The 71,226-nt window shown below is 43.6% G+C and overlaps 5 protein-coding genes across 5 annotated transcripts in view; 3 read left to right on the top strand and 2 right to left on the bottom strand.

Moving 5' to 3' along the window:
* Positions 1 to 2,385, top strand: part of LOC136500914 (uncharacterized) — a 6,493-nt gene extending 4,108 nt beyond the window's left edge. Inside the window, exons 3-5 of the mRNA XM_066496386.1 lie at positions 1 to 4; positions 803 to 1,694; positions 1,783 to 2,385. The exon at positions 1 to 4 is cut by the window's left edge and continues 1,826 nt beyond it. Of these exons, the coding sequence (XP_066352483.1) occupies positions 1 to 4; positions 803 to 1,693 (895 nt within the window). The 3' untranslated portion in view covers position 1,694; positions 1,783 to 2,385. The remainder of the gene's footprint in view (positions 5 to 802; positions 1,695 to 1,782) is intronic.
* Positions 2,386 to 18,211: 15,826 nt separating this feature from the next.
* On the top strand, positions 18,212 to 28,312 carry LOC136500841 (copper-transporting ATPase PAA1, chloroplastic-like). The gene is made up of 17 exons (XM_066496296.1): positions 18,212 to 18,900; positions 19,394 to 19,447; positions 19,561 to 19,714; positions 20,112 to 20,186; positions 20,480 to 20,757; positions 20,943 to 21,173; positions 21,414 to 21,512; positions 21,655 to 21,804; positions 23,660 to 23,806; positions 24,340 to 24,390; positions 24,469 to 24,641; positions 24,920 to 25,052; positions 25,382 to 25,479; positions 25,682 to 25,919; positions 26,917 to 27,120; positions 27,282 to 27,362; positions 27,707 to 28,312. Exons 1-17 carry the CDS (start codon positions 18,448 to 18,450, stop codon positions 27,965 to 27,967), a joined length of 2,880 nt encoding a protein of 959 aa, XP_066352393.1. The 5' UTR covers positions 18,212 to 18,447; the 3' UTR covers positions 27,968 to 28,312.
* A 1,819-nt stretch (positions 28,313 to 30,131) lies between these two features.
* On the bottom strand, positions 30,132 to 32,949 carry LOC136500447 (serine/arginine-rich splicing factor SC35-like). The gene is made up of 8 exons (XM_066495798.1): positions 32,759 to 32,949; positions 32,586 to 32,664; positions 32,429 to 32,508; positions 32,259 to 32,325; positions 31,362 to 31,433; positions 30,748 to 31,005; positions 30,495 to 30,666; positions 30,132 to 30,415 (listed from the first exon to the last, which is right to left on the bottom strand). Exons 1-8 carry the CDS (start codon positions 32,832 to 32,834, stop codon positions 30,410 to 30,412), a joined length of 810 nt encoding a protein of 269 aa, XP_066351895.1. The 5' UTR covers positions 32,835 to 32,949; the 3' UTR covers positions 30,132 to 30,409.
* A 20,061-nt stretch (positions 32,950 to 53,010) lies between these two features.
* LOC136500272 (uncharacterized) lies at positions 53,011 to 53,371 on the top strand. The gene is made up of 2 exons (XM_066495627.1): positions 53,011 to 53,137; positions 53,196 to 53,371. The coding sequence occupies exons 1-2, from the start codon at positions 53,011 to 53,013 to the stop codon at positions 53,369 to 53,371; spliced, it is 303 nt and encodes a 100-aa protein (XP_066351724.1).
* Positions 53,372 to 56,932: 3,561 nt separating this feature from the next.
* On the bottom strand, positions 56,933 to 58,261 carry LOC136501112 (transcription factor MYB93-like). The gene is made up of 2 exons (XM_066496609.1): positions 58,082 to 58,261; positions 56,933 to 57,954 (listed from the first exon to the last, which is right to left on the bottom strand). The coding sequence occupies exons 1-2, from the start codon at positions 58,212 to 58,214 to the stop codon at positions 57,032 to 57,034; spliced, it is 1,056 nt and encodes a 351-aa protein (XP_066352706.1). The 5' UTR covers positions 58,215 to 58,261; the 3' UTR covers positions 56,933 to 57,031.
* Between the last annotated feature and the right edge of the window lie 12,965 nt (positions 58,262 to 71,226).

Genomic DNA, 71,226 nt, shown 5'->3' with positions numbered 1-71,226 from the left:
TCAGGTAAACATACCAGAATTTGTAGACTTTCTTAACTGTTGCGCTCTTTAGCAATGATAAGAATACTGTTAAACATCTAGTGGATCATGATGATATTATATCCACTTAAATTAGTTATTTCGTATCTCATATGTGGTTTTATGACTGGATAAATGAGTAACATAGGTGCCGCTGTTTATTGCGTAGATGGCCTTTTAGTTCATTATTCCACAAGTCTTGCAGCAATGTAGCTTGGAAACATATTGACTATAAATAAAGAAGACAAATATCGATAGATGTCAACAATTTTCCATGACTACAAACTTTTTTATTTGCATCTTGTCAACATAGCATGCCGGTTATTCTGTTCTGCAGAAGCATAATGCCTCTTTGATTATCTAATGTGTTTATGAACTAGTATATACTACAGCTTGGTACCTGTCATCTTGGACATCAACAGTCTCCGAAACCCACATTTGACTACTATTAGTTTTTGTAAATATATATCAGCAGAAAAAATCGTTAAAATATGATTTGTGAACAACTTTTCCTGAAACTTACTAATATAACTTTCATGTGGCAAATAATTATACTTTTGTGCCCAATTTGTAAAACCAATTAAAAATTTTGTTGATGGTTGTCTTGCTCTCAGAACTTATACCCTTTTTTTTGGCCTAAACCTGTATGTGTTGGGGTTTGGTATCTTTACCAATTCTTTGTTCTTGGTGTCGTTAGCATGTATCAAGTGATTTCTGCCACATGAATATTCATGTCATTTAATGCTGGGTAACAATGTGATACTTTGCTAATTTTTTTAAACAGTGTGATTTGCAACTTGGATTTGGTGCACAGAAGCAGCAGATATTTTCTAGCCATGGACAGCTTAGAATGGCTACAGCTGGATCCCCTCCGCCTGGGAGCATTTCAAAAAAAAGTTCTGTACCCACTGAATCCTCACAGTTTGGGAGCATGGATGCGCCTAAATCTTTCCCCACTGGAACATCTCAGTTTGGAGGCTTTGCAAGGCCTACTTTGGTGCCTGCTGCACCTTCTCAGTTTGTGAGCATGGCTCAACCTAATCATGTGCAGTCTGCTCAATCCTCTCAATTCTCAAGCTTGGTTCAACCGAATTCTATTCCTCCTGCTGAATCCTCTCAGTTTGGAAGCAAAGCCCAATCTAGTTCTGTACCCCCTGCTAAAACCTCTCAGTTCAGGGGCATGGCTGGACCAAATTCTGTACCTCCTGCTCAGTCCTCTCAGTTTGGGAGCATGACTAGACCTAACTCTGTACCCCCTGAATCTTCTCAGTTTTTTGGGAGCACGGCTCGACCAATTTCTGTAACTCCAGAATCCTCACAGTTTGGGAGCATGGCCAGACCAAATGCTGTACCTCCTGTATCGTCACAGTTTGTTAACATGCCCAGTCAAAATTTTGTGAGCGCATCCGAACCAACTCTAGTTTTGGGGTATGCACCGCAGATTGGAAGTGGCCCTCCACCTCAAGTCCAGTTAGGATGGGATTTGTCCTTACCAAGGATGGTTACTGGTGGCAACATGGTCACCTGTTTATGTATGTGGTGCAACAGTCAGTTCCATCATTTTGGCCCTTTGGATGGACAGCAGCCTAGTTCTTTTGGCTTCATTTGCCCCACCTGTAAAGATCGGATGTCTGGTCATCACAATATGCCCAACAATGGTTCATGGCAGCCTTGAGGTGCGGTGTCATTTGTTAATCATCTGTATTGCTGTATCTGAGGGATCTTGTAGTTTTCTGTACACTACTCATTTCTGTTGTCTGTCAGAGGACTGAAAAATGTCTGCACAAGCAGCAGTGGACCGTCAAGGAATGAATGGTATCTGTGTCAACAGGGTCTTGAGCTGAGAGCTGGAATGCTTGAGTCAGTAGCAGGATATGCAATGAGATAAGTTGTTTTTTCTGCTACTTGTCAAAGATAGCAATGGGAGACCATGATGAATTCAGGACATCTTTTTCTTGAATCCACCAGTTACATTATGTGGGAATGTCTTCAGTTCACCGGTTGGCATTACATCTGAAATTTTGCTGCTCTCAGATGACCCAACCAATTTTCCATTGGGCTCCGAGGAACCAAGGATGTTGCCACTCAGGTAGAGCTTCCGATGTTTAGGGATCAAGCTGGCATGTTTGTCGGTTCCTCGAGCTATCTCCTGTTACTTTGAGCTCTAGCTGCGATGGGAGTGGCCTTTGTTATTGGTACTAAACTTGAAATGGCTCCAGTCCAGTGTCTTGGACTCTTGGTGGTTGTGTAATATTTAGGCTCCTAGCTCTTGCTGTAATATTTAGGCTCCTAGCTCTTGCTGTAATATTTCCCCAACTCCGGGGGAGCCTTTGTCTATCCTTGCCTATTGAAGTCCTGTTTAGTCAAGCTGAAGTACATTTCGAGGTAAGCGTGGCTCTAGATTGTTTGACTTAATGCTAAGAGGCTGTAACATACCATAATACTGTTGTGCCAACAGCCCAGGGCGATCGGAGGACGGAATGGACAGGGTCGCCATCCCCTTCGTAGAATATGCCAGTAATGTACCTCCAAATCGAGGACGCCTCCATCCCTTAAAAACGAAGGGGGCAGGGTTCGTCCCTTTTTCATCCCCCTTGCGTAATGGCCGGGCAGCGGTGGCAGGGCGGCCGGCGAGCTTGCGTTGGCTAGCTGAGCGGCAGTGGGGCGATCGACGAGCTCGTGCCGTGTTGGGACGATCAGGCGAGCGCGCGGCGGCGGAGGCGTGGCGATCGGAGAGCACCCACAGGTCAGCGCGGGAGGTGGTGGTTGCGGGCAAGCGGTGCTGCTGCTTGTCCGCTGTCCGCTGGCAAGGAGGAAGATACGGAAAAATTGAGATAATGACAGTCGTGTCGGTTGGTTTATCCAAAATTTGATGGTCGGGCTCTATGTGCTAGTTAGTTTGTCCCAAATTCTAACAAACGCACGATGGGGATGGCCTCATTCTCTACGACCAAACAAGGAATAGGACCCTGCTATCCCCAAAATGGGGTTCGATTCTTGGTGGTCCCCAAACCAAACATATGCTTAATTAAATAAATTGCTCAGTTCAAAACGGCCGATGAACCTACGGCAGACAGTCACGTCCGGTTCCTAAGCAACTTGTCGTACCATACCGTAGATACAGAGGGAGGATACACGTACTTATATCGGCATGTTGGTTCCTTGCCACACATCATTGGATATACTAAATACCAGTGCTAAACATTGTTTAGGCATCCAATTCTTACTGTATATATAGTTATACATGTACACTACCCTTGCACAGATTGTGATTATTTAGCAGTAGCAGTAGTACATTATTATCCTTCTCATCACGTCTCTGGGAAGTAGGCCCGAGAGACACATGCGGCACCGCCGCACCGATACAACACCATCAGATCATCAGCACCCCCGGCAGATGTTCCTTCCCAATTTAAAAGTGCAGCACACACGTAACACCCCCGGCAGATGTTCTTTTTAGCATGGACTTCTAGTGCATGAGTTGTAGTCTGTACTCTACGTAATATACTTACACCACCAACTTATAGTATCTGTACTCTACACAGCATACTCACACCACCATACACACGCACACCCCTACAAGCTACAACCTATACACCTCAAACGTCATTCTGGAGATCACCGAAGCCACACGAGCATCATAGATGACGGGCACGTCGTAGTCTCTTTGTAGCGCCACGCGAGTGTCCAAGACCTACATAGAAAAATATTTGCTTGCACGAAGCAAGCGGTGCAGAACCAGGGTTCAAACCCTGGCCGACCAGCTCCCACCACCGGAGCTTTGCCACTGCACTACACGCGCGCCTGCAGACAGATGTTTCTTAGAATGGCTACAGAGCCCCAATTTTTACACAGGTAATTCGCAACGATCAATCCATCTATCTTTCTAAATTATGAGCATCGTTATACGTGCAACTTATTTGTACATCTACTTTACAACTACAAATCAAAGCTGCAACGGCTTGATAGGGTTGAACAAATTTGTGGGGTGTATGCAAAATATATTTCCTCTTTTCAGGTACCACGTATAGGGATGACCATTTATGGCTAAAGAAAGAGAATATATAACCTAGAAATTTCACCTCAAAAGGCGAACATCCGGGTTTACCTTTCTTTTTTTTTTCCACATATCCACTCCGTCCAAGAAAAATTGATGTTCTATATACTCCTTGTCGCAGAGCGTGGTTTTCATATTATGCACTGCACTTAGGGGTTATTTGGGACTACTCCGTTCCATGTTTTTTAGCCAAACGGTTTTAGCTCTATGTACTCTGTTCAAGAAAAAAGGATAAAGTTGTGAGAACACCTCTAAAGAGGTGCTTCACAAACTCCAGTTTTTTGTGGAGCTGCTCCACGGTCGAATTTGTGGAGCAGTCCCAGACACACTTTTACTTAGGGGCGACGACCATGACCTCATCGTCGTCGTCGTCGAGGGTGGTGGTGGTCTTGCCAAGGTTCGGATTGGAGATCAGGTGGATGGTCTGTCTCTGGCAACCGTGGCCATGGCAAGCCGGCTGTTTAGCGTCCAGCGGCGTGGCAAGAGAGACCGTTCCCAGTACTAGTAGCAGTAAGACAACCATTGTCACCTCGGCCACGAGCACAGCAGAGCTCGATTTCGCCATTGCCATGGTCATCCTGTAGTGTAGAGGGAGCTAAATAGCGGGCACATTTCTTCGCGTCGATGTGTGGCTATATTTAGGTGGTGTTTAAATTCAGGAGCTATAGTTTAGAAGTGTCACGTGAGGATGTCACATGAGAGTGTTCGGATAGCAATAATAAAACAAATTACAGAAGTCCTCAAGAATCCGCTAGACAAATTTATTAAGCCCAATTAATCCATCATTAGCACATATATTGTAGCTTACTGTAGCACCATATTGTCAAATCATGGACTAATTAGATTTAAAAATTTCGTCTTGCAAAGTAGTCACGATCTGTGCAATTAGTTATTTTTTTAGTCTATATTTAATACTCCATAGATGTGTCAAACATATGATATGATAGGGACTAAACTTTAGGGGAAAACTAAGGGCATGCACAACAGAGAGACATCTGCTGTCTGTAAATTCTTGAAATTTGCAATACAGACGGTTATACATACAGCTCGTGCAACCTATAGACAGTTGCTATCTGTTCGGCTGTCTAGAAATCATTTAATGCTTGCATGTAGCCATATGATCAATCATAAATATTATTTCTATATATCATTATGTTGCTAATTGATGCAAAACACAAGAGACATGTAGACGTTTGACAGATTCACATGAGATAGGTTCACATTCAGGTCAAAGTTTACAAGCAAACCAAAAGGATAGGTCACAAGATAAACCATATAAGTTCCATACATTCTAAAAAAGGACAGGTTCCGTATAGGTTTAAGTGAAAGATTGCCCATTACAGAACTAAACTTCGAAGGCTTTGGCCATCAGATCATGAACACTACGCATGAATATTAGACATGAACGAATAGCCGTGACAGTTTGCAAAAACACGCACATCAGACACGACCAGGCCAAGCGGAACTTCCACGATACATAATGGATTGCACATGTGTTGCCTTCTCCATAAACTTAAGTTCTGAAGACAGGTCCTAAAACTCCAACCAAGTCAAGCACTGAAACACCACAAAGCCTCGTTCGCTTGTCTTATGATCTGTATTTTTTAGCTTATTTTTTCAGCCAGAACAGTGTTTTCTCTCACAACAAATCAGCCGGAACAATGTTTCGGCTTGTTTTTTCAGCGAAGCGAACGGGAAAGAGGAGCCCTAATCAGCCATATGGAGGCTTGATTTCGCACATTCTTCAGACAAGTTGTCAAACCTGATCAGTAACTAAAAATAATAGTGTGAACATCTCCAATTTATGTGCACAAATAATAGGTACACTGACTATCATTAGTAAGACAGTAACCAAAAATAATGATCTTCGAACATATTAGCTAGAAAAAATTCAGAACTAGCATAGTGTCACTGTAAGTGAAAACATTCAGAGTTGGACTAAGTGATAACATTCAGTTATCAAATCTAGTGAACTGAAACATTTAGTAGCTACAAAAAATTCAGTGATCAGTAGTTGTACACATTCAGTTATCGGTGACTATCCCAAGATATATTTTCCAACTGAATCAAGACAATATTGATAATTTTCCAACTAAATCAAATTAGCACTATCATTAAGTGAAAAAATGGGGTTGGTTGTTGAATAAACCCATAAATCCACCGGGAGGATGTGTGCTGTTGGCTATGTTCGGCTCCCATTATAAGCTGGCTCAGCCATGGTACAATATTTTTCTCTCTCAACAAATTAGCCGTACAAATTAGCACAAGCGGCTTATAGATTAGCCGAAAAGAGCAGTTGTCCCTGCAAAAGTTTATACATGAACTCAGTAATTCTCAGTAATACTCAATGGTACTCGTATCAAATTTCTGAATGAACTTGTAATTCTTAGTAATACTCAGTAGTACGCAGTAGTAATTATCAGTAGTACCCAATATTACTCTTATCAAATTACTCAGTAATACTCAATAATTCTTAGTAAATTGACTGCAACAAGCAGAAATGTAGACTACGAATTCAAGCAAATCAAGGGTTACCATACTGGATCCCAATTTGATTGATGCCCAAACCGAGGAGAACTTGGACTGATGGAGTCAAATCCGACTGGGTAGCCTCGTCAGCCATGGATTGGTGAAGAATCGACGCCATCTGTCAAGGATTGAGGATGAATCGTACCAGGCAAGGGGTTGGGTGTTGGGGACGAGCTGCTTCCGCGATCGACAAAGGGCGTTGCCATGCCGTTGCTGAAACCGGCTAGATTGGGTGCCAGGCTGAGCCGCTTCCGCAAGGAAGTTTGCTCGCAGCCGCCCCCGCAGCCGCTGCGACCGCCGCCGTCGTCGCCGCTAGTGGTGCTGCCATCGTCTTGCTCTTCAAAGGATCCGCAGGTGAGACATACGAAGTATATGTGAGCATTTTTGGTGTGATTTTTCCCCCTTGCGCGCGCAACTAGATCCACGTGGCGTCGGATAAAAAAGACGGCACCATATAACGCGAAGTTGACTGTCGAGTTCGCCTGGGAGCATGAGCCCTCGCCGTCGTCTCACGACGCGACGGCTTCGCTCTCTCTCCTCATTTTGCCAGCACGTCCACTGTACGTGCCCTGAACAAGGCCTCATAGGAGATCCCTATTCGTACAGAACTTTTTTTTTGCTTCGTCATTGACAAGGACCAACGTAAGCAGATTACTGTTTTCTATACTACAAAGTAGGACGAAGAAAAAACTGGAGACGACGCTAAACCAAAATCATATATATTTGTAGACCTACCAAAATCAAAAGGGGAAAAAAAACTGGAGACGCTGAAGTCGTCGTACTTTGTAGTACCAACCATCCGCACAGAGAAGTACTGCCGGCCCAAAACTTACTCACTTCGTCTCAAAAATAGAGTCATAGAGAAATCGTGCTGGTCAAACTTTCTCAATTTTAACTAAATTTATAGAAAATACATGTAATATTTATATCTTCAAATAAGTTTATTATGAAAGTATATTCAAACGATCTACCTAATGGTACTAATTATGTACCATAAATATTAATATTTTATTAAATATATTTAATCAAAGTTAAAAGTTGCTGACTTTTTATGAAACGAGAATAACTCTTTTTTTTTAGGATGGAGGGAGTACGGTGTAACACTACATAAAAAGTTAAAAACAGTGAACCTTATCGCGCCATCATCTGGGAGGCATAATTAATTAACGACGGGTCAAATAAAGATGAACGCCATATATAGGTCAATATTTTCGCTTTCCTTTTATTTTCTTTTGTTGACGTAATTGTAGTTGTTGATATACAACATGTTCGCTTGTTGGTTTCAGTCAGGGCTTATCAGCCAGTCAATAGTGTTTTCCTCTTATAATAAACCAGCATCAGCCGGGCTTATCAGTCCAGAAACCAACCAGCGGACAGACCGATAAAATCCAGTCACACATTAAAAAGGCCTAGCTCGTTCGGTCCACACCCGGCCTAGCACGCAACAGAGGAGGTCGAAAACAGAGAGGCCAATCAGTAAGTCAGTTATGCAGATCCAACGCTGATTCTTTGTCCAAAAATCCCATAAACACCTCCTATGAAACACGCCAGGGAGAAGCGCAACGGAACAGGGGGCTGGAGAACCTAAAGGAAGGATAAGGGTAGTAGTAGATTGATTTTTCGATGGACAACGATGTTAGACACTGGCACATGCGGTCAGAAACAGGGGTTGCGATCTAACTAATATTAATATTCAAACCATATAATCAGTGTTTACTCAAAAAATCTCAAAATACCAAATAGTAATAGCGACCTTTGGTCTGCACTAATCTCTACTTCTCAAGATATTTGAATTTTTTTTATCATGTAATAATATGATTTTGTTAAAGATTAAGTCACTATGCTATTATTATTTATACTATCAAACGTCTTAGCTGGAATGTATAAAATTATATCTAATAATGTAACCTTTATAAGTTACATATTTTATGGTTATTAATACAATTTTAAAAGATTTAACAATTTCAGCAAGTGGTACTGTGCTAGTACGGTGGACTGGCCGTTGGCAGTTGGCGCCTAGTAGTAGACCAGTAGCGACGAGACACGAGCATAGTACACTCGTGCTGCACGCGTCGCCCTCCAGGCCGATCGGGTTGCCAACCCAACGAGCAAAATTTACTGCAGGTCCTAAACTTCGACCCTGTGATTCATGTCGCCAAACTTCTAAAATGATATGGGTTGGTTTTTAAACTTGGCAGACGGTGTTATCTAGGTTTCTAAATTTTTAAGGCGATCACCATAGGTCCTTAAGCTTGGCTGACAGTGTCATCCTGATCCCTGAACTTTTAAAGTGATCACCTCAGGTCCCTAAACTTAAAAGCGGTGTAATCTTTGTTCAAATATAATAATATTAAAAGTTACCTAGTATCAAAAGTTTTCTCCATTAAAGTTACTTTTAATTTTAGTATTATTTTAAAAATTCTAATAGTAGTATTATAGAAGTAACTTTTCTCTATTATTAATATTACAACATTATTACTAAAACTTTTAATACTATAATATTATTATTAAGGGATTTGCTATATCTCAGGTGCCTGAAATATGGACTTTTTTCAGGCGACGCTACAGGCCCTTGGATGGATGTGCATCCAACGGTCATATCTGTGATCTGTTGTTTCTGCTACCCAGGCAGCTATAACGGGTCCGCGAATGAACCCGCAAATCAACCCAGGCAACTACCGGGCCCGCCAAACCTTAACGGGCGCATGATCTGATACCCGCTAACTGGATGAATTCAAAAAAAAGCACGTAAGTGAAGAAAGTGACGAAAATCAGTAACATTTGCACACAAAAACACAAATATGAGATATATATAATTTAGTCACAATGAATATGATGGGATGTTCTTAAAAATATTTAGTCACACATAATGAGATGTTCTCGATAAACAAATGAACAATGAATATGATCTTCAAAAATTACAAAACACAAATATGAAAATTGCACATTTCAAATAGTGCAAATACTACTTATTAATGCAATTATACTGTATATGTAACACATGTCACATTTTTTAAAATTGCACATTTCAAATAGTCACACAGGTACAACTCCAAACAAGACAAATGACAACTCAACAGAATAAGAACTACTACTATCTATCTAACCACCTTAGATGACAATGCAACCAACCACTGTGAAAATGGTATATTCTGAGAAACCAACACGAGAAACCTAACAGGATACAGAATCGCCTTAGACTGCACCCTTCTGCAACCATGGCAGTTTGCTCCCTTGGGGTGACACCATTAGCAGCTACTGCCACTGCACCATTCTCCACCACAGCATTTTATTCCGCTATGGCCTCAGGTTTCTGCACATTCTGCTTCCCATCAGTAGCTTGATTTTTAGCATTGTTGGTGGCAACCAACTTTCCATTCATGACCTGGAGAGTGAAAAAATAGCAGTTGAAATAGCTTATCAACATCCAAATAAGGGTAAACACTATTGATGGATACCATGAAACAGGCTAAATAATGCCAAATTGCCAATCCACATGAGCTTGTAATAGGAAAAATGCTCAAACCAACCCTACAGTACCTCCATTGCTGCAACTTGTACATGTTCAAAGGAAATCTTAGGGAACAGACGCTAGATTTTCATAGCTCTCAGGTTAACAAGTGAAACTGCAAGTGCTAAAATTCATACAAGTGCATTAAAAGAGGGCTCATTACACAAAGTAGATTGGTAGTCACACACCTCAACTGGATACTGACGCTTTGATTTCTTCTGCTGCATTATCTTTTCACGGCCATCATAAAAGCTAAAGTCATCCAAGATGGATGTCTTGCAGACATGATCCTTGAAAATCTTTAAAACCTAAAGGCCTTGCTCAAGCTTAACCTGTAGACACCGTGAAAAAGTATGGGGAAACTTAGCTACCGCAACATTAAAAGACTTAGACATAACAATTTTCCATTTCTCTTAAGAGAGTACTGGCTTCCTGATTCATGCATATCAAGAATTTCTGCTACAATGTGAAACCATCAACAACCAGTGGAAAAGCTGACAAAACAAGAGAAAAACTAAAAGCAACTTAACTCACCTCCTGCGTATCTCTGCTATTTGTAACTGGTTTGTTTTCATTATACTCAGGAATGATGTCCTTCAACAAGCTGCTAGGAATGTTCTTCACAATGTGCCACTTGACAGGAAAGCAAACAGTCCACTTGTCCTGCTGCCAGTATTCAACTGTCTTGTTAAAATCAACCCGACCCACCATCTCAGCCAGACCAACAAACTGTCCGCTGGTGTTAACCTGAAAAATCAAGGAAGACAAGTAACATCAACATCCAACCTTACACATAGGTTCACAGAAGGGGAAAAAGGCTCTTTAATAGAGGATAAGGATCATACTTACAGAAAACAACAGGAACACCTGCGCATTACAGAACTAATGACAAAACTGGAAGACCGTGCTTCCTAAATGCATATTAGCCTTCAAAAAGCAGGTAACGAAGCATGAAATGAAGCAGCCAGCCATATAATTCAGCTGCAAGCACTAAACCACGTTAGAGCAATATTATTTATCATCAAGACTGGATATTGCACATGTTAAACACCATAATTGCAAAAATTTAAGTGTGCAATTTACTACTTAATGTGCAATCAAGAGAACATATTTTCCAAGAGCACAACTTCAAAGTACCTAGAGCATATTTTCCAAGCTATGAGGTTTTGTGAACCCAAAATTGAGTATTCTGTAAGAACAGAACACATACATGAAGTAGGTTTTAGGCAAATTATAACCAGCAACAACATACCTCATATGTAACCACACCACCAGATTCTAAATCTTGGAGACGGGTTGTTGTAGAAACAGCTCCAGTTGCTGAAATGATGCGCACTGCCCAAAAGATGACATAAACACATAGCAGCAGTAACATCATAGAAGACTAAATGGGCATTTCAACTAGCACCTAAACTACAAGCAGCAACACAGACCAGCAGTGACATCACGAAAGACAGATGTGTGTTGACACAAATCACAATAAACAAAGTTAAAAGATGTGGTAGCACAAATCACAAGAAACAATTTTTTTCTATGAAAGTAGAAGGACAAAAATGAGTTGTGTGTCGGCACAGATCACAAGTAACAAAGATGTGGTGTGTGCTATCACAAATCACAACAAATAATTTTTTTCTATGAAAGAACAAGGACAAAAATTTAGTTTGGGCTGGCACAAATCACAATAAACAACAAAAAAGATGTGTTAACACAAATCAAAAGAATGAAATTTTTTTCTATGAAAGGACAAGGACAAAAATGTGCTTTGTGCTGGCACAAATCACAATAAACAAAGGCTACTGGGTTAGGGTTACAAGTCTAACAGGTTCCAAGTCTTTCTGAGGCAGGCAGGCACCAAGTGCTGCAACAAGCCACTGAACATAGTTGCGACGTGTCGGCATTACAGCCACCCAAGCATAACTGCAGCAGCAGTGCTTAAAAAACCAACATTTAACATCCTACGACCAGGTTAAGTCTTCCTGAGGCGAGGCAGGTACCAAGTGCCACAACAAGTTCACGGAGAGTTTACCGCCACCCGACAAAACTACGAGGGTTCAGACCCAACCATCCACCAAAAAGTATAACCACGACACATTCCCCTGCTCAGTAGAAGAACATCAAGCTACTCACTTTCTCATGCAAACGGGATAGCTCCTGGACAGGGACGCTGCCAGCCAAAGTGTGGCCGCCGTGGCTAGAGGACGTCTCCGACATCTCATCGAATTTTATGAACTGACCAACCTGAGCAGCAGCGAGATGTGCATAGCAGATGCGAGCAACTGCAGGCAGGCAAAACAAGGAAATCAGAAACAGGAGATCTGATACACAAAAGCTACTGGAGATGTTGACAACACCAAAGGCAATGCAAGTGCAACAAAGAAAATTAAGAAGGGAAAAGTTAACAATTGACAAAACCAAGAACAACAGATGGAAGCAAAATTTATCAATTAGAAAGGAGCATGTGGTCAATTTGAGTGGCCAATTAATTTATGTAATTTATGCAATGAACAGGATGTTACAAGCTTAAATTAAATTATGTTCAGAACTACAATTGCATATGCTAAGAACTACAATTGCAGTGCCCAATAGCTGCAATTTATATTGTTGGTGATTGCAATTGTGCAAGTGAATGTTTCATTTGTATGGTTCTCATCAACAGCAGATATTATTAGTAACAGAGCACTTGTAAATTCAGTAGTATATTGCTCCTGCTGGCACCAACATGTCTGCCAGGACATTTCTTATCTCACAACACAGTTGCTTTAGTGTGGGGTTATGAATGCAAGACACTTCTTATTTTAGGGCAACTAACAGACTTGAAACAACACCAATTGACTACAAACTAACAGATGCTGACCTTATTGTTGAAGTTCCATCTACCATTGCGTGTAAAAATGTCTTCACCATTCCCAGCTTTAAGCTGAACGAAAAGACAGTTATAAGATTTACGCCTTCAAAATTCCATAACCACAAAGGATATCTGAAATGATATAGGATAAACGGTAATGACCAACCATGGGGGCTACAGTACCCTACCATCAACTTATGTGAAACTTCTAGCAATTATAATCCCACATGCCTTCATCATGGACTCTACATCATAGTTGCTTCTCAGCAGTAACTACGCAATTTGACATGAAAAAAGAACAGTTTAAGAAAACCTCGGCAATAACCCAACTTGCTAGGCCCAATTTGACAACAAAGAGCGCAGGATTACACCTTTTCAGTAGGTATAGTAGGATTCAAATGGTTATCGAGCCAGAACATTTTGCCCTGGAGAAATATCTGTGTTAGGACAAATAACAAGAAGACTGCAAGATTAAGCCCATTATTTGCAGAAAAAACATAGATTATACCTTGACAATGAATTGAGGTAATCTCAGAACCTGTCACATCAATGCCTTCATCACTTAGTAATGTAATGCCTGATGACTCAACAACGAATGGAAATGATACTGCTAGAGACATAGGTGATTTTGCCACCTTGATGAACCTGTGGCCTATGGAGAACACAGTTTACAATTATTTCATCTAAAATGATATGATGGATAAATGTGAAGTTGCTATTTGGTTAGTAAAATAGTAAGTGACGAAGACTAAACATGATAGCAAAAAGGGAATATTTTAGTAAGCAAAAATGAACACCTTTAGGAACTCATATAAACATTTTACTGTCAGAGCAAGCCTCCTAAACATAGATGCAATTTTCTTTCATCACTAGGCATATTCATATCCTAGCATTTTTACCAAGTGATGTCAAATTTGCCATATTATGATGCAGCACTAAATGTTACTCACTGTTGTACTGCTATGCTGCAAGATGTATTAAAAAAGCAATGCATTTTTAGAAGTTCCTCACGTTTAGTTGTGCTTCTGCACACTTCAAGCAAACATCAAAACTGAAGTTAGGTTCTAAGATAAAACTAATGTCATGCAATCATAACTAGGCAGCATATCAAACCAGTTGAAATTAAAATATAGAAAAAAGCACCAAGCATCCATATGATCTTAGTAATAGGTAATAATTGACTGATGTGATACGAATTCAAAAATCCAGGTATGAGTGTTGCGAACTTGCGATCCATCAATGGCAGATGAAAAGAGAACATAAGCCCCTTCTGTATTTAGAAAAATATCAGGACAAATCTGAATGAAATTCAAAGACTAGACGGACAGTTACAGCTAAGGATGAAAACGGAACGGAAATATCCCGAACCGAACCGTATCGTTTTCTATATTTAATCCGATCGAATCCGCATTTTCTTGTCCGACTTTACCGTTTTCGCTTTCGCATTTGAGATGTTTCGTATTTCGAATGTAAAAGTAGAAAACGGTTTACACATTTTTCGACCGTTTTCTACTTTTCTACTTTTAATTTGAAATATTCCGAATTCAAAATTCGGTTTAAACCGAATTTGGCCAACTGTACAGGTCATACAACCCAATTACAGGCTGTTCACCACGCAGCTGTATTCTTTCTACCGGTGGCTAGCTGTCCTCTCTTATAGACGGCGCCCAGCCTCATCTCTCTTATTATGTATTTGGTCGTGCACTTGTTTAATGCTATGCACTTGAACTAGATCATGCACTTGTTAGTTGTGAACTTGTTATGTATTTGGTCGTGCACTTGTTTAATGCTATGCACTGTGGGTCGGTATTTCGTATTGAATTTTCGCATACCGCCCGTGTTCGACATAATTCCGCTCGAATGGGTTCGTTTTCGAAATTCTAGATATTCCGTAAGTTCGTGTTCGTTTTCGTGTCCGGCTTGTCCGCTTTCGCTTTCGCTTTCGTATTTCAAATGTAAAAGTAGAAAACGGTTGAGGAGTTTTTCGACCGAGTTCGACCGTTTTCATCCTTAGTTACAGCATGAGCCCACTAAATCCCTAGTGCAGCAACAAGATGAGAATCAAACCTTTCAGCACAGTTATTACCATCATTTCTGTCCACTGCAGATGATTTTGATGGATAGTTTAGTCAAGTTCGACAAATTGTCTAAAACATAGCCGTTATAGGAAGAAAGTCCAAACCTTCAAATGAAAAATGGTAACCATCATCATTACTTTGGCTGCGTCCTGCGTACTTGGTTTGTAACCACGACTGGAATTCTTGAGAACTCTGCTATAGACCTACACAAGGAAAAAAGGACGTACCCAGTGTAAAGAGCTCCCGCTCTGTGCGGGGTCTAGGGAAGGGTGTCAGTGGCAAGCCTTACCCTCGCCTGCGCAATGCGAGGAGACCGCGACTCGAACCCGGGACCTTCCGGTCACAGGCGGTAAGACTCTACCGCTTGCACAAGGAAAAAAGAACGAGAAGAAATAAAAGGTATTTCAGCAAGATGAGTATTGGTAAACTAAAACATTACAGAGAAAGTTCTGTGAGCATTAAGAGACTGGGAGACACACTTAAGAAAAGAAAGGGTCCATCTTAAAGGGTGTTGCCTGAAACCTGCTGTAGCGTTCTCATTTTCCCTATTACAGACAGGATGTAACAGAGGATTAGTTTTCTATCAACTGATAGCATAACTATTTAGGAACTATAAACTCAGCTTATGTAAAAACCTAAAGGCTACACATGTGAAATGCTTCTAAACATAGCAAGCATTAGAGGTGTAGCAGTCAGTGAGATGGCATAGAAACTAATCCATTAGATAGCAGCCGTGGCTCTTGTTTTGCTACAACAATAGCAGTTTGGACATTATGCTATTCTATAGTCAAACATACTACAATATGAAATTGGACATTTTGACGATCTGGTTGCCAGCAAAAGAATATACTTATATATGTAGAACAGTGTCTACAAGAATACAATTTAACCTTTTAAAATATACAACAAGTTATTTGAAAACTAAACTAAGGAAATTCCATGTCCATAGCTTACAGCGACATAAGAGTTGCCATGTTATCAACAATGAGTAACTTCACATCATGCTGAAGAAGAGTCACCTTCATCTCTTCCAAACTGTAGAAAGACAGTACAAGAAAGGGGGAACAGTGTTAGCACAACATGTCAAGTTTAGTGAGGAGCATAAACCTAAAGCACAGGATTTAAACTATGATGGCGTGAGATTGAGCAGAAAAGCTTTCCAAATTTTCAACAGCATGGTACTAGAATCTCAAAGATACGTTAAGGAGTTTTCAGTCCTTCATGTGCCTAAGAACTAAAATACTCAAAATATCAGTCCATTACCAGTATATTTTGCAAATAAAGGAAAGAGCGCTGGTAATGAAGTTCACTGATTTCAAGAACAGCTATACCTCTTGGTGAAATTAGCTAAAGATGTTGGTCGCGTTACTAGGATCCTCCCAGTCATCTGAAAAAATAAACAAAGGATATGAAACAACAGGCAAGACATTTCAGCTTTGTGAGAACAGTACTACAAGAACTGAAAGAAATATTAGCAAGGTTCCCAAGCTTGGTCACCAAATGAGCGCATACAATTGAAGCATTCTCGGAATTAAACCATCCCATTGCATCACAACAAACCAAATTCGTGACCATCTCATTGCATCACTACAAAGTAAAAACCAAATTACTTTCATCCCGTTGCATCACTACAAACCAAATTACTTTCAAACCATTCCCTTGCATCACTACAAAGTACAAAACAAAATACTTAGGTTTGCGATCCTAAAATGAGTGAACAACGGAAAGCACAGATTCGTGGAAATTCTCGGTAAAAGGGAAAGTGGATCGATCGAACGTAGTGAGGCGGATCGGGACTACAGATACCGCGGAGACCCCCGCCGCAGCAGCGCCGGCGTGAGGGGTTCTGGGGCGATGAAGGGAGGAGATGAGGACCCGGTGGAGAGGAGAGCGACGGTGGAGAAGACGACGACGGGGGAGGCTGGCAGGGCTTGCTTGATTCGCGTTAGCACAGAAAGCCGAGCAGTAGGGGTTTGGAGGAGGGGAATGGACAGACCTGAGCGGCGGCGCCGATGGTCCGGCTTCTGTAACCAGCAAGGGCGCCTGGGGGGATGGGGAAGCGGTGGCCGCACGCCGCCGCGTACGCCGCATCCGCACCGCGCAGGAGGTTTCGCACTGCCATGTCGCCGCCGCCGCTTCTTCCCCGTGGACCTCGTGTCACTGTCAGGACTCAGGACGGAAGCGTGGTGTTAGCGGGTGTGGTCTGTGGTGCCGGACCCAATAACGAAAATCGGAACCAATAACAACGAAACAGAGCGCACGGATCGCAAACTCCATCCAATGGCCCCAAGCGTCGCCTGAAGACACGCCCGATTTCAGGCGACTGGGGAATAGGAAAAGTGTATTATTAAAAGTTCTAATACTATAATACTACTATTAAAAGTTGTATAGTATTATAGTATTAAAAATAATAATAGAAAAAATTGCTTCTATAATACTACTATTAAAACTTTAAAATAATACTAAAATTAGAAGCAACTTTTAATAGAGAAAACTTTTAATACTATAGGAATTTAACATTAGTTTAATACTATTGATGATACTTAAATATTAAATTATTTTTAGTATTTTTCTATTTTAGTTTAAACCTAATATATTTGTTGTTGTAAATTATTTTAATACTTTAATTTATTTTTTGCTGATGTAAATTATTTTATATAATTTATATTTTGATGATAAATATTATATAAATAATGATTGAATAATTGGCACATGTTGTCATCGTGCCACGTTAGCTTATAGAGTAGGTTAGACCATATTTGGACAGGGATGATATTATTTGTCAGTTTAGGGACCTCCCATGATCAGAATGAGAACGAAAGTTTAGGCACCGAGACGACACCGTCCATCAGGGTCCTTAAAAGTTCGAGGATATGTCGGCTAAGGCCCTGTTTGGTTGGGCTTTTGGCTTTGGCTTTTGGCCCCAAAAGCCAAAAGCCCAACCAAAGGGGCTGCTTTTGGAGGGTGCTTTTTCAGAAGCAACTGCTTTTCCGTAGTTTATTTTTGAAAGCTGGTTTGACTCTGTTTTTGGCTTTTGGCTTTCTGCTTTTCGAAATTGGTGGAATAAAAAGCTCTTCCATAGTTGTTTCAAGAGAGATAAAGATAAAAGATATATTTTATACTTGTTTAACTAAACAGCTTTCAGCTTTTCTATGACCGAAGGTGAATTTTGCTCCAACCCAGATCCCAATCCACCCCCTCGGCCCACGGCGGTACCACTGCGAGACCACTGCCCCTCCGCCGCCCTCCGCCGCCGCCTCCCGTCCCCATCTCCCTCGGACTCTCGCACTCTCAACAACAAGGACGCAACACATCCCCACCGCGAGCAACGCCAATGCTCCGGCTGCTACACTCTACAGCCGCCGCCACCGCTAGCTAGGCCCGGCCGGCTCCTCCCCTCCCCTCGCCGATGATGGACCCGACCACGCCCGTCCTCGCGCTCTCCAAGGCCTTCGTTTCCTCCCGCACCAAGCCCTTCCTCCTCCGCCGCGGCCGCCTCCTCGCCCCGCTCCGCCGCCGCTCCCCCTTCGCCGCCTGCGCGTCCGGCCTCGCCTCGGCCCCCGCGCCGCGCGGCCTCGCCGTGCCGGGTGACCTCCTCCTCATCTCGCTCGCGCGGCTCGCGCTCTGCGGCCCCGGACCCCCCGCGGCACCTCGGCGGTGGTTCGCGAGCTTCTCGGCTGCCTCCCCGCTCGCGTCGGGTGGTCCGCCCCGCGGCGGCGGCGGCGGTCCGGGGAACAGTGATAGTGACGGAGGTGGCGGTGGTGGCGGCGACGGCTGGAAGCGCCCGCGTGCTTCCCAGGGAGCGGGTGTGGTGGAGGAAGCGGCAGCGCAGGGAGCCGATGTCATCGTCCTTGACGTTGGGGTATGGCTATTCCTGTACTACGAGTATACACTGATCACCTTCCACTCTTAAAAAAGGGAACATATTATGTGTGACATAGAAGGAATTTTTTAGAACTTTTTGAATAGGTTATATATATATTAGTACTTGGCTGGTCAAACACTTGTAATTAGTACACACGGATTGTTACTTTACCCGCTTGTAACTGGTTTTTCATATTTAGAATTGGATTGACATAACAAACATTCTCATAGCACCAAGACGATCATGAATCAGCAAACAAATCACCAATGCTACCGGTGGTAGAACCTGCTGTATTATCTCTTGTGTCAACAACCCATCTAACCAGCATTGTTTCTGGGGCAATTACTAGAATCTCCAACCAATTAATATTTGTTCTGAATTAATAAAAGAAATATAAGCTGTCATTTGTGATGTTTGTTCTTACATGCTACGATTTCTCATCACCATGTAATCTGTAGCTATATTAGCCACTTAATTAGCTTCATTGCAGGGAATGTCATGTGGTGGATGTGCAGCAAGCGTTAAACGCATTCTGGAGAATGAGGTTAGCTAAGTTAGATCAGCATGCCTCAGATATAGAGCTTTTGGCCAAGTGCTTATTAGCTCTCTACTGTTTCTAGTTGTGCTTGTAACTCTGTATGTGCCTGGATTTTTCAGCCCCAGGTGCGGTCAGCAACTGTTAACCTTGCCACTGAAATGGCAGTCGTCTGGGCAGTGCCCGAAGATAGAGATGTTCAGGACTGGAAGGAGCAGTTGGGTGAGAAGCTGGCCAATCAGTTGACAACATGTGGTTATAAATCCAATCTTAGAGGTAAATGTTGCAATAATTGGTCAAGTACTGTCAAAGGGCTAAACTTGTACGTTTTAGTTGGGAATGATGGAGCAGTTGAATAATGGATAGCATTGTTAGTTTGAAACTTTGAATAAAGAGCTCAAATAATACCTTTTCTCTTCAATAGAAAATGTTGACAATCATAACTCGAATCTCTTAAGCATCTGGATGTTCTTCTTTATATATTAAATGGAGAGATGAAATAGTGCTTTAGAATTCCTGTTGCTTGTCAGTCAATCTTGTCTTGAGATACATGAATGCAAAGTCTTCTTTGTTCACATGATACTCTTGAGCACAGACATGTTACAAATCTTTAATATCCACTTGTTGCAGCTATGTATGTTCAGTCTTATGCAAATGTCTATTTTATCTGCAGATTCTTCAAAGGTCGGTTCACAAACAGTTTTCGAAAGAAAGATGCAAGACAAACTTGAACAGCTGAAACAAAGTGGTAAGTTTTTTGTTGAGACGAGTACCCATCAGTTTACGAGCTTCTCCCAGTCCATGATGTTTTTATAGGAAAATTTGCAAGCATACCACTGTCCGCTGGTCATCATCCCTGTTTGCTATTTTACCATGGCATGTCTCAATGACAAGTGGGTCCTGGTGCCACCAGCCATTGAGACATCCAGTGCAAAAATAGCAAACTGGGGTTTGACCCATTGGTATGTTTGCAAAGTCCCATTTATTATAATACAAAGTGTTAACTTTATATCTGACAAGATGCCCTGTTTTTTCTTCTAGGTAGAGAACTTGCTGTATCATGGGCATTATGTACGGTTTGCCTTCTGGGACACATGTCTCACCTTTTTGGAGTTAATGTGCCATTGATGCACCTCATTCATTCCACTGGATTTCATTTGTCTCTGTCAATATTTACATTTGTCGGTCCTGGTCGAAGACTAATACTTGACGGGCTAAAGAGTCTGTTCAAGGGGTCTCCAAACATGAATACGCTGGTTGGTTTAGGTGCTTTGTCATCGTTTGCCGTGAGCTCAATTGCAGCCTTCATTCCAAAGCTGGTAGCTCCTAGTCTCTTTCTCTAATTTTTTTTGGTTTGTTGCATGCTTTGCAGATATTGTTGGTCAGTTTCATAGTTTAAACTCCTTTTGTTACCCTCTAGCTCTATAATATGCTACATTAATTTGCATCATGGCATGTGGCCAATGTGTCAGTAGTTTGTTTATATCATTTCATTTTCCTGCAGGGGTGGAAGACATTTTTTGAGGAACCAGTTATGTTGATAGCTTTTGTTCTTCTTGGGAAGAATCTGGAGCAGAGGGCAAAGCTTAAAGCTACCAGCGATATGACTGGACTGCTTAATATTCTTCCATCTAAAGCACGACTAATGGTGGATAACGATGCTGAGAAATCATCATTGATTGAGGTCCCATGTGATACTCTTGCTGTTGGGGACTACGTTGTTGTGCTACCTGGGGTGAGTACAGGCTGTAAAGCATGCACAAACATGGGTGATAGTTTCTGTTTCCTTGCTGCATGTGGCTTTCACTACTCTTTACTTGCGTACTAAACAGTAAACATGCATGCATACTGTGGCAGCAGTTACATATTCACATATAAAAATTCACTTATATGATGAAATCTTTTATGAATGGTATGATGCTCACGCTGATCTTGTTGGTATGATCTTTTTGTTGCTTATTTACTCACCATACAGGATCGCATCCCAGCAGATGGTATTGTCAAAGCTGGAAGGAGTACAGTTGATGAATCAAGTTTGACAGGTGAACCTATGCCTGTAACAAAGATAGCAGGGGTATGTATGACTCTAAATGCCTTAGTTTTTTCTTAACATGAAGCAACTGTTCTTATCTCATTATCTGGCTTGCTGAATTCAAGTAACATCTCAGTTTAGCATTTTATTGTGCTGAATATTGATGATTCTCCTCCTTTGTTAGGCAGAAGTATCAGCAGGAAGTATTAACTTGAATGGTAAACTCACTGTCGAAGTTAGAAGACCTGGTGGTGAGACTGTCATGTCTGACATACTTCACTTAGTTGAAGAAGCCCAAACAAGGGCGGCCCCTGTTCAACGATTGGCTGACAAGGTATAATATGTGAACTGATTCGTACTCTTATGAAAACTAGTAGTTTGGAGGTATGATGTTCAAAGCTCATTTATGCCTTTTGTCCTTCTAACCAAATCATCTCCATGGGATAGGACTAGATATGTCGGGTTCATAAACCCGGGGTCCCTCATGGACCGACTTCCCAACAAAGGCTCGGCCCAACAGACAACGTCGCGAGCAACGCGCAACTCATGGGCCGGCCCAAATACCTAGACGACAGGCCAGAAGGACGATCCAATCTCCGACCAGAAGGCCTGGCCGAGGAGGAACGGCGCCCGCTTCCGACTCCGGCCCACCTCTCCGACCGGAGCGCTCGCTTCGGTCTCCAACCCGCCTCCGGACGGTCTCTCCAACCGGAAGGCCTGGCCAAACACCACTTTCGACTCCGACCCGCTTCTCTGACCGGGGATGCGCCGAACCCCTGCTTACAGCTCCTCTCCGGCTAGCGCAATCAGAGCCGACTGGGACCAACCGACCGGAGACACCCGCGTGGTAAGGACCAGGAAACGGACGGAGAAAGTAAGGCAGGGCGCACAAGTCAAACCGCAATACTAGAGAGCGTACCCTGTGCACCTGCCAGGCAGTAACCTGCGACCCTCCTGGCACGACAGAACCCAAGCAGTGTTGTAGGCGCCGACATTTCCCCTATAGTGTTGTGGGCGCCATCAAACTCCCATACCAGACAAATACGGTAAGGCTCCCCCCACATGCCTCTGGGCATCAACATTGTTGTGGGCGCTGACATTTACCTTACCAGGCGAACACGGTAAAAACCCTCAGATGCCTCTGGGCATCAACAGTATAGCGGGTGCCGACATCTACCATACCTGAAGAAGACGACGCAACCTCCCACATGCATCTGACATTCAACAGTATTGTGGGCGTCTACCATCATCTTGTACCCGCCGGCGTGGGCAGCAAGATTTAGCAGCGAACGTACTCTCTCCCTCTCACTTGTAAGGCCATCCTCTTCATCTATAAAAGGGGATGCGCTCTCTTCCAACAATTAAGTTAATTCAGATCGATTAAGTTTACTAGTACACAACAACAAAACCACCAGGTTCAAACCTCGAGCACACGCTCGAACACATAGCGCATAGCGGGGTTCCCGTCACTCTCGGTCCCTCTGATCAGAGTCCGACCGGAGCTCTTGTACCCCCCATCTTTCTCCTTCTCGTTTGTAACTCCACTGCAAACTTCGGGCACCTGGACTCAGGAATAAAGTCACCGACCGACTCAAACTGGATGTAGGGCACGTTGCTTGAACCAGTATAAACCCTATGTCATTGAGTGCTAGGCCACCTCCGATCACAACGTACGGCAAAACTACAAATATTTACGTGTTGGTCACTTTCTACACCGACAAGATATGTGTGAATATCATGGTCAACAGTAGTTCATTGGTTCTGTAGAGCTTTTTAACAGACAAAGTAATGTCAGAATATGGGTGGTTGGTTACTTCATCTAATTGTTTTTTACCCTTTGGTATGGTTAATATTTAAAATGGCTTATTTTAGTTGGAGCACTTCTTCCTCTATTCAGGCACTCAGTGCATTCCAGATCAATGGAAATATTGGTCCCGTTATTCTTTTGGTACTACCTCTTCCATGTGTTGGTGCTTGTGGATTTTTTTTTTAACTTTCTTGTGGAATTTATTTGATTGTCCGTACTGTATTCTGGGCATCACTGATGGATCATGGCTGCTTTGGTGGTGTTTCCATGTGGATGGGTTTAGTAACAGTCTTAGAGGCCCTTTCTTTACCACATTATTATTGTGACCTAAATTAGTAATAGTTTTGCTCTATGATTCAATGTCAATTTTATTTTGACACAGGTTGCAGGGAACTTTACATATGGAGTCATGGCACTTTCTGCTGCTACTTACATGTTCTGGAGTATTTTGGGTTCACAACTTGTATCTGCTACTATCCAACATGGAGGTGCAATGTCTTTGGCATTGCAACTTTCTTGCAGTGTTCTGGTATGATACAAGGAAGATATGTTATAGCACCCTTGCTTTGGCTATTTTACTTTGAATGAGCGAAATTTCTAGTTCCTAAAACTAGGTGGCTAGTATATGAAGATATGCAAATCCTTCATTTTGAAAATGAGGTTACGTTGAGCAAAAGTATGTTCTGATTTCAACTGCAGCTATTGCTTTTGAAACTAGTTACTCTCAGGATTCAAAATTAGAATTGTTTCTTATAAAAAAATATAATGGGTGTGACTTGATGAAACATGCTTGAGTGTTGATATTTGAGCCATCATGTGCATTAAGAATATTTAGTTTCATGGGTGTTGTTTTGATGAACCACACATGAATGTGCAAAATCCCTAGCAGTTTTGGATCCTGGGCGTTGACATTTGTATACGTTAAATTGATTTATGTTGGACTGCAGTGCTTGTTTTCTCTGTAGAGAGAAAAATGTCATCCCCGTGTTATCATTCTGGTGTCTAATTCTGTAGATTGACTATGCCTCTTCAAAAGCTAGTAATATTGATCCTCATTTGCAGGTAATTGCTTGCCCTTGTGCTCTTGGGCTTGCCACACCCACTGCTGTACTGGTACGAAACAAATGATATTCGAAATTTTTGGTTGAAATATACATCACATCAATGTTTATTCAGGTGTCGTTTTGCCAGGTTGGTACGTCATTAGGTGCAACGAGAGGACTTCTTTTACGTGGTGGGGATGTTTTGGAGAAGTTCTCTGATGTTGATGCCATTGTGTTTGACAAGACTGGAACTTTAACAATTGGTAGACCTGTGGTAACTAAAGTAATAGCTTCCAGAGGCACGGGAGATGGGAATACAAAGTTGAGTGTCTCTTATGTACTCTGGATTTATATGTTGTACTTAATTACACTAGGTTTCTATTCTGATATACCTACTTTGGACTTCACATCTGATTGAAAATCTTTCTGGAGAACTTACCTGTGAATAGGGTGTGACAGAATGCAGTTTCCAATGTATTTCCATTGAAAATGTGCTATATGTCTCATGGTTTTTTCTCTGTAAACCTAATGTTAATAGATGTCAAAGTGAAGATTATTTCTAAGACTTTCTTGTTGACAAACCATATTCCTGTCATCAGGGATTTGGGGGCCAACCAGTGGACAGAGGCTGAAATTCTGAGTTTTGCTGCTGGAGTGGAATCAAATACAAACCACCCGCTTGGAAAAGCCATCATGGATGCTGCAGGGGCTGCCAATTGCATCGTTATGAAGGTAGTCATAGCAGAAATGCGCAATAAGTGTGAGCTTAGAATGACCTTAGTATGAAGTATGAACTAAGTGGTTATTCTGCAAGTTATAAAAAACTGGTTCAGGATAAATGTTTTCTCCACTTGAGTTATAATCATGTATTTCTGAACTGCAATCTTATAATCAATAATAAGATGTTTCCCATACTTGCTCCGGACTTCTTCCAAACTTTCTTGACACATTATTATGGAACGGGATGACCTATTTTATATTTTTATCTTTTCACACTATTTATTCACTTGTTGCAAATTTACCTTTCTTGTTTTTGCCCATTACTTATGCGTGTTTCACAGGCAAATGATGGATCCTTCATGGAAGAACCAGGATCTGGTGCTGTGGCTACCATTGGTGAGAAACAGGTTTCTGTCGGAACATTAGATTGGATTAGAAGGTACAAACGAATTTCTTATTCTACAGCTATTCCCTGTGCTAAATTCACTAACAACATGAGACACTTTTAATCGTCTCGTGTTCCTGCTATACCTTCTGCAAGTGCTATCTGTTCTAAACTCTTCTCCACGCACTAGCTGTCATGTGCAATTGTATGTTGTACCGATTGGAGTCTGTTCACTAGTAAAATTGTAACGTTTCAGGCATGGGGTCGTTCACAATCCCTTCCCAGAAAAAGAGTATTTTGGCCAGTCTGTTGCATATGTAGCAGTGAATGGTGCTCTGGCTGGTCTTATTTGTTTTGAGGATAAGCTCAGGGAAGATTCTCGTCAAGTAATCGACACTCTATCTAAGCAAGGAATTAGTGTATATATGTTATCTGGGGACAAGGAAAGCGCTGCTATGAATGTGGCTTCTGTTGTTGGTATCCAGGCAGACAAGGTAACATCAACTGAGTTTTGTTGTTGTATTTTGTACTTGTGAATGGTAATTTTTCCCAGTTTGCTGTAGTAAAGTGGCTTAATTCTCTGGTGTTTGGCATTAAAGTAGCCAGAATGAACATGTTATGAGGTTGCTTGCTATCTCTTTAGCTTTTATGTGCACCAATTACATCATCTGTACCAATCTTGGAGATGCACCACAGATTATGATTCTATGAGTTTCAGATCGCTGCAGAAATTTTAGTGACTATTGTTTTGAATTACCAGAAAAATATGAAGGCATTTGTCATCAAGTTGCCATGTCATGTGCTCCCTTTTTTTTATAAGGTGTGCATGCACTCCAAGATTCAAACTCCTTAATCTTTGACCAAGAATTAGCCTAAGAATTGTATAGGTTGTAGAAGATCCTAACATGATCGATTTTGGCAGATGTGGATTCCTTCTCTATGTACCCACTCATGTGGTACTTCCTACGATTAATCTTATCATATAAGATACATCTGTCTAGATATCGACATACACATCTAGAAAGCCATGTGCTTTGGAAGCAGCTCATACATTAATGGTCACTGTTGAAGGCTGTGCCGGGTTAAACCATGCCCTACACTTTGTAAAGGAGGGAGTATAACTTAGGAAGACAAACTTCCCAAAGTATAAATATGTGAAATCACTTAAATGTTATTCTCAGTCAACATCACCATCCACTTGAAAATGGTCTGTTTGTGAAGTGCACATACCCCCGCTTCATATTTTAATAAAACAAGAGCACAATTTGTATATAATAGGTCATTGGTTTATAAAATGAAAAATAGGTGGAAGCAGGTTCATAAATAGATAAACAAAATATCTGGTAATCAGATTTAAACTGACTGAAGCACAAAAGGCAGCTCAGGAAAAACTGTTTCTGTATCTTCCATTTAGATTGTTTTTGCTAGCATGACTTTTTATTGCCATTTCAGCATGGTTCACTTATCTGTGTATGTGGGAAAATGTCTTAGGTTCTTGCTGAAGTTAAACCACATGAGAAAAAGAAGTTCATATCTGAACTTCAGAAAGAGCACAGGTTAGTCGCCATGGTCGGTGACGGCATTAATGATGCTGCAGCACTAGCTTCAGCTGATGTTGGAATTGCAATGGGTGGAGGTGTTGGGGCAGCCAGTGATGTATCTTCAGTTGTACTTTTGGGCAACAGGTTATCCCAGGTGATTTCTTTCACTACAGTTTGGAATTTTCTGTAGTAACCAAGTGTAAAACATTGCAGTTGTTCCTTTTCATACCTGACGTTGCTGGATAACTCAATGAAATACCTTTTCCCCTAGTCCCCTACCAGTATGATTCTTAAAAACCTGCCCCTTCGATGCAGCTTGTTGATGCTTTAGAGTTGAGTAAAGAGACCATGAAGACGGTGAAGCAGAATCTTTGGTGGGCTTTCCTGTATAATATTGTATGGTTCTATCTTCTCTCTTAGAGATGGCTTCTTTTTTTAATCTAACAGATTAGATTTAAAATGATAATTTCTTTTACTTGCTGAGCATTTTTGGAATTATTATTGTAAATATTACAAAGCGTCCTAGAAAAGTGAGCCAATGGGTATATTCTGCAATGTTTGCTGTACGTTGAATGTGGTATAGGCTGTTAACCTCGTCATCACCAAAATGCTCTTAGACTTGAATTTCATATTTATTTTGACATGTACCTTTTTATTACCAACTTAGATTAGAAGTATACTTCAGTACTTCCTGCTCTGACTTCTGCTGGCGCATTCTCATATAGTTAATCGCTTTGCAGGTTGGACTCCCCATTGCTGCTGGAGCATTGCTTCCAGTTACGGGGACGATACTGACACCATCAATAGCTGGAGCTCTAATGGGTTTTAGTTCGGTCGGTGTGATGGCCAACTCGTTGCTTTTGAGGGTGAGGCTGAGCTCAAGGCAGAAGCAAGCGAGCCAGGCTAACACCAGGCGAGAGCCACAGAAAGCCATCTCTGATGGTCCATCAGAAACTACTAATGAGGCTGAGAAAAATTACTCATCGAAATGGAGTACCTGAGTTGTTCGAATTGACCATGTTCATTCATGATGATTTGGACACGATTCGGTGACATGGGCCACTGAAAAGACCACGGTTGGGTGCCAATGCCACGGATTCCTCAGAAGTGTATGCACGGAGCAAAGGTTGGATAGTGTCATCTAGCTTCACTAGTTGTCTAGTTCCCTTGGCCATACATGGTAGTCGTCAGTTGAACAAATCAAAACATTGGCTGGCTGTAGGATAGGATAGCTGAGATCAGCTCATGAGGTTTGTTAGGTCTTCATGGTGATCTCTCTCTCTCCATGTATGCTGATGCACTGCACAACCTTTTATATATGTAACGGCTCTGCCTAGCTCTTTGTAGCTTGTTTTGTTCATTTTTTTTTTCGCTCAACCTAAAGTTGCGCTTGTTCTCAGCTGAGGTGGTGTGAGTGCTGTTTTCCACGGCGCCTCAGAGATCAAGCGAGCTCGTTGGCTTGCGGAGTAAGAGATTACTGACAGCTAGTATTCAGAGATGAAAACCTAATGTCATCTTGAGACGAGATGACAGACAGCCTGTTCGCTGGTTGTTTTCTACGCTGATAAGCTCAGCTAGTGCTAAGAAAAACACTATTAGTTGGCTGATAAGCCCTGAAACCAAAAACAAACAGACTGAGATTGGCACTCTCAGTTCTAGTAGCTGCCACTTGTCAATGAATGCACACACGTAGGGGCTTATTCATTTTTTTTAAAAAAAAAACAAGCCGGGCGGGTATTTTAGCTGCAGTGAGCAGTCTGCACTCTGCACCATATAGATTTGGTGCTTGCCTTCCACAAGTTGCCACACCTCGTGTGCCCAGTTCAAACGATATTCAATTCAACCAAATATTTCAAAAAAAATATATTCAATTGAATAACCAAAAAGTCAACTGTGCATTATGTAGCCCCTAGCAGGATGCTCAGCTATACAAAGTGATATGCTATACTATCAGAATACATTGTTACATGCTTTACTACTACATCGTCACCTGCATATGGTGTTTCAGCCAACAAATTAATAACAATGAAGCTACAAACAAGCTAAATTTACTGTTTGAAACGTCATATACATAGGGCTAGAGAGGGAGTACTACGATTCCAAATGCAAGCCAACCTTCTGTCTTGGCCCAGTTATAACATATGTATGGATCCACTCGCATAGTTGAGGTTACCAGATTCATCGTGGAAATACTTATATAACACCCTCTATTTAAAATAGTTTACTTAACCAATATTACAAATTTTAGTGCCATGTTGTCTCAATGATAACTACATTTACAATACAGAGGTACTAGTTAATCCTCTATCACATGTCACATGCCTTTATTAGTACACCAAACATCTTAAACCTGAGACTTTGTAGAGCTCCAATTAGCTAATATTATAGTCAAGTGCTCTGCTACAAACGAAATGTAACAGTTGTAGTCTTGTATACTACCACAAACCGTTAGTACGTTACCATGCAAACCTTATTTGACAACTACATTTCCAGATAGAGAAGACATGTTACTAATGAGCCGTGGTACAAGAACATTGAGTTCATGGATTTTATTACTGGTTGCTAAAGAGAATGAATAAAGCTAGAGCATCTGATAGCAAAAGGACTCACTCAACACTACCAGAATATGAAAACAACATGATAGAGAAGCAGAATAGTTTGGTTCACCACTACCACCACATGATCAACAGGGCCCACGCTACTCATAATTGACACCTCCATTCCTGTACAGAGATTATTAGCCATGTACGAGTACCATTGTCACTATGAGTACACCCTTCAGCATCTCTGCCACTCAACACCATGTTCCAACTAGAACTGATGCAAAGCATTTGCCAAAGGGGGGGGGGGGGGGGGGATAAGAACCAACATAACTTGTAAGGCATCATTGTGCAAAAAATCTTACCAATCATGAGATCCATCTGGAATTTCATGATTTGATTCAGAACCTTTTCGAACAAAAATAAAGACTGCATCAGGATGGTCACTGTCAGCAGCACCAGCACCAGCATCGATACAATATCGGCATCGTCGCATCATCAGCTGCACCATCGCCATATCAACACCAATGACAAAGACTAACAGCGAGACATCATCCACCATAGTCGGTCCCGTGCAATACCATTCTACCAGTAAACAGCAACCCATCTCACGAACAGATAACTAGAAAATGCACAAATGTTTTATCAAATTAATATGATGGTAGCAAGAAACTGATGCAAATAAAGTAGATGATGCAGTACAAGGGGCATAAAAACACAATAGAGGTCAAAATACAAACCAACAGCATATTTTTGACAACTGGAAAACACAAGCCATTAAAAGAACAACTAGCAACCTTGGATAGCGGTTGATTGCTACTTCCATTGTGCTCAATCAACCTTCTCAACGTTCTGCAATCCCATGGGAGTACTGTTCTTTAGGCATCACCAGATCAACAAGCTTCATTCCTGACGTAAATTTGCTTTCAAAAGTAAGATACATGAAGAAATGCATGGGCAAGAAACTACATAGCCAGCAGTTACACACCAATCTAACCTTGCCATCGCTGCCTGGGCTGTGGGAGCTTGCACGCTTTGGTGATGGAGAAACACTACGTGACAGAGGTGAATCTTTTCCATTGGTATGCTTTTCAGGAGTGGGGCTCCTCCGTGGCGGTGGGCTCTTGTGAGGGCTAGCACTACGCCGGGCAGGTGAAGCACTGTTGAAAGAAATCAAATTAGAATTTGGGAACATGTTAAGAATAAGAAAATGGTGAAACTGCAAATTGGTATTGAGGCACCTATGGTATGAGCGGCTTCTACTCCTGCTTCTGCTCCTACTCTTGCTCCTGCTCCTGCTCTTGCTTCTACTCTTACTCCTGCTCTTGCGCTTGCCATCATCTCTTCCTCTATGACGACTTTTGTGGTCAGGGCTTGAACTCGGACTTCGGCTTCTACTTCTGCTCCGACGACGATAGTCCCTATCTCTATCACGGCCATGCCTTTCTCTACTCCTGCTCCTGCTGCGACTTCGCTTTCTATGATCTCTGTCTCTGTGCCTAGTTAGAACAACACATGCACTATAAGTTGCCTAGATTGCTGATCTAGTAAATCAAAATGAAGGCAGTTAAGGATTAGGATTTGCTAAACTGATATATTAGAAATAATGCTTCTCCCAAATAAGGTGAAAGCAGTGTTACTACCGACAGTTTGCTTCTCTGCAACAAAAGCAAAGGCAATATTCATGTCGACACTTAGTTTCAGAGAAAGAAGTGAATGACTACAGCACAGGCCTGGAGGGAGGGGTAGTTACCGGAGCAAAAAAGAGGGGGGGGGGGGGGGGGGGGGGGGGTATACCATAAAACACAATTTAAAGTAATTCTGGAGATAATGTGAAAGGAACTAAGGTCTTCACCTTGGCCTTGGACTACGGCTTCTTGACCTGTCTTGTGATTTCTCAACCCCCTCTTTGACCCTTCCTTTTTGGCTACAGAAACAAAACAAAAAACAAAGCAGGGACGAACTATGGTGACCTGATTGAAATAAGTAGAGGATAAGATAAATGGATGCATACAGTCTCTTGCACACAGCTTCTGGAGATATAATAAATTCAACGAGAAAAAAAAACTATATTCTGTAACAGAGCCTAGTACATGAGATTGAATACAAGTGCTGTCTTTGAATTGTATGCATTTAACTCAACAAACTGTTTTACACATGCTACCTCATGAATGCATATGGCAGACTAGATGTACACAATGAGTATTGTATGAGTACTGGAATTTTACCATAAGAAAAACAAGCTATATATCTTAAAGCTAGATAAATACAATGCTCGACTGTTCATACAAATTATTTGACAATTAATTCTGTCAACCTATTTTCTGTATCAGTATCCAAAAAATATACAGAGAAGGATAAGAATTTCACCGATTTTGTTTCTAGAGACTCATTTTAGTAGTTTTGAACTAAGAACAAACAATCTCCAAAATGTTCATTCACATTATCAAGACTAAATGAAATAAGGCATAACTAGTATTATTGGTATGCGCATGCCAGAAGATTAAACTAAAACGTGTTTGGGTAACAAGAGATTGATAATCAGTCATCAACCATCAACAAGATCACAGACAAATAAAAAATCAAGACACATCAACCTAATCATATTCCTTGTTGTTAGCATATAATTATTGTCACATCAAATAAAGAGTGGTTTACAACAAATGAGATAAGCAACATGGTTCATATTGTTATGTTAACTACATAAACACCACAAGTAACAGGATATCAACATACAGGTGTGCCTACTCACATTGGCTCAGCATTGGGGCCGTACTTTGCAAACTGCACCATGATGTTCCTCCCATCCACATTACGGCCTGCACAAAAGAAAACGACGTTCAGGCACAACTATCAATAGAAGTAGAAAAGCCCAAAATCCCCACAGGGGAAACACGGTTAAAAAGAAGAGCAAACCCCCACCATCGAGCCGATCTATAGCCTTCTGCGCCTCGTCGGCGTACTTGTACCGCACGAACGCGAAACCCCTCGAGTCCCCGTTCCTGCGAGCCACAAACAAACAAAATCTGAGGAAACAGCCATCGAACCACCGCCCGGAAAATTCAAACCGACGCCTCACCTCCGGTCCCTCGGGATGAAGACGTCGACGACCTTGCCGTAGCGCTCGAAGAGCGGGAAGAGGTCGTCGGCCGTGGTGCCTGCGAAGCGGATGAAGACGAACGCGAGAAGGAAGCGATTAGAGAGGGCGCCCGCGCGGCGGCGCTGAAGGGGCTAGGGTTAGGTCTCGCTCACGGAAGCTGATGTTGAGGACGAGGAGCGAGAAGGTGTCGCGGATGTCCGGCGGACCCGACCTCCCGAAGTGCGACATCGCGGGTCCTCCTGCGGCGCCGCCTCCGACGACGGCGAGGCCTAGGGTTTATCGCTCCCCCGCAGGGGAGAGGGACAGCAGCGGAGTCGGGTGAACGCAAGTGGAAGTAGGTGGGCTCAGCGAGAAAGCTTCTTTATCCGCTAGACCGCTAGCTGCTTGCGCAGCAGTGCAACGCAAGTGCAGCGCAGAGCCAGTCGCGCGAGAAGGCCGCCGAGGCCTGCTGCCTTTTGAGGCCCACGCGATGGAAGGCCCCGTGTCCTCCGCCTTCGCGGACCAGCCAAAGATCGTTAATTCCCCGGAGCGTTTTTCTCTCACACTAAATCAACCGACGGTAATAATCCACGATCGTATACGATCGTTTCAGCTCCAGCCAAACAGGTTGAGCGACTTGCAAAATTTTGCCGCGTAAGGAGTGGGCACGGTCACACGGATTTTTTTTTTAAAAAAAAGACACTCAAAACAGTTTATATCTCATCCTATTTTTATCAAGGATAATAAAAGTAGCTACCATTGATATACAACTTGAAAAAAGCCTACATACAAAAATTATAATAAATGATTTGTACGGGCAAGGTACAGGTAGTATCGAAAAGCCTAAAGGCTAAGGATTTCGACTCTCCAAAAATACGAGAGGGCGAAGCATATCGAAAAGCCTAAGGCTAAAGACTTCGATCCTCCGAAAATACGAGAGGGTGAAGCATACCGAAAAACCTAAAGGCTAAGGACTTCAACCCTCCGAAAATACAAGAGGGCGAAGCATATCGAAAAGACTAAGGGCTCATAACTTTGATCCTTCGAAAATATGAGAGAACGAAGCATATCGAAAAGCCTAAGGGCTCAAGACTTTGATCCTCCAAAAATACGTGAGGGCGAAGCATATTGAAAACTCTCAAATCGGCAGGTTCTTATTATTTCACTGAGAACACTCATCTCTCGCTAGCATGCATTTGTGGGTTTTTACTTTGGGAAGCCTTTGCGAAAGGGCGTTAACCTTTGTACCCCATTAAACTTTATTTAAATCTTTCCCAAGACAAGCAGTCTTAGACCTGAATATCAAAACAAGCCTTGACTGCAACAAGGCCTGGATATCGATAGGACCAGTTGAGTTAAAAGATTGGGCTACCGAAGTTTTGCCTAAGTTCTCAAATTCGCTAGCTCAACCTCAAAAGCATAAGGGCTAAAACACTTTGATCCTCCAAAAATACGCGAGGACGAAGAAGAGAAAAGCTCAAGGGCTAAAAACACTTCAACCCTCCAAAAATAAGCAAGGGTGAAGCCAAGTGAAAAATCTATGGGCTTAAGGCTCCAACCCAACAAAATACACGAGATCGAAGGTAAATGAAACAAAACCCCTAAGGGTTCAAAATTTCGACCACCAAAGTTAAAGCAAGGGTGAAACTAAAACAAAATGCCTTCACATCCATTTTATACGTGAACGCATCCATCTGCATCATGATAGCCATTCATCATATAAGCATTTCGCATGAGCCGTAAGGGGCACCTTAGCATCATAAGGCCCCCCAATATCGGCAGAAACATACTTGATGAGATCAAAACATCCACAGTCGTAAATCGCCGCACACATCCTTTTCGTTCTCTTCATACACAGAGATATGATAAAAACTCAATGTTTTGTGTTGTCAAAGATACGCGCAAACGAAGCACAACGATATGAAATGAGCCCAATGACCTTGCACCGCAAAAAAATGCCGAGGAGCGTGTTTCACCTTCCCTCGTCGAAAAGGTAGGGGGATGGCATCGTTTTTCACTAAATCGTGTCAAGGGGCTGGTAACGAAGCCCTATCACGCGCGTTTTTCCATCCCTCACCGAAAAGGTTGGGGGACGGTGCTGTTTTTCACTAAGTCATGCTGAAGGGCTGGCAACGAAGCCCTATCACGCGTGTTTCGCCATCCCTCGCCAAAAAGGTTGGGGGCCGCCGTCGTTTTTCACTAAGTCACGCCGAAGGGCTGGCAACGAAGCCCTATCGAGCGCGTTTCGCCATCCCTCGCCGAAAAGGTTGGAGGACGGCACCATTTTTCGCTAAGTCACGTTGAGGGGCTGACAATGAAGCTCTATTGTGCGCGTTTTGTCATCCCTCGCCGAAAAGGTTGGGGGACGACATCGTTTTTTGCTAAGTCACGTCGAGGGGCTAACAACGAAGCCCTATTGCGCGCATTTTGCCATCCCTCGCCGAAAAGGTTGGGGGATTGCACCGTTTTTCACTAAGTCGCGCTGAAGGGCTAGCAAAGAAGCCCTATCGCGCACGTTTCGTCATCCCTCGCCAAAAAGGTTGGGGGACGGTGTCGTTTTTTGATAAGTCGTGCTGAGGGACTGGTAGCAAAACCTTCTCGAGCGTTTATTTTGGCCATCCCCTCGCTGAAAAGGTTGAGTGGAAGGTGTCGCTTTTCTCTAAATCACGCCAAGGGCTGGTAGAGAAGCCTTTTTGAGCATTTATTTCGGCCATCCCCTCGTCGAAAAGGTTGAGGGGAAGGTGCCGCTTTTCTCTAAGTCACACCGAGGGGCTGGTAGTGAAGCCTTCTCGTGCATTCATTCCGGCCATCCCCTCACCAAAAAGGGGGACAACGTCAGGGGGTGCGAAACGCGAAGAAGTAACCGCGCTTCTTTCGTCGCTTGCGATAAACAGAGGCGCCGAGGGCTACTGTTGGGGGGATACGCCCTTTTGGCACCCTCACCTTGCCGTCAGTATTTTCTGCATCATCAGCATTTCAGGAACCCAACAATTCATCAATCCGAACAACGACTTCGGCGTCATCAGCATTTTGGGAAGAAGTCCCCATCGGCACCTTCGACACTTTCACCAACACTTCTGGGTCGAGGAGCCATCATCGGCATCTTCAACTTTGCCCTCGCCAATATTTTGGAGCAAAGCGATCGCCATCACCATCTTTGGAAGAATTTCACAAGCACCAGCCAAGAGGGGTTGGCGTGGAGCGCATTGGACAAGCAAACCGCCCAAAGACAGAAGCTTTGCCTGGCATCCATGAATGAAGGTTTGAAGACATGTCATGATCATCTATGACTATTTCGCCTGTGCCAACTGCTTTGCCTGCCTCAACTGCGTTACGAAGGGCAAAGCCGCCAAGGACCTGGCCATGGAGGCACGAGTAAAGGTCTCCATCAAAGATTAGCTGAAGACAAGCCAAAGACTAGCTAGAGATAAAGCAGTCCTTAAAATATCTATGTATAGATGAAAATTGTGTACCGAATCTAAGTTGTAATTGGGACCAACCTTGTTGTATTCAGCTATTGGGTTTTGAACTTTGGATCAAAACCGAATAGCTGAGAGGCTACTGTTGAGGGTGTATTGTATGTTGGTGACCCCTACTATCATGTTTTGGGCCCAATTACATGGCCTAGGGATTACAAAATAATGTTTGGGGACCCTTTGTAGTCTTTAATGGCATTTTTGTAAATACAAACCCACTCTAGAGGTCTATTTGTAGCCCTTAGTGTGTTTCCGTAAATACAAACCCCACTGAGAGGCATAAAGAGAACCTCCTCTCTCCCACCTCCCCTATAAAAGGGGAAGAGGGGTTGGAAGCTAGTGACTTGTGTTGCTCTCTCCTCCTTTCTCTCCCTTCGGCTCTGTTGGTTTGGTCACAAATCAACAAATCTTTTATTATGATCTCAAATATTAAAATATTGATATATAATGATTTAATTAAGGATATGTTACCACTATATTATTGTACAATGTTTTCCGCAACATTTCACTGTCTTGAATTTGAGAATCTTTGCTGTCTAGAAATTCTTTGAAATGTTTAATTTCATCTTCACTTCGTTGTATATGACACCAAAATTGACAATGTTAGAAATTTTAAGAAAATATATTAGTATAGAGCACAAGAATAATAGAAATTTTAATAGCATATTGTTACTTTTAACCTTGAACTTTTCATTCACTTTGTTGAGCTCGTTTTTAGAGCATTTCGATCTTCCTTTAGTTCTTTCAGAACGGTGTGTAGACAATCTTCATTTTTTCACTTCTTTAACAATGTTTTGTAAAGAATCTCGTTCTTGCTTCAATTCTTTAAGCTCATGTTGTAGAAAGTTAACGAAAGACTCTTAATCTTCCATAAGTTCTTTATGACCTTCCTTTAAATCTTTCTTCAGATCTTTGATCTCGTTATGTAGAGAGTTCTTGTGAGCAGACTTTTGAGCTAACTGAAGAAAAAATATAAAGCAATAAATTGTAAAGTTATAAATATAGTCTAAATGAAAATACGTGAGGGCGAAGCTAAATGAAAAGCCTAAGTGCTAAAGACTTACCCTCCAAAAATACGTGAGGGCGAAGCAAAATGAAAAGTCTAAGGGCTAAAGACTTCGACCCTCTAAAAATACATGAGGATGAAGTTAAATGAAAAGTCTAAGGGCTAAAGACTTCAACCCTCTAAAATACGCGAGGACAAAGCTAAATAAAAAAGCATAAGGGCTAAGACTTTGACCCATATACGGGGCAATCCTTTGTACATCTTCGAACTTCAAGTTCATTTGTTCCCAAAAAAGTCTTAGATGCAAACATCGAAACAAACCTCGACATCATCAAGGCTTGGATATCGATAAGATTAGGAATAACGAGAGGTTGTGCAGGTGGACTTTCACTAAAGATTTCTGCCCACCTTTCCAACCTCAAAAGCCTAAGGGCTAAAGCGCAACGACTCTCCAAAAATACGAGAGGAGAAGTAATGAAAAGCCTAAGGGTTAAAACACACTTCAACCAATCTAAAAGCCGCACTGAGGGGCTCATTTCGCTAGTTCACCCCTCGCCCAAAAAGGTGTGAGTAGTTGGCGCGCAAGTAATCTAAAGGCTAGTGGTGAGGGGCTCATTTTGTGACCTTTGCCCCTCACCCGAAAAGGTATGAGGGGTTAGCGCCCAAGTAATCTAAAGGTTAGCGCCGATGGGCTCATTTCATGACCTTTGCCCCTCGCCCAAAAAGGTGTGGGGGGTTGGCGCCCAAGTAATCTAAAGGCTAGCGCTGAGGGGCTCACTTCACGACCTTTCGCCCCTTGCACGAAAAGGTGTGAGGGGTTGGCACGCAAGTAATCTAAGGGCTAGTGCCAAAGGGCTCATTTCATGAACCTTCGCCCCTCGCCCGAAAAAGGGTGTGATAGGGGTGGCACAAACCCAATCTAAAAACATAAAGGGCTCATTATCCAAAAAGTCTAGGGGGTTCTCTTCACCTCCTCTCACCCTAATAAAAAAGAGAAGAAAAGGATAAGACACCAAAGCGGTCATACCAGCACTAAAGCACCAGACCTTGTTAGAGCATGAGTATCGACCATTACCTTTACTTTCACTTTCTTTACATCTCACATTTAGTCAATTTCCAATAAACCCTCCATTTTGCGACCGTTATCGCAAGCATGGTGAGGACTTGCATCCCACAAACTCGAAGCATTTTTATTTGCGTCTTCGCATGAAATATATGGAGACGAAATATCGCAGGCACGTAAGGACTTGCATCGCAAATCATTCATGACATCCACTCCCCTTGTACACGCGTGAATTATAAATGCGAACCGCCCAAGCAAATATTAAAATGCTGAAAGGAGAGCATTAGCAGCATAAGAAGGACTACCGGTATCAGCAAAAACGTGTTTGCCATGATCAAAATTAATCAAAAGTCGATGAGTACTGCCTGCATCCATTTCGACCTCTATGTACACAGTGTCAGTGTTTGATGACAAGCAACCCGTCATGGGGGTATCCGGGACAGTGTTCGAAGGGCTTCGACGTACACATAACTCGATGGTAAACGCAAAGAGACGAATGATTTATATTGGTTTGGGCCCTCTTGTCAAGTAATAGCCTTTACGTCCAATCGGCGTGTAGCTTTTTGCGTTAGATTGATTGTATGATTGTTAGGGTTACAAGGGGGTGCACCGTACCTCTCTTTATATAGGGGAGAGGGTGAGGGCACGTATCTAGTCCTAGTTGGTTACAAGAGAAGAGTCCTAGTCCTATTACAGAATCTAGCTTTCATAGTAAGCCGACTAAGTCGATCTAGAATAGCTTGAAGTCCATGCCACCTTGTTTCGCGTCCTTCGATAGATCATAGGCCATCCTAGGGCCCATCTAGGTAGTACCCCTGTGGGGAACCCCTAGGACCCTAGTTCATCAAGCCCCCGAATGTGTCATGGTTGAACTCGGAAGCCTTCTTGTTGCTCCTAGTCTTGCCAAGTAGAAACAAGCGTAGTCCGAGTGCTTTCATGAGTGAAGCCATGAGGCGCTCTATAAAACCTCTAGGTGACGTGCTCTTTTTTTAGAAAAGTGCACTCACTGATTGTAGCCCTCGAGCCTCTTGCTATTTGTAAAACAAAGAGTTAGAGGGTCTAAAAGAAAAAAAATACATAGAGGATATGTACCCTGCAGCCCCTGAGCCTATGTCCGAGTACTCATACTCGAGATAAGGATCTAAAAAGAATATACTCGAGGATGAGAGTGTCAACAAAAATTATTGCCTTGTCTACTTGTACAGAAGTAGGTAAGACATGTCAAAGTCACATGCAAAGCTTTAGTACAGTTAGTCCAAAGATGCTCAGGATATTCAGAGGAATATGCCATCAAATGTGCTATTGGGTGTACTATGACTTCACATGTGCTGGGAAAAGACTGTCTATATACTCAAAAGGTGTAGTGGGACGCACTGTACCCTTGTAGTGTAGCATGTGAACCTGTGTAGAAGTCGGTAGCTTGTCCATGTATTTCACGTGAACCTAGTCTATAGACAACACCGAGACGCCTATAAAAACCCTCCTGGCGAGCACTTGAACCTTAGTTGTAGTAGAAGCAAAGTGGCTCAGAGGTTGAAGCTTGCAAGTATGGTGGTGAGCGAAGTAGACTAGCCCCCAGGAGTACTCGGTTGGTATAACCAAGAGCTGTAGTGACTATAAGAATTTTTATGAGAGGGTTTACAGGTAGGCTAAACTTGCAGTTATGCATAGTAGAGGAGTTTGGAACTTCAACTAGAAGAAGTCTTGTGACGGCTGGTAGGGTGGCACATCCAGCAGTCCTATGTCAGTTCTTCTAGGGTGCCTGTCAACATCTGTCCTTGAAGGGTCATACCCAAACCCTGAATGTGTATAGATGGCATCGGCTGGGTGGTAAGATGTGCAACTTTGTATCCATTGAACTGTTGTTGAGTAAAAAATCTTTATCCGAGTACTGCGCTGTTAGTGCATACTGTTAAGCGATTGTCTGAATAGTGCATCAACCATCCGGGTACTTCACTATGTGTCCATGTAAATAATGGTCGTAGTGTGGCAGGTACTCGGAAGGAGTGAATCCAAAGGATAAGTCTGAACACATTGTGACATGTTGGATATCCTTAAAAGGCGTGCAACCATCGTATGAACCGGGTAGCCGCATTAAAATGGAAGGGAAACCAAAATGCCACGCCCGTTAGAGTGATTATTGGGCCACAACACGGTGAGAACCCTATAAAAAGGGAACCATTCCTATGCATCATCTTCCTCTGCTCCATTTGCTTTCTACCTAATCCCCTAAGCCACTGTGAGCGCTGCAAATCTCGCATCTTGAAACCCTATATCTATAAAAAGCTCTGCTTGATGGGTAAGGGAAAGAACTCGAGCACGACCGCTAAGAAAGTCACCGAGAAGAGGGCATTGGAGGTGCCAGAGATGGCCATCGCTGCTCAGATCTGGCTAGCACCGGTCATGAAGCCGAAGCATCTCTTGAAGCTCCATGAATAGGGCTATGTGCTGAAGCAGAAACTTGGGGAATGGAAGGCGCCTGGAGAGCATCGTATTCTCAATCTTGAGCCGAGGGAGATTGTTCTCTTTGTGCCATTCATCTAGCATGGGTTAGGGTTGCCTGCTTGTCCCTTTTTGCATGGGTTTTTGCATTATTATGGCATAACCCTGAATCATCTAAACACTAACTCCATCCTGCATCTTTTGATTTTTGTTCATCTCTGTAAAACTTTCCTTGGCATCCCCCCGTCTATCACGCTTTTCTGCTATTTTTTCAAACTGAAACCACACGCGGACGCCACAAATCCAAGTGTTTTGGGGGGTGCTGGTATTCAATTCCGCGTGGGGAGGAAGAACGAGTATATCCACTATACCTTGGTGGATTTTGTAAAGAACTAGAGGGCTGAGTGGTTTTATGTGGGGAACATGTGGCCCCTTAGAGGTGCATAGTAACACCACACCAGTACCCAACAACCGGTGAGATAAAGAGATGCTAAGTGTGATAGAGCTTGAAGCTATTCGTCCTTTCCTCAAGCAAATCCAAGCCATGAAGGACCAAGGCCTTAGTGGAGTCAGAGTGGTTGCTAGCTTCATTAGGTGCCGAGTATAGCCTCTACAGGAGAGGATACACTATGGGTTTGAGTATACTGGGCCAGAGGACCCCGCCCGAGTAACCACTGATGAGCTAACAGAGGATGAAGTTCTGGAGAGAATTTAGAATGTGCGTTGGTACATGTGATACCATACCAGTACCTAGAGCGTGATCATCAGAATTCGCTAGCCGTTGTAAGTATATTGACATTGTGATCTGTGAATATCTTAATACTGTGAAAAAATGACTCATGTGTGCTGATGCAAGAGTTGGGGCGGAATTTCAATGATTTGCCTGCCTGTCCTCCACGTCCCAACTCTAGAGGAGTTGGCAAAAGCAGAGCTACGTCCGACGGAGCAAACAGAGGGAGCGCCGTCTCCACCGTCCCTGTGGACCAGGAAGCCGATGGTGAATCTGAAGGGAGCCTAGACATCATCATAGTCCAAGCAAACCCAAGTGCCAAGCAGGGAGCAGCTGGCGAGAAACGGTCGTTGGAGGCCGATGTTGCCGCCGAGAGCAAGGTAGTGCCCAAGAGGCCCCGTCGAGTCTGCACACTAAGACCAGGTAAAAGATGTCTAAACTATCTCCATGTAGTCTAAATTTTACCTTGTGTTAAATCCAATTCTTGAATAGCTACTGGACATGACGCTGTTGAGGAACAACCGGAAGAGGAGGATGAAGACACCTCGTTTTCTGTTAGACAGTAAGTATTATTTCTGAGTAAAATTCTATTACTTAATTCTAACATAGGTATACTTGGCGACATCTATTTGCTCTTGATAGGATGCCGCTACCAGACCTGTTGAGCACCCGGGTGCAACTCTGGATGATGGGATCACACTTGGATAGGATGCTAGCACTGTGAGTCGTCAGGAGGACTCAGTGCTGTCAGCATCTATATCAAGCCTAGAGCTAGGTGGATTGTTTAGTGGTATATCACTAGGAAAGCCCACCCTGAAGAAGAAATCCTGTGCTAAGTAAGTGTTGAAGTTTCCTCTGTATGTTACTTCATTTCCAGGACATCACTTGACTGCTACTCATATCAGAGTAAAAAAGACACTGAGTACCCGGGCGTAGAGTGAAGAGCCCCGAGTTGAAGAGCCTCGAGTTGAAGAGAACCCATGTACTGATGGTGACCGGGTGGAAAATGGCTAGACAAGCGGGCCTGTGTCTCTACCCGGGTCCACTGAGACAGCACGGGTGCAGGGTCCAACGTCTGTTGATGGTGAAGCGGAGCAACCTACGTAGCCGGGTACTGCAGAGGGTGTGGAGGTGCCGCAGCCACAGGTGGCAGCGACTAAAGCGGGCGAAGCTCACCAGCCGCCGAGGCTGAAGCCTACGGAGGCTACTACTAATGAAGATGTGCGGAGCGTGAGGGCTGACCCAAGCGCCGCTGCACCAGGTGCTCCTTCCCCAAATATGCCTATGACAAGCACCCAGCAAGAGGAGGAGGATGATGTCGTCCCAGTTACCAGACTGGGTACCCAGCTCCAGGCATATAGCTTAGAGTTCATCGGGTTGATGAGGTCTTGGTCTAGGCTGCTGAACTAGGCTTCTGTCTTTGACAGCCAGCTGAGGGTAAGTCTTGCACTTTGTTGCTTCTTATGTGTTGATATTTTCTAGGTTCTCATCTCTAGAATAGTCATATACCCAGGACATGGAGCTAAAAGCCTCCATCAAGGTTCAAGAAGCCTAGGCAGTGCTCATCAGGTTGAAGGAGGAGCAGGCCAAGAAGGAAGCCGAGTGGATGTCAGTGCAGAAACAACATGAAGAGACTCTCTGCATCCTTCAGGCTCAAATTGGTGAGGCTAAGTGCCAAAAGGTGGCCGCTAAGACTAGAAAGAATGACGCCTTTGATTCTTTGTTGAAGATGATAGAGAAGGCCGAGCTCTTTGATACCAAGCTAAATGGTAAGAGAACTATATGACTTCCCTACAATTTTTTACATGTAGTAGTCGGTGATCATGATGATGATCGTGTATGGTCCTTTTTGCAGAAGAGCAGACCAGGACCTGACAGTTGGATGGTGAGGTGAAGGAGCTGAATGAAGCTCTGAGAACCAAGCACAATCAAATCAAAGAGGTAACTGAACGAGTGAGTGAAGAACTCGCTCGAGCTAAGATGATAAAGCTGGGAGCTGATCGTGATCTGATGTAGGCTCTGAAGTTAGTAACTGACAAGAAGGCCTAGTTGGAGAGGGCACAGTCAGAGCAGAACACGCTCTAGGAAGCTGTGAAGCCACTCACCCTCCTCTTTCGTAGGCCAGAAGACGGTGAAAAGAGGTGGGTGGATATAGTGAAAGACATCTCCAACCGCTTCGAGAGCTATGTACGTGGAGCCACCAAGGTCTATGTTTGGAATGTACTCGGTACGCTCTGAGTGTTATACCTGGCTATGGATCTTCATCAGGTAGCCATAGACTATGATGATGAAGGCCATCTTGCTGTCGTGGAAAGAGCTGAGGAGGAACTCAACGGACTCACGACCAGCATAACAGATGAATTAGACCTTAGGATGGAGAAGCCTGACGAATAGGCTATGTAAGTTTGAAAAAACTTGTTAAGCTTGTGTACCAGGTAGGCACATTATAAGAAACAATGTTCTTTTGTTTGCATAGGTTGTTAGTTGAATGAAAAACTTAGCCTATAAATTTCAAAAAGTAATGCGTCTTGTTGGGATACTTGAACACCGAGCTAACTTGTCTGTGCAAAGTTGGCATCTTTTAGACTTGGTAATCTTTTGAGTAAGATTGTAGTCTACTTAGGCTGTAAGTTTGTCTTGTGGGTTCCTTTAGAAAGGCGTGTAAGACTGTGTAGCTGAGTAAAAAGTGATTAACATGGTCGCTATGATTAGAATCATGTTAGACCCTTCCGTTGACATTAAGTGCTCGAAGTCACTTGTTCAAGGAACCCTTATAATGATTGTTTGCTGTTAGGATCCTGTTCCGTAGCCAACAAATCAAATTACTTGCTTCCGGGAATCACCCTATCTAGAACGACATGCAATAGTTAAACTAAATATCGGTAATTAGCTCCTGGACAAGGAGATGTAAGCCATCCGAGTAGGAGGCGTATCTCGTAAAATATAGCCTAATACTCGGTATACAGAATAAGAATTATGTGTCGAGTAATTTTATCATATTGAGAGATTTATAGCCACGCAATTAGTCAGCTATATATCTCATATATGATGTAACAAAGGTTGCAACAAAAAGAGGCAACTGGAATAGTTGTGTATCTTGCACAAAAGTAAAAAGATAGACTCATCTAGCGAAGAATATTAACTCTGTATTATTAACAAAGAATCTTAAGTATATAAGGTAGAACACTAAATTTACTTAAACAAGAAAACTACTTAATAATATTAAGCATAAAATCTCTGTAGCTGATCGATGTTCCAGGAGTTAGGCATGGGATCGCTGTCCTTTGTGATTAACTCGAAGGAGCCTGTCTGATTAACTTTGGAGACGACAAAGGGGCCTTCCCAGGGGTTGAGTAGCTTGTGTCGTCCCGAGGTATTCTGGATACGCTTGAGGACTAAATCTCTGACTTGAAAGGTACGGGGGCACACGTTCTTGTCGTAGTGACGTCATAGGCCTTGCAGGTACCTGGCAGACTGGAAGAGTGCCTTAAGCTTGACTTCTTTAGCATTGTCAATTTCTAGCCACCAGGTTTCGTCTGCTTCGCCTTCATTGTACTGTTCAACCTTGGGAGAGTTCCATATCAAATCCGCTGGCAAGATGGCTTCTGAGCCATAAACTAGGAAAAAGGGAGAGTACCCTGTTGCTCTGCTTTGTTGAGTGCGTAGTCCCCAAACTACCTTGGGTAACTAGTATATCCACTTGCCACCATAGTATTTAAGCTCGTCGAATAGCCTGGGCTTTAGTCCGGCTAGAAGTAGCCCATTAGCCCGCTCTACTGGGCCGTTCGCTTGGGGATGAGCTATGGAAGCATAGTCGAGGCTGATGCTGCAATCTTGAGCCCAACTTCTGAACTCGATAGATGTAAAGGGTCAGCCGAGGTCTGTAATGATCCGATTAGGCATACCGAAATGGTACATAATATCTTGCATGAACTCGACTGCCTTTGTAGCGTTAAACTTGATGAGTGATTTGTACTCCATCCACTTAGTGAACTTGTCAATAGCCACGTAGATGTACTCGAATCCATCCGGTGCTCGTTTGAGAGGTCCAACCATGTTGTGCCCCCATCATGAAAAAGGCCATGATGGAGGGATGCAGATAAGATTGTGGGCTAGGATATGGGCTTGCTTGGCAAAGAACTGATAGCCCTTGCAGTGTCACACTAACTCTTCTATGTCTTTCTATGCTGTAGGCCAATAGTACCCAGATCTAAAAGCCTTGCCGACTAAGGTCCTAGAGGCTGTGTGGTTACCATAACACTCGGAGTGAATTTCCTCCAAGATCTTCTGCCCTTCTTCACGTGTAATGCATTTGAGGAGAACACCAGATGATGCTCCCTGTCGGTAGAGCCTATCTCCGACTAAGACATAATTCTTGCTTCTACGCGTGATTTGCTCTGCTTCTACCTTATCGTTGGGCAACTTATGGTCTCGGATGTAATCAATAAATACCTATGTCCATGCCGGGTTGACCACTAGTACCTGGACATCAGGGGTCAGAGTACCGGTGGATGTGGAGGCTTCTTGTTTGATTGAAGGGACTTGGAGTTCCTAAACACACACAATTTGGCCAAAACATCAGCCGCAATGTTGAGATCTCACATAACATGGATGATTTCTAGACCTTGGAAGTGTTTCTCAAGTTTGCGGACTTCTACGCAGTAAGCATTCGTGGTCTCGTTGGTGCAGTCCCAATCCTTATTGACCTAGTTGATGACCACCGAGGAGTTGCCATAGATGAGCAAATGCTTGATGCCAAGTGAGACTACCACTTGGAGGCCGTGAAGGAGGGCCTCATACTCGGCTTCATTATTGATAGCAGGCCAAAGTATTTGTAGGACATATTTAAGCTGCTTTCCATTTGGATATATGAAGAGAACGCCAGTGCCTACGCCTCCTAGTTTGAGGGAACCATTGAAATACATCTTCTAATGATTAAGGAGAACTATCGGAGTAGGCTGCTGGGCTTCAGTCCACTCGGCTATGAAATCAGCCAAGACTTGAGATTTGATAGCCTTGCGGGAGACGAACTCGATGTTTTGAGCTCTGAGTTTGACTGGCCACTTGGATATTTGTCCTATTGCATCCCGATTGCATAGGGCATCACCAAGTGGGAAGTCAGATACCACTATTACCTTGTGTTCATCAAAGTAGTAGCATAGTCTGCGTGAAGTAATCAAGAGGGCATAGGGGAGCTTTTGCACATGTGGGTACTTGGCCTTGGATTCTAATAGCACCTCGCTAATATAATAGACAGGTCGTTGTACCTTATATACGTGCCCTTCTTTAGCCCGCTCCATGACTATTGCTGTGCTGACTACCATAGTAGTAGCTGCAATGTAGAATAGGAGTGGTTCGTGCTTCTCGGGCGGAGTAAGTATTGGAGAGGTGGACAGGTACTCTTTGAGCTTCTGGAAGGCTTCGTCAGCTTCAGCTGTCCACTTGAACTTGCCTAACTTTTTCAACAACTTGAAGAAGGGCAAACCTTTCTCCTTGAGTCACGAGATGAAATGGTTAAGGGCAGCCATGCACCCTGTCAGTTTCTAAACATCTTTGATGCAGTGAGGTCGAGTCATCTGAGTGATTGCTTGAATATGTTTCGTGCTGGATTCGATACCCCGATGGCTCACGAGGAAACCCAATAGTTGTCCGAAAGGAACTCCAAACACACACTTTGTTGGGTTAAGCTTCCACTTGTACTTACGAAGACTGTCAAAAGTTTGCTTCAAGTCTATGATCAAAGTAGAAGGGTCCTTAGTCTTGATGACGACATCATCTACGTAGGCTTCTATATTATGACCGATCTGTTCGCTTAGGCACGCCTAGATAGCCTGCTGATAGGTTGCACCAGCATTTTTAACCCAAAGGACATGGTCGTGTAACAGTAGGCACGAAATAAAGTGATGAAGGATGTCTTGCTCTGATCTTCTTTATGGAGGGCAATCTGATGGTAACCCGAGTAGCAATCGAGGAAGGATAAAAGAGCCGACCCGGCCGTAGAGTCTACGATCTGATCAATTCGAGGTAAGCCGAAGGGATCCTTCGGGCAATGTTTGTTGAGATCTGTGTAGTCGACACACATCTACCACTCTTTCAAGTTTTTCTTCTGGACAAGTATAGGATTGGCTAGCCAGTCAGGGTGAAGGATTTCCCTAATGAACCCGGCTGCCAATAGCTTGGTGATTTCCTTCTTGATTGCTGTTTTTTTATCTGGTGAGAACTATCGTAAACGTTGCTTGACCGGCTTTGAGCTGGGGTTTAGATCCAATTTGTGCTTAGCCAACTCTCTCGGAACACCTGGCATATCAGCCGGCTTCCATGCGAAGAGATCTTTGTTTTCCCTAAGAAAGTTGGTGAGCGTGAGTTCCTATTCTTTGGAAAGGTGGGCGCTGATGATAGCCGTCTTAGAGGGATCACCAGTACCTAGATCAATCTTGATGGTATCCGTCTTAGAGGGTGCTGCAATGATTCCTGCCTTCTTAGTCAGAATCTCCATGTCCTCTGGTTTATTCTGTTGTGCAATGTTGGCAATCTCTTGTGCTTCATAGGCTTGCTACATTCTGGTTGCAATCTGGATGGCTTCTGTGTCGCAGTCATATGAGCTCTTGAGGTCACCTCGGAAGGAGAGTACGCCATTAGGACCTAGCATCTTGAGCAAGAGGAACGGGTAATGCGGTATGGCCATGAACTTGGCCAAAGCAGGTCGACCGAAGATAGCATGGTATGATGATTCAAAGTCAGCCACCTCGAACTTGATGAACTCTGTTTGGAAATTATTTGGGTTTCTAAATGTTACCGGGAGCGTGATCTGTCCGAGTGGCATGGCGGCCTTGTCGGGTACTATCCCATAGAAAGGGATGTCAGTGGGGGTGAGTAGGCTGGTAAAGTCTAGTCCTATCTTCTTTAGGACCTGGGGGACTATCATGCCGGCTATTGTTGGACCCAAGACTAGTGGATAGTGGTCGGCGTTAGTCATGCTAGTCCATTGATCTTTTCTAGAAAATTGGATCGGGTACTTAGACCAATTAAGGTATTTTGGTGTTGAGGGCTCTCCTGCCATGATGTCTCGGAGAGCCAACTTTCCTGAGCGCTTGTTTGATGAAGTCGGTAGCCCCACAAAGATTACTGTGATTTGGCCCTTGGACTATTGAAAGCTAGGGTCAGCGTTGTCGTCTCCATCTTTGTTGCTATCAGCTTTATCCTTGCCCTTGTTGCTTTTGGCATAGAAACCCAGTTCTTGGAGTTGTCTGCACTCGGCCGCTATGTGCTTGGCATTCTTATGGAAAGGGCATGGTAAATTCTTGAGGTCTTCGAACTTCATGTTATTTTTGTTAGACTTCTTGGACCTGTCCATGGAAGCAAGGATGTTGTCGGGTCCTCTCTTTCTGTCGGACTGTCCACCCTAATTGCTTCTAGGGTCATAACCTTTGTCTTGTTGGCCACATGGGAATCGTTCGTGAGTACGCTCTTCAGATACAATCATCTTCTATACTATACGCTTAAATTCCTCGGCGGTCTCTGGATTATCGTCGTAGAATTTTTTAAACTGCCACTTGTATTTGATCCCATTGGCAAAGTGATCTATCACTTTCCTGTCTATGATATCATAGACTTGGGCTCATAACTCAGCAAAGCGGCGATAATATTGCTAGAAGGTTTCATTTGGTTTCTGCTTGCAAGCTCTAAGCTCGTTCCGAGTACTTGGGTGGGTGAGGACGCCGCAAAAATTTTCACAGAATTTGCGCTGAAGCTGTCCCCAAGTATCAATGGAGTTGGCTCATAGCTTATCAAACCAGGCGAGAGCCACAACATCGAGTGCCATGGGAAAATATAACACTTTGATGTCGTTGTCGCTGCCTGCCAACTCGATGGACTGAGAGTAGATACGCAACCATTGGTTGGGTTCTATCTTCCCATCATACTTGGTATTGTTGGATGGCTTGAATTTGTAGGGAAGCCAAACAGAGAGCAGTCTATTAGAGAAACATGTGAACTTGTCCGGTGAGATGCCAGCCTCTCCATACTCAGACTTGCCTCTGCCTTCCCTATTACTGTACTAGTGCCCATGATAGGCTGACTGTGCAATACCCTGATTCCTGTTCTGGTTACCCTATGGCCCTAGATAGGAGTGGGCTGGTACTCGTTGTTCTCCTCCATGGTTACCCTATGGTCCTAGACGAGAGTGGGCTAGTGCCCGCGCTTCTGGTCCTCAGGAAGGGTTAGCTTGGGATGTCACTTTTGTAGCCCGCATCTGAAGGGCTATGGATTCCAGAATGACTTTGAGTCATTGTTGATCTAGAGTAGGGTTTTCTATGGCCGCCATCTCTTCTACCAGGGCATAGATGTTCGCGTAGGGTGTAGTAAAGACCCTATGGCCAGCTACTTCCATGAACTTAGGCTTAAGGTTGCGTGATGCAGAGGCTCTAATGGCATCACGGTCTTAGCGCTATCATTCTGCTTCATCCCGTAGACGCTGTTCATATGCTGCCTCTGCAGCCAAGTGCTGTTGTTCAACATCTCAACAAGCTAACTAATACCGCTGCCACTCTTGTTTGCGGTGTTGGGCTCGGTTACGCCAAGCTTGTCGAGCTCTGTTCTTCTTTTCCCTAGTCGTCTTTTGCTCATCCATCTCTCTGTTGGGTGGCATAGTGTCAGGGAAGATGTCAGACAAGGCTTCCTCTCCATCTTGGATATCTAGTGGGTTAGTCATAGGGATCTGAGGTGGTTGCCTAGCCATAAAGACTTCTCTGGAGTGCCTCATGGCCGAGTGAGTTCCAGATTCTGCAGTCGTCGTGATGTCTAGGATCTCTGTAGAACCATAATCATTATTGTCCGCTGGAAGAGTTCTGCCGTCCTAATAAGGTAAGAGCTCCACCATGCCGACTAGACACGATGGATCTATTAAAGAAGTGTCAAGTCAAGCACCCAGCCAATGGGCGATGCCTCCTTTGGGTGTGATGGATAGAACCAAACCTCTCTGGGCACCCATAAGAGGGATCTCTTACTCAGACTGCATAAGATAGCTGATGGTATCTTGATAGATTGAAGCTGAGTTCTTGAGTCTGAGCGGAAAACGAACAGGGTCTTTGAGTTGGACTTCAGATGGGATTTCTAGCCTAAACAAGGGTGACGTGTCTGAGCGGGAGTCATGGTTGATGGTGACCTCCTAAGTTTGAGCTGGATCAGAGACTGAGAGGTGCGAAAACTTCTCGGTGAGTTGATCCAGCGTGGTCGTCAAGACGTCTGGTGAAACTTTAGGCGCTGAGATCTCTATGAGACAACTTTGGAGCTTGCCATTGTCGTCTGCCTTACAGATCTAGGAGCCAAAGATGAAGGTGACACCTATCGAGAAAATCATGTCGTCGAGGTCCGCCGAGCTCTCAATCATGAAGTCACCGAAAGCCCCTACCTGGCACGCCAGCTGTCGATGTTTGATCACCGGCAACCCGTCACGGGGGTACCCAGGACAATGTTCGAAGAGCTTCAGCGTACGCAGAACTCGACGGTAAACACAAAGAGACGAATGATTTATACTGGTTCGGGCTTTCTTGTCGAGTAATAGCCTTTACGTCCAGTCGGCGTATAGGCTTTTGTGTTGGATTGATTGAATGATTGTTAGGGTTATAAGGGGGTTCACTGTACCTCTCTTTATATAGAGGAGAGGGTGAGGGCACGTATCTAGTCCTAGTCGGTTATAAGAGAAGAGTCCTAGTCCTATTACAGAATCTAGCTTTCATAGTATGCCAAATAAGTCGATCTAGAATAGCTTGAAATCCACGCCACCTTATCTTGCATCCTTCAACAGATGGTGGGCCATCCCAGGGCCCATCCAGGTAGTACCCCTGTGGGGAACCCCTAGGACCCTGGTCCATCACACAGCGATAGCAGTAAAAAGCAACTCAATGTTTTGCAAAACTTTGTGTCACAACCAACACCACATATCATCAACCAGGTTTTCACAAACATCATGGCAAGGAGCTTCATCGTCGGCAACACTGACTATGAGTTGACACCGAAATAATCTAAAATTGCCGAGGGGCGCTTTTCATCCCCTCCTCGCTCGGTTACCTCAAAAGGTGCGCTAAAATCACCAAGGGACTCCTTTTGTCTCTCCTCGTCCTTCCACCTCCAAAGGTACGGGGGTTGGTGCCAAATTAATTTAAAAGTGCTGAAAGCTTCGTTTCATCATTCCTCGTCCTTTTCCCCTATTCAAAATAATAATATGGCAAAAAATTCATCAAACCGATCATTTCCTTTTCCCTAAATAATTCAATCATTCACTCTCATTTTTGCTTCCCATTTCGCTATCAAAAGTTCGATGACCCGTTGCTCAGGGTGAAGTGATCGCGATCGCCATCGCAATCTTCAAACAAAAAATCCCACAAGCGCCAGCCAAGAGGGGTTAGCACAGTGCGCATTGGACAAGCAATTCGCCCGAAGACAAAAGCCTTGCCTAGCATCCACGAGTGAAGTCTTGAAGATGTGTCATGATCATCTATGACTATTTTGCTTATGTCAACTACTTCGCTTGCTTTAAACCACATCAATGTCTTCTCTGACAAAGCCTGAATGGCGTAGAGCAAAGCCGCCAAGGACCAAACTACAAGGGAACGAGCAAAGGGCACCATCAAAGAAGCTGAAGAGAAGCCAAAGACTAGGTAGAGATAGAGTAGTCCCTAGACTAATCATGTATAGATGAAAGTGGTGTATTGAATCTGAGTTGTAATTGGGGCTACACTTTGTTGTATTCAGCTATTGGGTTTTGAACCTTCGATCAAGAATGAATAGCTAAGGGGCTACTGTTGGGGGTGTGTCATAATGTTGGGCACCCCACCATCATATTCAGGGCCCAATTACCCAGAGCAAACGGGCTGAGAGAGGCCCAAGGAGCGGCGCCGGGCACCTCCAGCGCGCCCTAGAGGGGCCGTGCGCGTGTGCCAGGAGGGGGCCCCGCCGCTCCCGCCGCCGTCATTTCTGGAAGGAGTTACCATATCAAAGTTTGGTTAGTTTACCATATTAGAGTTTAGTTAGTTATGGAAGGGAGAATCTAATCTATAGGGATCTCTCGTAGGTTGCTTGGAATACAAGTCCAATAGGCACTATAAATACTAGGGGGTTGTAATCAATCAAATCAAGTAATAGAAGAGCGATTGCTCCTTCCTATCCCTCTCTCCTCTCCTTCTCCTACGCCTGCCGCTCTCTCTCTCCGTGTCACCCCCTCCCCATGCCACCCAAGCCCTAGCCGTACCTCCCTCCTCCATAGCCGCCCCAACCTCCACCAGGAGACTCATTATACCTGGTATCCGGAGACCACTTCGATCCCCACACCGCTACCATGGGTAACAACATCAACACCTCCGACCTACAAAAGCTATTCGATAGCTTCCCTAAAGACATCAATGCCAAGCTCGACCCCCTCAAAGAATAGCTCGACGTCGTCAACACCTGCCTCGCAAACATTGAGCAAGGGCGCTAGATGGACGAAGCTGCAGTAGCAGCCCAACTCCAACGTGATCACCTCCAAGCTGGCCATGGAAACAACTGGCCGTGTCTTCCTCAAGGAACAGAAGGAGAAGGCATCGTCCTAGTTGATCCCCGAGATCGTTGATGCCTTGGAGAGCAAGCTCTTCGAAGTCTTCAAGGAGGCACCGAAGACGAACAACCCACCCCCACACCTGTACCAGGGAGCACAACTAGGATCCTCCCCAATGCTGATGCCCCGCATCCACAAGCTCTCCTTCCCCACGTACGACGGCAAGGAGGATCCGCTGCCGTGGATCAACCGCTGTGAGCAGTTCTTTAGGGGTCAGAAGACTAGGAGAACGATCAAGTCTGGTATGCATCTTACCATCTGACAGGAATGGCACAACAGTGGTACATGCGCCTCACGCAGGACAAGGTGGTGATGACTGGGCATACTTCGCCCGCTGCGTCAACGAGCGCTTTGGACCACCGACATGGCGCAACCCATTGGGAGAGCTTGCATCCCTGCGCAAGACCACCACCATCGATGACTACATAGAGCGGTTCCCGGTGCACATAGCGTGGGCCGACACCCTCGATGAGTAGCAACAAGTGAACATCTACACCGCCAGCCTCCTTGAAGCACTGAAGACGGATGTCGAGCTCCAGAACCCGCAAGACATGGAAATGACCATGTCCCTTGCTCGGGCATACGAACGATGACTCGCGGCGATCTCCGACGCCAACAAATCACTAGCAACAAAGATGGCGCCATGATCCCTACCTCTGAAGGTGCCTACCTCGACACCCTCGTTTACGACACCTGCTTTGGGGTCATCGTCGGCTGCTCCACCACGCCCGTTCAAGCGCCTCACCGCCGAAGAGATGGCGGAACATCGTCGATTGGGACTCTGCTTCAACTGTGATGGACCCTTCACTCGTGGCCACAAGTGCAAACATCTCTTTGACATCACAACCGTCAACGACTATGACAATGACAACAACAACGACGACATCGACAATAGCCTGCTCATGATGATTGGGACCAACCACTCCCCGGTCTAGGGTCACCCACAATGTACTTGATGGGAGTAGTGTCCGGGACCGGCGTCCACATCCTGGTCGACACGGGCGCCACACACAACATCATCGACATCAACGTCGTCAGCCTCATCGGTCTCCAGGAGCAACGCATCGACACCACCATTCTTGTCGGCAGCGGCAACGAGGTACCCTGCCGAGCAGCAGACACTGTCACCACACAAATGCTTTAAAGATTGCAATAGCCACTCTTTGCTAGTAGCGAGATGTATAAACCATTAAAACAAAATTGATTGAGGATTCATCCTAAGCAACATAAGTTTGCAATATTTCACTACCACAATAGAAAAAGTGGGAGACACCGAACCTTACCACAGAGCCAATAAATAAAGAAGAGGACACACTTGTTGCAGATGGTGAAATAACCACACAAAAGATGATCATTTGGTCCATCTGATTATTACCATTGATGCCATCGCCATAAGAGGCCAAAGCACCCGACAAAGTAGGACACCATGATATTTGACCTAAATTTTTTTTACCGATCTACTTAATCTCACTACTTAGGTACACCGTCTACTAAATCACATGCTTTTTTGGGACATCTCTTTACTTTTTGTGGAACTAATGAACATGAAACATCTATTGTGATGGATATGGGAGGAAAAGATGGGGGCAAGGGGATTTTGTAAAGCGGAGACCATGCACTATTGTTCTTTTTTTTAAACAAGCCATGCACTATTGTTCATTTGTCGCTCAAACTGTCCGCTCAAGATTCCATGTCGAATGGGACCGAAGGGGAGTAGACTAGAGAGATGCGAGAGTGATGCGGCCTTGAGAGAGAGAGAGAGAGAGAGAGAGAGAGAGAGAGAGAGAGAGAGAGAGAGAGCAAAAGAGCCAGAAAGGATTCGAGTGGACATTTCTTTTATGTACTGAAATACACATGCCTTTGGACCCTTTCCTTCAGAATGGAAATGAGTGTTCCCGTGTTCTAAATGCGCCTAAGCGGTTCATTTTCAGACGGTAGCGAAGCTAGTAGACTATCACACAACACCTAGAGCGCTCCATAGGTCGATTTTTGCCATATGGATTGGGCCTCTTTAGGGCGCCCTCAACGGACTATCAACGTAGCTAGCTGACGTCATGTCTCATTTGACGTGAAGGAAAGATAATAAGACTGAAAAATGAGTAGCTACTAGCTAGCGACTCTCTCGTCTCTAGTCTCACACCTTCCCAAAGAATTTACGGTCTCTGTTCTCTCGGACAGAATTCACGGTGCTCATCACTAATCCAGCTTTTGTTTTTTATCTTTAATTTTTTAGATGCCGTGTCAGCTGCCGAAATCATCGGTCCGCTGGCGACGCCCTTAGAATGGTGTGCTACAATATAGAAACAATGGACCACCATCTAGTCCATGACTCGCTTTCCTCCACCACTGTTTGCAGAGGAACGGGGAACTCTAGATTCCATACAAAATCCTATATATGATCCAAGCATACCTTCAACTCATGCAAACCCACAAAACGACCATGTACAAAAAGTCAGCAGGTAGTGCAAATGGAGCTCCACCCCTTGTTTTTTTTTTCTGCAGCCTGCAAGGTCCGCCACTGCACTACTGCGATCAGTCTCAGCTCGAGCATCTCTTTCACAGTGCGGGCGACGTGATGAGCTTTTGTTCTAAAATTTCCCTAGCTAGCAACCGCGACCAACTCCACCTTCCGTTGCACGGCCGGGCTGCTTTCTCGTTCACTCCCGGCCGTTGCTCGACGATCACCTCAGTCATCGTCGCTGTCGCCGCCGAGGCCCGGCCTTACCGGCAGTGTGAAACTGTGAAGTTTCTTCATCAGTAATAATATAAGATGCCGCCGGCCGGCAGCCGGCTCGATCGATCTTGTAGCGTCAGTGAGTGAATCAACTCGTACCTGCTCGCCAGGAAAAACGGAGAAGCCAAGGGTCGATCACAATACGGATTTTATTTTATTTACTTTGCACGGTTCTTTTCCAATTTAAAGCCCCGGCCCCCCCCCCCCCCCCCCCCCCCCCCCCCCCCCCCCCCCCCACCCACCCTATTTTTTTTTGACATGACACGCGATGACAAAGCAATGTTGTGAAGGACATGAGAGGTAGCGAGGAGTCTCAGTGTTAGGGGAGGTTTGGTCGCCAACAAAAGCCCAAGACAGCAGACTACTCGACCTCTACACACTTTCCAACTGTTCTGGTCAATATCATGCTAATTATTAAAGCTCAGAAAAATAAAGGTGTAAGGCATGGATATATATATAGCTACAAAATAACTTATTCTGCAGCCACTTTGAGGTACGATAATTTCTATATTAATTTACGAGATTATAGTAACTTCTTACTAAGTGGTTTACTATGATGTTATGATAAATATCTTCATGTATTATAATAACCCAACTATCGTAAATACGTATTGACATTATCGTAAATTAGTATATAAAATTATCGTAAATGGAGGTGGCTACAGAATAACTTATTTTATAGCTGGCTACTGAATATACTCTCTCTCTATAGAGAGTATATATACTCTCTATAATCTCTATATATATACGATAATGTCAATACGTATTTACGATAGTTGGGTTACTATAACACATGAGGATATTTACCATGGCGTATAGTAAACCACTTAGCAAGGAGTTACTATAATCTCGTAAATTAAAATTATCGTAACTCAAAGTGGCTACAGAATAAGTTATTTTATAGCCAGCTACAAGGTAGTAGTTATATATATATACACACACACACATTCAGCTAATATGCAATGCATTCACATAAACTTGGAAAATGCAGAGAAAGATCCTTTTGGTATTTTTGTTTCATATACCATCAGTATTACAAATTTACAATATATAAACACTGCAGTATATATGTGTATTATTCTCATGCATGAACGACTCACTTGCACACTTGACACTCCTCGCCTCTGAGCTAGCTAGCATATATTCAGAGTGTGTGTTTATATTTATACATATTCTATATACTCTGAAGTTTGAATTAATGTGTCATGCTATCAGAATATGATATGGAGCACAGTACTCCATATATGTACTGAAAGGCATGCACGTATATGTATACATATATGTATGTGTGTACGCAAAGCTTACAAAATTCAGAGGGAGATACGTATATAGATCAGCGTATATAGTATAGTATACAAGATGTGCTTGCACAAGCAAATATGTAGTGTGATGCGCAGTGATGTCATAGGAAATCAGTGATGAAAGGGTCGTCGGGGAAGAACAACTCCGGCCAAGGGAGCGGGCTGCAGCTGGAGCCGCCACCGAAGCTGGAAGACGCCGTGGCGCTGCGCATGATGCAACCGTCCACCGGCAGGTTGCTGGCCGCGTCGGAGAGGTCGGTCAGGGCCGGCAGCGATGAGTTGCCACCGTGGCACCCGAACACGTCAACGACATCATCAGCGCGGCAGATGAGGCCATAGCTGCTGAGGCCTGTTTGCTGTTGCTGGTTTTTGGCTTCATCTTCTTCACTGCTGACGGGCGCCTCGGCCGGGAACGTGCATGGTAATAGCTGGCCGCTGGCGTTGTCCACGGACGACGACACCGGGGCAGTAGTGGTAGTAGAACTGTCAAGCGCCGTCAGTTGCGGTGAGAAGATGGCGCCGAGACCGAGAGCCGCCGCCGCCGCCGCCGCCGCCTCGGTGTCGGACGACGGAGCGGAGGAGGCGGCTGCGATGGTTGTGGCCGCGGACTGGAGGAGGGACTGCAGGTACTGGAGCTTGGCGGCCTGTTGGACGATGGCCACGCCGGCGGCGCCGGCTCCGGATGACTGATCGGCGACGGCGGTACCGCCGAGCTGTTCGCGGAGCGCGGCGAGCGCGATGAGCTGCGGGAGCGCGGCGAAGAAGTCGGTGCGCGGGCGGTGCGTCATGGGGTCGAAGCCCATCTGGATGAGGCGCTTCTTGAGGTGCGTGTTCCAGAAGTTCTTGATCTCGTTGTCGGTGCGGCCGGGGAGGTGCGTGGCGATGGCGGACCACTTGTTGCCCAGGACGGAGTGCAGGTGGAGGATGGTCTGCTCCTCCTCCTGCGAGAACTTGCCCCGCTTGATGTCCGGCCGCAGGTAGTTGGTCCACCGCAGCCGGCAGCTCTTGCCGCACCGGTTCAGACCTGCATGCCATGCCATCAGGGTATAGCAGCAGGATCATTGTTCAGCTCAATAGCTAGCTCTATATGATCATCTGATTGATATGAGAGCTAGACGATATGATGGAGAAGGGAATTCGAATTCATGTACCGGCCAGCCTCGGTAGGGTCCTCCAGCTGCCATGGCCGTTCTTCTGGATGTAGTGCAGCAGCTTCTCATCTTCCTCTTGAGTCCAGGGGCCCTTCTTCAGGCCACTCTCGTCGCAGCAAGGAGACCTCCCCATGGCCGACCGGCCGGCAACCGATGCAACTAATTGCACGCCGGAGTCCGGACACCAGCAGCACGCCACCCGAGCAGCGAATGCTGGCCTCGAGCAACTGGTGGCTACGGGGCAGCCTGCTGCTTATATACTGCCTGGCTGCTGCTGCTGGTGCCTGCAGCGACCTTTGTTCCCTAGCTAGCTCTATCTATCTAGCTGGGCCTGCGTGTCTCGTCATGGGTTTGCCTTGCCTTCACCATGCGTGCTGAGGTGAGTCCTGTGACCGTTTGTGTATGTGCACAAGAGAGACAGAGAGAGAGAGATGAGACTTGCTTGTCAGTCTACGCACGCAAGAGGCTAGTGTCAGGTAGAGTATAGCATGGTTCTTGTCGTGCTGAAAGAAACTGATAGTGAGGGCTAAATAATGTAATATGATTACCTTGTTCATGCTGACTTGCTCCAAAATCCAGACAGTTATGAGCAAGTACAGGCAGAAAGAGTACAACGTACTAGTAGTAGTATAGTAGTTGTGTCCATGATACATACACAAGCAAGAAGCTTCTATGCCCTTCTGCTATACCTATACCTATACTAGTACTCTACAACCGAGCTTATAATGATAGTACACAGAATTCTCACTTGCTCCAATGAAACAAGTAAGCCTAGGTTCATTGGCGCCTGCCTCTCTGCAACAACAAACTGTTTAGTTATAATTGATCATCTCAAAAGTACACTTTTTCTATGGGCGGCGCTATATAGGTCAGTTGGCTTAAATCATGTGTTTTCTCGGGTAACTTCCGTTTTTTTCTCTCGAATACGCAAAAGATTTGCGCGTCAATATAATTAAGAAGAAGGGTTTAAACATACAAACTACGCGCTTCTGACAAGCGCCCAGTTTCGAGAGATTGAACTAACATATGTTGAGAATGACAAGGTCACTATACTATTCGTCAGCGATGAGTTAAATTGTAGAATAAATTTAGGAAAAATAAACACACATACCAAGTCAAGAAAAATAACCTTGATTGCATACACATTGTCAGGTCCACCATCGTTGTCCATGCTGCTAACCACTTCATCTCGAGCTCCCGTATCCAAGCGGCGGTCCATCGGCGATCCGCCGAGTTCCATTGCCAGCAATTCTCCATGGCCTCACCACTCAATCCTATGAGGCTATGACCACCTCGTAGCCCTGTAGAGTCTACATCCTTTTTCCATAATCTCCCTAAGTCCCTGTGACGAAGGGAACCCTCAAGCTAACCCCAATAATACCAAACCTCTCCCTCTACCCGGTGACAAAAAGGGAAGCCTCAAACCAATCCTAATACCAAACCTCAGATCTCACAACCACAGTTTGCCATTGACTGACCACCATGCTCCAAATTCGAAGCGATATAATTTGAAGGATGTCTTATTTAAACATAATACAATAAAATGATATGATTATTGGAACTCCTAGATAGGTATGGCATACTTCCTGTGTCCATAAGTCAAAATTATTTTTGACTTTGACTATCTTTATAGCGAAGGGTAGCAACATCTATGACACTGGATATAAATATACTATGATTACATTTCATAGTATATATAATTATTTTATAGTGTGTACTAATGAAATATTATTTTATAGTGCATCTAATCATTATAATTTGGTATCATAAATAAATACTGGTGCTATTTTCTACCATCTCTCAATTCTAAATTATAAGATGTTTTGGCTTTTGTTATGAACTTAGACATCCATTATATCTAGATATATAGAAAAATCAATGTATCTAAGAAAGTCAAAACGTCTTATAATTTGGAACGGAGGGACGAGTATAAAACAACCAAACTTAATTAAGAAAGCTTAACTTGGAGCAACTCATAAAATTAATTTATTTTGTAGTAACTTAGGGAAATATACGCGCATGCTTATTTATGTGTGTATGACACTGCCAGAATTCAGAAGCAATTGCGTGTGCATGGTACTGGTACTACTGGTTAGGTGGTGCAATACTAGTAGATGACAAATTCGCATTCTACACACAGACCGAGTAGAATAATAGCACACACACAATTATACAATAATAAAATGATTGGCTGAGTTCATGCATAGTTGTCACGTAGCGCCTTGGACTTTGTGCTCTCAGCTGGGATGCTGGTTGGCTTTGAGTCAAGGTGAAGGAACAACTAAACGGCTTTCTTGGGCTGTCTTCGTCTTGCTTGGTATGAGAGAGCTGTATGGAGGTGGACGGACGATACACTACTGACTATTTCCAAGGTCAGCAGCCAGCGAGCAGCTCCCGTCAAATCCAAACATGCATTTTCACCGGCCTCTCCATGCATGCATATGAAATGCTTTGGTTGGACGCCCATGCATGTACGCAAAACACACATAATTAAGATGGTTTTCTTCGGATCACCTGTCCCACCCTCCCTAACCCCTAAAGCCTAAAGGTGCCCTCAATTGACGACTTCCTCTTGTTGCATCTTTTGATCTTCTCGCATCCACAAGTCTCTTTCCCGACACATTGTTGATTTTTTTTTGAAACATGACACATTATATTATTGTTGGTTTAATAATATATACTATATTCTTTTTCAATAGATCTGTAATAACTGAAGTTTCAGTTAGAGAGAAGAAGAATCCTCTTTAGTTCTGACATCTGGTCCTACACACTTTCTACTCTTCCATGCAGCTTACTCCCACTACCATCCAACAGTCCAAACATGCCTTGTAATGCTCTAAATCTTGTTGACCCAGTGTGATTACCTAATGCCAACTTAAGGGCCTATTTGGTAGAGCTCCTCTGGCTCCTGAATCTCTTTAAGAAATGATTATGTTGCTAAAAGTGATTCTTTAGGATAAACTCTATGTAAAAGTCATTCTATGCATAGAGTGAATAAGAAGAAGCTACATTTTTTAGCTCCCATCCCCCTAGTCTATTTTAAATAATTAATTTATGGAATTAGTATATAATTATTTCTATGTTAAAAAATATTTGGTTGAGTTCCTCTGGCCGGATTTAGCCCAGCTGAAACTAAGTTGTGCCAAATATGCCCTTAAAAGCAAACCATGCATTTGTCAGCCTAATTAGTAACCTAGCCCTGGCTATTAAGGGGAAGTGCATTTTTTTTTGCTCAGAGATTACAGATGCCTAGTCGCTCAACTAACTAGGATTAATAGCATAATGTCAATGCTTATGAATAAGCATCGGCCACGGAGACCTGATGAACAGTACATTTGAAAGTCAGACGACCATGCAACTTGTCCGTACAAAGGGGTCCTTGTATATCTGTTGACCAAAAAATTAATAAAAATAACATCACGTATATATATGTACCACTGTCACTAGACAATGTTCAGGAAAACAGCACTCACAAAAGTCCGTAGCTATCTAGTACACGATGTAAATTAAACAGCCCTATACATATATATTGTCTGTTGTTATCTGTAGACAAGAGTCGAAGATTATACGGCACACTTGTCAGAGGAACTCGCTATATATACGTACGTCATGCTGCCACCTAGTGTAGAGACCCGTATATACGGCAGAATATATCGTAGAGGACCTCATGGGCTTAATTAAAAAGGCTAAAGCATTGACATGTTGCTGCAAACAAATATATTTGTCATGTGAACATTTAATTTAACAGCTGCTGATATAATTAACCAACATGTTTCCAGGTACATCTTACATATTCTAGTAGTCCCCACTTATATAAATGCATGTTTTTTATAGCGTATAGCATACCAGCTACTACACGTACGTGTTCAGGCTATATATTGGACATATATGTAAATCTTTGACCTAGTTAAGCACGTAGGTGTAGTATATTCTCTATCTCTAGTCTACTACATACCATCGTCACCTGCTACGTACTGCTAGTGCTAGGTAAGAAGTTACAAGTAACATCAAGAACAGTGGCACAGCATGCAGAAAGTTGTTTGCAGCTCGATCGTGGAAGATTTGCAGATCTCTGGAGCTCATTATAAAAGGCTGTAGGTGTGTTCTACTCCATGCATGATGCTCTTTCTTAATCTCACAAAATGCATGATCGAGAGAAGACTCGCCTTTATGCATATACTACATAATCCATGACGTCACATCAGGCTGCTTGCACTCAGTTCTACTTCTAACATGCATGTATGGAAGTTTCAGACTTTCGTAGCATATGCTCAGTCTGGTCGTAATGAGGCTAATAATAATTTGATATTCTGGAGTTAGATACATCGAGGGGGTGTTTGGCAGGGCTCTTTTGGAGGAGCCAGAGCCATTTTAGAGGAGCCACAACGGCTCCTCTGTTTTTCATGGAAAAACAGTTCTTCCTACAGAATGTTTGGTAAGGAGCCTTACCAATCAGGCTCTAAATTTATACAATATACAATGTCGTAAAAAAAGACTCACTTACATATGCTAAAAAAGAGAAAGATAACCAGATGAATAGAATGCATATGTATACAACTAAAAAAAATCCACAGATAATAATCTTCTCTTGGTACCAACAAGTACCTAGACCTTGCACTGGAAATGTTAAATGTGTGAGTAGAGCTATATCCTGGCATGCAATTTAAGGGGTTGAAATATTCAATACAAAATTACAAAATGGTGATAAAAAAGATAGCTATCTATATATACTCGCAAATGAGTGTGTAGTTTAGTGGTAGAGAAGTGTTACATGGTCCTAGGTTCTAACATTCAAAGACACTATTTTCTTTTACCATTAAGGGCGTGTTTGGATCCCATGGACTAACAACTAGTTAGCTAAAGTTTAGCATATGAGGATCCAAACAGATAGACTAGTGGATGGGTTAACAACTAGTCTAAGCCTGAACTAGTTGTTAGTTCACTAGTCCATCTAACCCAAATATTGATGGCTAAACTCTATACCGATTGGAAAAAGACACCGCTTGCCCCTTCGTAACTGCGTCCGCCGGCGCTTTCTTCCACGCGCTTGTCTCCTCCCCGCGTTTCCTCGGCCTTCACCGCCGCTCGCGGCAACGGGACCCGGTGTCGTCCTCGGGCAACTCCTCGGCCCCGCTACGCGACACGGGCGCCGGCCAACGCCGCAGCCACACCACCTAGTTGATCGTCCAGGGCAAGGTGCGAGAGATCTCTGTGGATCTCGTGGCCCGCGGCAGGGTGTCCCTGACCCAGGAATATGGCTAAGGCCCACTCTACACGTTAAATAAACTACACTTGCTAATTAACTCTCTTGCGCTTTTGTCCTCGCTTCGTGCAAAAGGATTGATCCGGAGTTAACAGCCTCCCAGGTCCAGGCTTTTGACTTGGTTTAGTTCTTCTTCAACTTTTGATGTGGTACTAAAGTTCGGTCGTAACAGTACCACATAAACTCGGCCCAGCCCACAACCTGCCGGTGCTACAGTATTGGGCCTCATTCCACTTGGTCTCACATACTCCCCCATTTAGGAAATTCGACATCCTCGTCGAACGCTGAACCAAGCTACCTAGCAGGACAAATGTTCAGGACCGACTCTCTTGGCCACGTTCGTATTTCCAGTTTCTCGGCCCAAGTGTCATGCCCTCACAGGAGCAATGCACAACCTGTCTAGGCTTCCAGACCATACGCAACCGTGAAATCGCGAGAGTTGGCTCTGATTACCATTTGTAACGCCCTGACCCAGGAAGACGGCTAAGGCCCACTCTACACATTCGAAAGGTCGTAATATGGCTAGAGGGGGGGGGGTGAATAGCCTATTTAAAATCTACAAGATTACTAGAGCAATTTGATTAGTATGACAAATAGCAAAATGCAAACTTGCTCTAGCTCTACAAGGGTTGCAAGCCACCTATCCAACAATTCTAGTTACTATGATCACTATGTACACAAGAAGCTATGTTGCTACTCACTAAGAGCTCTCAAACTTGCTACACTAAAGAGTTCCACTAGATGAACTTTAACTACAAGGCAAGCTCTCAATTCTAGTTATACTAAAGAGCTTGCTACAACTAGTTTGCGGGAATGTAAATGAGTGAGTAGGGTGATTATACCGCTGCATAGAGGAGTGAACTAATCACAAGATGAATACCAATTCAATCACCGGGAGAATACCAAAAGGCAAGAGACAACCAATTTTCTCCCAAGGTTCACATGCTTACCGGCACGCTACGTCCCCATTATGTCGACCAACACTTGGTGGTTCGACGGCTAATAGGTATCACACACCTAGCCCACCACAAGAGGCCCGCAAGAACCTACCCACAAATGAGGTTACTCAATGACATGAGCAATTCACTAGAGCTACCTTGTGGCTCTTCATCGGGGAAGGTGCAAGACCCCTCACAATCACCGGAGCCGGCCACAAACAATCACCAACATGTGCCGAAGCTCCTCCACTGCTCCAAGCCGTCTAGGTGGTGGCAACCACCAAGAGAAACAAGAAATTCATAGCCACAACAATTCCCAAGTGCCACTAGATGCAATCACTAAAGCAAATGCACTTGGAATCACTCCCGATCTCACTATGATGATGAATCAATGATGGAGATGAGTGAGAGGTGTTTGCTTAGGCTCACAAGGATGTCAAGTATGTCAAAATGCCAAGAGAGTGAGCCTAGGGCCGACCAAACACTATCTATAAAGCCCTTCAAACAAATAGAGCTATTAGGGTCAAGAGAGGGCGCTCTGCACACTGACCGGACGTGCCGGTCGAGATGACCGGACACGCATGCCTCAATGTCTAGTCGCTGGATGGCCTCCATGTGTTGCCCTTTCAAATATCAGCCACTGGATCTCAATGACTATTTTCTAAATGTGTGAACAGTTAAGTCATGACCGGACTCAACGCTCTAGTGCCCGGACTCTCAACACGGTGGCGTCTGATCATTTACAGAAAGGTTCCAGAGCTAGAAATTACCGACCGGACATGTCCAGTCAATGCTTACCTGACATGCCCCAGCGTCTGGCCCTTTCACTGCTTAGCAGCGCACTCCTGAGGTGCTGACGCCAGCGTACGTCACACTTGACCTGACGTGACCCCTACGCGTCCGGTCATGAATACAGTGTAGGGTCTGGTCACCACCGAGCATAGCTTCTCCTCTGCGCTAATTGATCGGACGCGCCTGGGGTGAGTTCGGTCACCCTAAGGCCAGAGTCCGGTCGAAGACTTTCTCCTCTTTTCCTTTTTCTAAGTCCTCAACCTTTTCATCCTTGCTTCCAAGTAGCTAACCACAAAGTGTAGAACTTGTGTGCATGTGTGTTAGCATTTTCGCAAGCATTTTTCAAGGGTTAAATGTTAGCACACTAGGTCCCTAATGCATATGCAAGAATCATGCCACCTAGTGGCACTCGATAAACCATTTAGCCAAAGAATTCCCCTCTTTATAGTACGGCTATCGATCCTAAATGTGATCACACTCTCTATAGTGTCTTGATCACCAAAACCAAAACCCTAAGCAATACCTTTGCCTTGATCTCCATAGGGTTTTTGTTTTTCTCTTTCTTCTTTTGCAATTTGAGCACTTGATCACCTTTTGGTCATCATCATCCACCATGATCATCTTCAACACATGTCCATCTCCATCTCCATCTCCATCTCCATCTCCATGGACTTCATCACCATGCTCCATCACTTGGAATGTACCAACCTTGCTCACATGACACTCATGACAAGGGTTAGTACTTAGGTTTCATCAATTAGCCAAAACCAAACTAGGGCTTTCAATCTCCCCCTTTTTGGTAATTGATGACAGCCTTTTCACAAAGATATGCAATAAATTCTTTTTGGATTCAAGTCACTTTCCCAAGCATATTACCATGTGTAAAGATTATGGACAAGTTTCATCAACCGAAATTGGTAGTATTAGCTCCCTCTACATATGTGCTAAGAGTTTGGATTTGAAAGCTTGCACATATGCATGGATAGAAAGTTCTAGAGAGTAATAGCTACCAAATGATGCTAAGGTGTAACGGATGGACCTTTAAAGTGTGATACAAATCAGAGTTGCCATTTGAACACCATCCTTAGCACCATGATTTTCTAGATACCACTTAAAGAACAACAAAGAACTAGATACCTCGTGAGATCAAAATTATAAGCAAGGTTCTAGTACTACTTGTAAGAATAATTCAAGTGTCTAGCTTTCCTATGCATGCTAGTTTTTCATTTTATGATCTAGCATACACTCCCCGTCTTAATTGATCCCCTTCCTTTCACCTATCTTACTATCTTTGATTTCTCTCCCCCTTTTGCTTACCTTTGGGAATTACTTCTCCCCCTTTGTCATCAATGACCACAAAAAGATGAGCTTATTTTTTTAGATAAGTTGTGTGAAACCATGATAAGTGAGGACCATCTTCCAATTTGGTTCAATCTAGAGCACTTGCAAAAGATATTTAACTCGGTTTGATCCAAGGGCAAGCTTCTTCACACCTCCAAATAAGGGTTATCATGTACCATGTTGAGTTAAACACTTATAGCTCATTTTCTAGATCAAATATTAGGTTCACAATCCCACAAACATGTTATATGCTACCACTAGATCATTTCAAGCATACAAGCAATAGTGGTACCATACAATCATCAAATTCATTTGATTTTCATGAATGAGCCTATTTAATCATGAGGAGTGACTAGATGAACTAAACAAGTCCTTAGCAATTGATGAATGACATGTCAATCAACTTTACCTTGTTTTGCTCGAAGGAGAGGCATGTCATATAATGGGGGTGCATCAACACATATTGGAGAAGTCAAGTATGTTCAATTCATTCCTTAGCTTGCAAAATCTCTTCTCATCAAGCGGGTTGATGAAGATATCGGCAAGTTGATCATCGGTGCCCACACTCTCAATACAAATGCCCCCCTTTTATTAGTGATCTCTTATAAAATGATGGCGGACATTTATGTGCTTTGTTCTTGAATGCTGAACCGGATTGTTGGTGAGCTTCACGGCACTCTCATTGTCACAAAGCAATGGCACTTGTTTGAACTTGATTCCAAAATCACTCAAAGTAGCCTTCATCCATAGTAATTGTGGACAACAACTATCGGCCGAAATGTACTCCGCTTCGGAGGTTGAAAGTGCTACACTATTTTGCTTCTTTGATGACCAAGACACAAGTAATCTTCCCAATAGTTGACATGTGCCTGATGTGCTCTTTCTCTCAACTTTGCATCCCACATAATCGGAGTCCGAATATCCAATCAACTCAAATCTTGCTCCTTTGGGATACCACAATCCAACATTTTATGTATGCTTTAAGTACCTCAATATTCTCTTTGTTGCTTTCAAATGACTCTCTCTTGGTGAGGCTTGAAATCTAGCACACATGCATACACTAAACATTACATCTAGTCTTGATGCGGTCACATAGAGTAGGCTTCAATCATAGACCGATACATCTTTTGATCCACCATGTTGCCACTAGCATCACTATCCAAGTTTCCATTTATCCTCATTGGTGTACTAATAGCTTTGCTTTCATCCATGCCAAACCTCTTGAGCATGTCTTTGATGTACTTGCCTTGACTTACAAATGTGCCATTCTTCATTTGCTTAAGTTGAAGACCAAGGAAGTAACTAAGCTCTCTAATCATGGACATTTCAAACTCACTTGCCATCATCTTTCCAAACTCCTCACAAAGATCTTGATTGGTTGGTCCAAATATGATATCATCAACATAGATTTATAACACAAATAAGTCATTGCCTAGCTTCTTGGTGAAGGGAGTGGTGTCAACCTTACCTATCTTGAACCCTTTAGAGAGCAAGAAATCTCTCAATCTCTCATACCATGGTCTAGGTGCTTGTTTCAATCCATACAAAGCCTTTTACAACATGTAGACATGGTTGGGCTTCTTCTCATCTTCAAAACCGAGAGGTTGCTCAACATACACAAGCTCATTGATGTACCCATTGAGAAATACACTCTTCACATCCATTTGGTATAACTTGATGTCAAGGGCACAAGCATAGGCTAACAAGATCCTAATTGCTTCCAATCTTGCAACCGGGGCATATATTTCTTCAAAGTCAAGACCTTCAACTTGAGTGTAACCTTGAGCCACTAATCTTGCTTTGTTCCTTACAACTATCCCATCTTGATCTTGCTTGTTCTAGAAGACCCATTTTGTTCCAATCACATTATGATCCTTAGGTCTCTCAAATAACTCTCATACTTGATTTCTTGTGAAGTTGTTTAGCTCTTCAAGCATAGCATTTACCTAATCAACATCCTTCAAAGCTTCATCTATCTTCTTTGGTTCAATGGATGAGATAAATAAGAAGTGTTCACAAAATGATACCAATCTTGATCTTGTTTGCACACCTCTAGAGATATCACCAATTATAGAGTCCAATGGATGATCTCTTACACATTGGTTGGTTGGAGCACTTGCACTTGATTGCTTGCATTTGATTGATTATTTGGTTGAGATGATGTACTAGCCACTTGTTGTTGATCTTGCACTTTGTCATCACTAGCACTTGCTTGATCATGATCATGGGAACCATTAGCTTGCACATTTGAGTTAGAGACAGTGTTCGCCTAAACGGCCTAAATGGCCGATTAAATGGCCACTAAATGGTAAATGGTGGTAAACTGTTTTGTTTAGGGGGTAAACGGAAATTAAACAGTTGACCGTTTAAACGGTCAAAAAACGGGAAAATGGTCTAAACGGCCTAAACGGTATTAAACGGGCTAAATAGTTGTTTAAATGGCTGTTTAGGCGAACACGAGGTAAATCTAGTTCAGTTTTGTATGGATAAATTTGTATACTTAAGTTTATTATATTTATAAATGTGTACACTTGATATGTTACATGCATAAATATCTATATTTGGTTCTTTTCACATGCATAAATATATATACATACCAAAATAATTGATTTTTACTCGGATAAATATGTATAAATGCTAGAATACTTGATTTTTTACATGCACATATATAATTATATGCATTTTTTAAAGTACAAAACCGTTTAGACTGTTTAACTTCGTTTAAACACAGTGTAAACAGCCTAAACGTTAAACGAAGGACGACCGTGTAAAGATCGTTTACCGTTTAGGAAAACATTGGTTAGAGAGCAGTTGATTCTTGTCATCTTCAACATCAATCACCTCTCTAGGCCTTATATCACCAATGTCCATGTTCTTCATTGCATTGGCCAATTGAGTGCCTCTCAAATCATTTAGATTCTCATCTTCCTCTTGGGAACCATTGGTTTCATCAAATTCCATATCATGAACCTCTTCAAAAGTACCACTAGCTAAATTCCAAACTCTATAAGCCTTGTAGTAGTGGAGTATGAAAGGGACCATGACGCCTAAGAGGGGGGGGGGTGAATTAGGCAACTTAAAAGTCTAACTCTAAACTATGGCCTCTTTTTCTATTCTTAGCAAAACATATGCAAAAGATAAACTATCTAAATATGCAACTATGGTTTTGCTAGCGTGTTGCTATCTCTACTGCAAAAGGAGTTATGCAAACAATGTAAATGCAAAAGCTAAAGAGTAAGGTAGAGATATGCAAACTCCTGCCGATGACTCTGGTATTTTTACTGAGGTATCGAGAAGCGCGCAAGTTTCCCCCAAGCCGTCGTTGGAGCCCCTCGCAAGGAATCCCTCGCAAGGGCCAAGCTCCTGGGAGGGCGGCAAGGTGCTGAGCTCGGCACGGTCCTGGGTGGTGGCGTGGGGAGCAGGATGAAGACGCATGCGAGCAAGCAGAGGGAGGCGAAGGAAGCAAGGAGTGACCGACGGACACGGTAGCAGAAATAGAAAAAAAGAAGGGGGCAACATCACGTGGTTCAGCCGAACTTGGCAGACAAACAGAGGCAACAGCAGCCTCACGGAGATGACCTGGCACAGACATGTCGGTGATGGCAACAAACCCACGTACACGGTGACAGGGGAAGAACCGGGGCAAGGACAAGCAAGGACAGACCGTAGAGCCAGGCAAGATAAGGCCGAGACAGTAGAAATAGAAAAGAAGGAAGAAAACAACATGAGTGACCTAGCCAACTTCAATAACGCCAGGACAGTGTGGCGTGCTTCGACGGCTTTGCAGATCGACAGGACAATAAAGGCAGACTGCAGTATCGTTCCATCGGTGATATCTAGCGAGTCCACGTACATGGCAACATGGTCCGACAACGCGATGCAACGTTAATAATTCGGATGCTAGATTTATTCAGAGCAGGGGAGGGACACACCACCATACTCAAGCATCCAGAACGACAGTGAGACAAGGACAACAGTGGCATGGCTTCACCTCAATAACGCACGCCAGAGCACGGATACGAGAGATCAAGCAGTAGCTGAACGTATGGGCCTCGCGTGGCTCTGCTGGTTGCCTGCCTACGCGTGAAATGACTCGACACGGATGTGAACAGTGATACGTCATCGGCAACTCTAAATCCTATCAACTTTCATCAGTAGACATTTCACGCGATAGCTCATACTCCATACCAAGCCATGGAACAAAATATTAGGGTGTTATATAATTATTTCGCGTAAAACAAATCACCACAAACAACACTTTAAAATATAATTTCCAATTTTTACCATTGATGCGAAAAGCTGGTTTTTAAAATTTTAACTTCGATGAACTTATTTACGAAATTTTTTACTTAGGCCTAAATCACGGTGCTAAACAAGATCGTAACACCAGGGGTGTTACAAGGAACTAGATGCTGATTGAAATTTCAAGAAATTAAATCTAGTTACCTAACATGGGAAGGGAAATTTGGGTCCATTGTATTCACTAATACACTTGGCAATTACTTTGTCCATAACGATGCACCCCATGAAATGCACCCATACTTCACCAAGTCTCCAAATTCCTCGAAGTCCATCAGACTTCTCACTTCCCTTTCGGGATCCAAACCTTCTTAGTACTCTTAATATTTGAAATGATTTCCTTTGGCACCCAAAAGCGTTTGACCCCATTGTTGGCTTTCTTGTTCACCTTGATGGACACCACCTTGTTATTTTTCTTCTTCTTCAAGAGATAAGGTGTGGAGGCCTTTTTGTTCACCCTGTTGGTGTTGGTGTTGGTGTTGGTGTTGGAGAGCTTGCTTGTTTCCTTTTTG

Source organism: Miscanthus floridulus, chromosome 13, assembly GCF_019320115.1.
Source record: "Miscanthus floridulus cultivar M001 chromosome 13, ASM1932011v1, whole genome shotgun sequence".
Classification (NCBI taxonomy): Eukaryota; Viridiplantae; Streptophyta; class Magnoliopsida; order Poales; family Poaceae; genus Miscanthus; species Miscanthus floridulus.
Note: the sequence above shows the minus strand (reverse complement) of the source record. Positions and strands in the feature narration are given on the sequence as shown.

What these genes read in the sequence shown, in the direction of transcription:
- LOC136500841 (XM_066496296.1), top strand. Translation starts at nt 18,448, where the DNA reads ATGATGGACCCGACCACGCCCGTCCTCGCGCTCTCCAAGGCCTTCGTT. An exon ending in TTCAACGATTGGCTGACAAG is followed by an intron (nt 21,805 to 23,659) that starts GTATAATATGTG and finishes ATTTTGACACAG; the next exon opens with GTTGCAGGGAACTTTACATA. An exon ending in GGGCTTTCCTGTATAATATT is followed by an intron (nt 27,363 to 27,706) that starts GTATGGTTCTAT and finishes ATCGCTTTGCAG; the next exon opens with GTTGGACTCCCCATTGCTGC.
- LOC136500447 (XM_066495798.1), bottom strand. Translation starts at nt 32,834, where the DNA reads ATGTCGCACTTCGGGAGGTCGGGTCCGCCGGACATCCGCGACACCTTC. An exon ending in GGCTATAGATCGGCTCGATG is followed by an intron (nt 32,326 to 32,428) that starts GTGGGGGTTTGC and finishes TCTTTTGTGCAG; the next exon opens with GCCGTAATGTGGATGGGAGG. An exon ending in AGCCGTAGTCCAAGGCCAAG is followed by an intron (nt 31,006 to 31,361) that starts GTGAAGACCTTA and finishes TGTTCTAACTAG; the next exon opens with GCACAGAGACAGAGATCATA.
- LOC136500272 (XM_066495627.1), top strand. Translation starts at nt 53,011, where the DNA reads ATGCTGATGCCCCGCATCCACAAGCTCTCCTTCCCCACGTACGACGGC. An exon ending in TAGGAGAACGATCAAGTCTG is followed by an intron (nt 53,138 to 53,195) that starts GTATGCATCTTA and finishes CGCCTCACGCAG; the next exon opens with GACAAGGTGGTGATGACTGG.
- LOC136501112 (XM_066496609.1), bottom strand. Translation starts at nt 58,214, where the DNA reads ATGGGGAGGTCTCCTTGCTGCGACGAGAGTGGCCTGAAGAAGGGCCCC. An exon ending in GACCCTACCGAGGCTGGCCG is followed by an intron (nt 57,955 to 58,081) that starts GTACATGAATTC and finishes CATGGCATGCAG; the next exon opens with GTCTGAACCGGTGCGGCAAG.